The 72089-nt window shown below is 45.4% G+C and overlaps 4 non-coding genes across 4 annotated transcripts; 2 read left to right on the forward strand and 2 right to left on the reverse strand.

Annotated features, from left to right (window-relative positions):
- Nucleotides 1-878: 878 nt before the first annotated feature.
- Nucleotides 879-951, reverse strand: trnav-cac (transfer RNA valine (anticodon CAC)). Its single transcript has one exon. It is a non-coding gene; the product is annotated as a tRNA-Val (tRNA).
- A 12090-nt stretch (nt 952-13041) lies between these two features.
- trnav-uac (transfer RNA valine (anticodon UAC)) lies at nt 13042-13114 on the forward strand. The gene has a single exon. It is a non-coding gene; the product is annotated as a tRNA-Val (tRNA).
- A 982-nt stretch (nt 13115-14096) lies between these two features.
- trnaw-cca (transfer RNA tryptophan (anticodon CCA)) lies at nt 14097-14168 on the forward strand. Its single transcript has one exon. It is a non-coding gene; the product is annotated as a tRNA-Trp (tRNA).
- A 1156-nt stretch (nt 14169-15324) lies between these two features.
- Nucleotides 15325-15396, reverse strand: trnaw-cca (transfer RNA tryptophan (anticodon CCA)). The gene has a single exon. It is a non-coding gene; the product is annotated as a tRNA-Trp (tRNA).
- Nucleotides 15397-72089: the final 56693 nt, after the last annotated feature.

A 72089-nucleotide genomic window follows, 5' to 3' on the forward strand; every position in this document is an offset into this window, starting at 1 on the left:
TTAAGGGGCAAGCCGGAATGACATATGAGGAGAGGCTGGATCAACTGGGCCTTTGTACATTGGAATTTAGAAGGATGAGCGGGGATCTCATAGAAACATTTAACATTCTGATGGGACTGGTTCGTACCAACTTTAGCTCAGCCGTTACTTCCTAAAACCAACTTTGTGAAAAGTTTGAATTTATCTTAATGTAATCGCTACCTGGTGTTTTTGTTGTCATTTTCAATCTCCTTCTTTCACACTGAAACAAATGGTAACCCTATTTGTAAATTAGGAATGCGAGATTTTTAGAGAGCATATTTAAATGCTTCACAAAAACATTCTGATCACGACAGCTACCGGGGTTCGATTCCCAGTTAGAGAAGTAATTTTGCTACCACCGTTATTAATTAAAGTGAAGTAATTTAATTAAATTACACAGATGACCCAAAGCACTTCAGAGTGGTGTCAAAACAAATAAGTTGGTAATTAGAAATAAGGAATGTCAGAAGTTGGATTTGAGTTTCTGGGATTGAGGATGAATAACCCTCTGTGCACTGGAACTAGGAAGGGTGAATAATGAATGAGTTGTTTCCGGGTTTGAAATGCGGCTTGTATCTGCTGGTATTAACCGATAGCATTGTTTAGCAGAATGAAAAAAATGCTAACATGATCACTGAGGGACAGTCGAAACTTCAACAATTTAATTTTAATAATTTGTGAAACTTGAATCATTGAGGAAGTTTTATTTCCTTTCTGATTTTACACATTCTGCATTTTAGGAGACTGGTTTTAAATGTTCATTGCTCATCATGGAATCAGATTAGTTTATAGCACGGAAGGAGGCCATTGTCACATGAACAATGAACATTTAAAAACACTTTTTGTTTCAGAAATAATGTTTCCGCCCGGGCTTGAACCGGGGACCTTTCACGTGTGAGGCGAATGTGATAACCGCTACACTACAGAAACTGGTGCCTAGTTCTGTGGCCAGAGAGAAGTGTTCAACAACAAGCTGAAATACTCAATCCCTCTCTCTGCAATAAGTGCCTTTCACAACATCTCTCTGACCGGAAATGCACCAAACAAAAATATTCCTTTCAAGTGTGCAAATTATTTTCGTTTATCTTTAATTTTGCTTTCATGGGATAACATCGTTAAGGAATCGATAAACTTATTTTGCACAATGAAAGAAATGCTATCTGAGGGAAAGTCAATCGGTCAATAATTGGTTCTGTGCTCTGCACGTTGGTAATGTAGCCAAGATGATCCAAAGATCGGTAGGAAAGCAAGTTGTGAGGAGGACACAAACAATCTGCAAAGCGATATCGATAGGCTCAGTGGCTGGGCAGTAATTTGTCAGATGGAGTATAATGTGGGAAATATGAGGTTATCCACTGTGGTAGGGATACCAGTCAGGCCATCCTGACAATTCAGTGCTGTGTGTGGCCACCTGCAGGTTGATTTTGAACGTTTGTGTCCTGTCACATGAAATAAATGAGGGCAGCAGGCGTATCTCTGCCTGACACCGGGGAAATAGTGAGAGAGACCTTGGAGCAAGGGTCTGGTTATTGCCAAACAGCAATGGAAATATTAATTCTGGAATAAAAATGTCTGAAAGAACAGTGATCTCGACCTGATTTGAACACACAACCTACGGATCTAGAGTTAGACACATTACCCTTGCGCCACGAGGCCTACACAGTGAGTTGGAGATGTTCGTCGAAATGAAAATTCTGCAATAAAAGGGGCTTGGAAATCAGGAGAACCAGTTTCGAGGTTGGAAGTTCGAGATAAACCCATGGTGCGGAGCCAACAGATCCCTGGCAGCGATCAGTGACAGGAAGAGGCAACTTAAGCAGTCCTAACTAGCTCAGTCGGTAGAGTATGAGACTGTTAATATCAGGGTTGTGAATTCAAACCCTACGTTGGACGAATTATTTTCCTTAAACTTTTATGGTGCTTTCACAGGAAAACATCATTAATGAACCCACAATCTTCTTTTGCACAATGAAAGAAATGCGAACTAAGGGAGAGTTGATCATTTAATCATTTATTCTGTGCTCTGTATAAGAACACAAAAACCAGGAGCAGGAGTCGGCCATTTGGCCCTTCGAGCCTGCCTTCTTCTGCACTGAAACAAATTTTAACCGTTTTTTTAAATGAGCAGCGCGAGATATTGAGAGGGCACATTTCAATGCTTCACAAAACCATTCCTTTCGCTCCAGCCACCCAGGGTCGATTCCCGGTTCTCGAAGTAACTTTCATATCACTGTTTGTAATTGAATTGGGGTCATTCTGTTAAGTTCGATGCATGTCCCAAAGCACTTCAGAGTGGTGTCTAAACAAATGAGTTTGTAATTAAAAACACTGAATGTCAGGATTGGGATTTGAACCCACGCATCCAGAGGAGACAGTGACCTGAACCAACGCCTTAGACCGCTCGGCCATCCTGACTGTTGGATGCTCCAGTTGCAAGTTATTACACTGGAAAGTTTAAAAACGGTCACTTGTTCAGTGTAGCTGGAAGGCCCAGTTACCGAGATATCCTCTCCCCCAGGGTTTTCCTGAGCCTGTGCTCGATGTACGGGGAGCTTTGGCACGGGTCCGAGGTAACTTGCATGTGTAGGCTGCTTGCTGGCTTCAGGTGGTCTCTTAGCAGTGTGATCAATTCTTCAAACGACTTGCTTGCTGGTTTCTCGTGTGCCAGCAGGTCCTTCATTAAAGCGTATGTTTTCGAGCCACAGCTGGTCAAGAGATGGGCTCTTCTCTTGTCTGCCTTATTGTCGCCTAACCAGTCTTTGGTTACAAAGCTTTGCTGGAGCCTTTCTATAACGTCCTCCCAATTATCTCCAGCATTGTATTTTTCATCTGAGCCGTTGGTCGCCATTCTGTGGATTCTGTAATCCCGTAACTCGTCGCCACTGAAAAGTCCTGACCCTGTAATACAGACTCACACGAGGCACATACTGAAGTCAAGTTCACTCTGGACCTGCACCTTTATTACACAGCTCTCGAATGACACAGTTGCCTGAGACCTGTCCGTATATACGTGTCTGGGAAAGGTATCCAGTGTCTCCTGCAAATGCACCCCTGGTGGTAAGGTAAGTTTGTGGTTACAGGTCATCTGTGGTTACAGTCATGTATGGCATGGTAAGGTACAGTTATGTACAGTAGTGTGAGATACATGACAGAATTGGTATTTATGGTGATTACAGCAATTATTAATCGTCTCACAGACCTCAATTATTTTTATGCGATGAATTGATCGAGGATTGAAACCTGGTTAGTGCGCCAGATCTTAACCCCTCGACCACCAGGGAACAGTTACGATACATGTCGATATACTTATATATATTTAGATATGAACCTGAATATCAACGGCTACCGACCGAGACCTCGTCGTGCAACGGCAGTGTTTCTAACTTTGAGTGAGAGAAATTGTTCCACAGTGACACCCATCTCATCTTTTGTTCACTTTTAAACGCTAGAAACTGAGACAGGGAAATAAATAGAGAAACCAAAGCACAGGGTTATAGGCAAGAGGAAGAGAGAAGGGGAAAAATACTGTCCCCACCCAGAACGAATGCAGAAACCCTTCTGCTGCGCTCGGGGTGACCACCCACAGCCTGGATACACTAACGTCCCAACAGCTCATTGACTGTCGGAGTGGGACTGTGCGGTGCTTCAGAGGACAGCTCGAAAAAGCAAAGTCACTGATTCCGTCTCATGTGCTCCTCCAATCAAGAAGAGCAAAACATTAAAATGCTCGAATAATGGTTACACCTTATCTTCAGATTTGTTAAACAGTTGGCTCGTTGGTCTAGGTGTATGATTCCTATTTCGGGGTTTGGATCTTGAAACTTGCGAGAGGTCCCGCGTTCAAATCCTGGACGAGCCCTCAAGTTATCCAAAAATATCGAAATTTTGCAAAGAAGTTCTTGCATTTCTTGAACACTTTTCAGCAACTCATGACGCCCCAAATCGCTTCATAGCCGTTGAGTTATGTTTGAAGTGTTGAAGTGTTGTATTGTGGGGAAAGATGTGCCCAAATCACCCCACACGAACCGCAACTCTTTGCGAAGGAGTTCGGTGCATATAATCAGGTGGCTCAGGGACTTGGACGTTCTGTGAATGAGTTTTGCTTGTACCTGCGTTCAAGCTTGAAACATTAATTGGGCTTCCATCTCACGGGAGCAGTGTGTAGCGGTTAGTGAGTAGGTGACCAGGTTGATGTGCACCGCTTTCAATCTTTGAAATTTCACCAAACAAAGAAACGGTGAATCCAACTGTCACTGTAAGCGACGGATTGAAGGGATCGCTGCTCCAAACAGAGCTGGAACACGCACAGTGCAGGAATGGGGTCCGCAACATTAAATGTCAAAGTTATTAAGCAGACAATAATTAAACATACACTTAACAGTACTTACAGCCAAACCATGCGAATGTTAGCCGAAGAACTCAAACACGTTACAATTCCCAGCTCGGTGTACAAATTGATCAAACATTAATCGGATTCTAAACTATCTGTTCCAAATGGCACATTTTATATCTTTTCCTTACCCCTGCTACGTGACAATTTAAACTTTTAACAGTATTACCGAACACAAGTGCCCAACTTCTGATGGAAGGTCATTAACCTGAAACGTTAGCTCTGTTTCTCTCTCCACAGATGCTGCCTGACCTGCTCAGTGTTTCCAGCATTTAACTTTTTATTCTCCAAACTTATAACCAGAATATCACTTCCCATGTCATCTAACTACACTCCTTCCTGATATGTAGCCTTGTCCCACAAACCAGGCTCCTTTCGGATGATTCAGACATTCATTGGAATTATAACTTCTTAATGATAACATTAATGTGAAGGATGTAACGATGTAATACTTGCCATCAGAGCGCCCGACTGTTGGAGTCCTAATGGTCACCTGCCCACACGAACAGGGCCCGTATAAAAGGTTGGCTGCCATGTAGTTCAGGCACACTGCAGTTGTAATAAAGAAGACTAGGTCACACTAAGTTTAGCTCACAGTACTCAGCCTCGGGGAGTTCTTCTATGCACAGCAATTGGCGACGAGTAACAGAATTCGAATTTTCACGCAACCATGGCTGCTGTTGGAATATTAGAGAGATCCAAAGAGGATGATGATTGGGAAGCCTTCGTCGAGCAGCTCGACCTGTACTTTGTGGCCAACGAGCTGGAAGGAGACACTAACGTGGCTGAGCACAGGGCGGTTCTCGTCACCATCTGTGGGCCTAAAATATACAGCCTCATCAAGAATCTGCTCACACCGACAAAACCAAACGAGAAGGAATATTCAGCGTTGTGCACACTGGTTTGGGACTACCTAAAGCCGAAGGAGAGTATCCTCATGGCCAGATATCGTTTTTACACGCACCATCGCTCCGGGGACCAGGATCTGGCGGATTATGTCACCGACCTGAGACACCTCTCGGGACTTTGCTATTTTGGAGCTGCGTTGGGGCAAATGCTGTTGGACTTTTACGTGCTGGGCATCAGCCACGAGGTCATTCTTCGAAAGCTGCTGGCTGCTGAAACCCGAGACCAGAGCAGGGCCATCGCGATCGCCCAGGCATTCATGGCCACGGACGATAACACCAAACAGATATCTTCTCAACATCGAAGCTCATCGGCAAGTACTGTGCATAAAATGATGTCGCTAGCAGGCCGAACTGCATATGGCAGGGTCTATACGTCTGTGGCTGCAAGACCTGTGATGACTCAGAGTCCGCCATCGGGGATCGATGTGAATCTATTAGCACCATGTTGGTGCTGCGGGGATAATCCTCGGGCCCATCAATATCGATTCAAGCACTGCGTGTGCAAAGGCTGCACAACGATGTGGTACCTCCAGTGAATGTGCAAATGTGCTGTGACATACCACGTGGCAGAGGATGATCGATCCGGCACGGATCATGCAGCACAGGCAACTCAAACCGAGGAACAAGGACTCCCAGGTGCCGGTGGGGATGTTGCATTTTATCAGGGAGGCTTTGAGGGTGTGCCCGAAACGTTTCCTCTGCCCACATGGGGCTCGCTTACCGTGTCGGAGTTCTGTGTAGAACGTTGGCTTAGAGAGTCTCGTGTTGGGAATGTGGACAATGTGGCCCGCCCAACGGAGCTGGTCGAGTGTGGTCAGTGCTTCAATGCTGGGGATGTTGGCCTGATCGAGAACACTGATGTTGGTGCGTCTGTCCTCCCAGGGGATTTGCAGGATCTTGCGGAGACAGCCCTAGTGGTATTTCTCCAGTGATTTGAGATGTCTGCTGTATATAGTCCATGTCTCGGATCTATACCGCGGGGCACTTATCACCACCGCCCTGCACACCATAAGCTTGGTGCCAGATTTGAGGTCCTGGTTTTCAAACACTCTCCTCCTCAGGTGATCGAAGGCTGCGCTGGCACACAGGAGGCGGTGTTGGACCTCGTCTTCGATATCTGCCCTTGCTGATAGTAGTTTCCCCAGGTGTGGAAAATGGTCCACGCTGTCGAAGGCCACACTTATAGCCTTCTTAAATATAGCACCCTCATTCTATTCTCTTGAAACAAGTTCCTGAATTCTCGGCTAGCTGTGTAGGTTAGAGCTGTGGTTTTATCCTGAGATAGATTCTATCATAGTGTTTCCGAAGTGTAGTAGTTATCACATTCGCCTCACACACGAAAGGTCCCCGGTCCGAAACCGGGCGGAAAGGTCTTGAAAACTTGAAAATGGGCCGAATGGCTGACTCCTGTTCCTAACTCTTAAGTTCTTATGATCTCTTGACCTTTCACAGAAGAACAAACTCTCCTCTGAACATGCATGAGAAAGCTCCAGAAAATATTTCCGTCCGAGGTACTTTCGCGTGTGAGGCGAACGTGTTAACCGTTACCCTGCGGAAACATCTCCACTTTCAGCACCAGATTACCAAAATTAAACCCAATGAGATCGGGATAAAAGTTCCTCAGATGCTCAGGGCAAAATATCTGATTGATAGTCCACACAAGAATGAACAAACTTCAGCACGAGGTCAGACGGAAATGTTAAGCGAGCAGGTGGACTACTGAATTGCACTTTTAAGGAGTTGGTGATGACAAAACAAATGGGTTCCGCTTAAAGATCAGAAAAGTCACAAGAGGGATTCGAACCCTCAGCTTCAGAGAAAACTGCAATTTGTACACAGCACCTTAGACCGCTCGGCCATCCTGACTATACAGTGCTTTGTGTGGCCACCTGCAGGTTGATTTTGAACATTTGTGTCCTGTCACATGATATAAATAAGGGCAGCAGGCGTATCTCTGCCTGACACCGGGGAAACTGTGAGACAGACATTGCAGCAACGGTCTGGTTGTTGTCAAACAGCAAATGAAATAGTAATTCTGGAAGAAAAATATCAAAAAAAACAATGACCCTTACGTGATTTGAACACGCAACCTTCTAATTTGGAATCATACACACTACCGTTGCACCATGAGACCTACACAGTGAACTAGAGATGTTCGTCTATATGAAGGTTCTGCAATACAAGGGGCTTTAAAATCCCCGCCCATTCCCACCAGGTATCACAATCAGCGGTCACCGGACAGTCACCGAATGGTTTGCTCGAAAACTTTTCTCTTGCTTTCACGGGAAACCATCATTAATTCACCCCTCACCTTCTTTTGCACAATGAAACAAATGCTAACTCAGGGACATTCCATACTTCAATCATTTGGCCTGTGCTTTACATCTTAACTCGAAAACCATATCCCATTTTACTCACTGTATTTTAGCTTTCTGGTTCAAAGTCTTCAGGGATCTGGGGCAACTTTTATCAAATTTAGCAGCACCGGTTTTTCCTATCGTGCACACAAAATAAAATCATTCGTGAAGATAAAATCCCACCGTGCGTATTTTCAGATTCAATGCTTTCGGATTTCAAGTAAAGTGAAAGAATTTTACAGTGAAAAGATTTGCAAATGTTACTTGTATTTGTGTCTTTAATTAAACTTTGTGGCGTCTGACTCCCGTTCATGCCACTGCTGAATAAGAAAGGAGGGTTTGACGTTGACCAGCTCATCCTTTATATTCAGTGGTTTCTCACCCTTTGATGGGCTGCAGTACAGCGGATATCACGTTGGCCTCACACGCAAAAGGTCCCCGGTGGATCCGTTTTCTCTCAGTCAAAGTTATCTATTCATTGAAGTGAAATAAAGAGCAATTGAGGAATAAGGGAGCCCTTTTACCAGGAGAATAAATAGCAAATTCTGGAAATCTCAGCAGGACAGGCAGCATTTGCCAGGAGACTAAACACGGGATTAAACCAAGGACTTTTCCCGTGTAAAGCAAACGTGATAACCACTACACTACAGAAAGCTCTGGTACAATAACCCCAACAGAGGGGAGGTGACCAGTGAGCTTCCTCTGTGCTGATCGGCATTCTGTGTCGGCTCACCTTGAACAATTTCTGTCCCACACTGAAAGTTCTCAATCCTTCTCCTCCGCTGCCCTTCACAGAAATGTCAGGGATCACCCAGCCACCGTGTTCACTTCCACATCCTCACAGTGGGGCCACAGACGCTCCTACCTTTCTATCCGCGATCAGCGAACTCACCCAGTTTACAAAATTAAACCCGGGATACGTGCCCGGCAAAGGGCAGGAGAAGCCAGATAGTCTGTAAGCTCGGTCTATCACAGAAAGTATTGGTATTCATGGTGGTTACAGCAATTATTAATCGTCTCACAGACCTCAATTATTTTTATGCGATGAATTGATTGAGGATTGAAACCAGGTTAGTCCGCCGAGTCTTAACCGCTCGACCACCAGGGAACAGTTACGATACATGTCGATATATTTATATATATTTATATGTGAACCTGAATTTCAACGGCTACCTACCTAGACCTCGTGCTGCCCACGGTAGTGTGTCTAACTTTGAGTGAGATAAATTGTTCCACAGTGACACCCATTTCATCTTTTGTTCCCTTTTAAACACTAGAAACTGAGACAGGGGAGTAAATAGAGAAACCAAAGCACAGAGTGAAAGACAAGAGGAAGAGAGAAGGGGAAAGATACTGTCCCCATCCGGAACTAATGCAGAAACCCCTCTGCTGTGCTCGTGGTGACCACCCACAGCCTGGATACACTAACGTCCCAACAGCTCATTGACTGTCGGAGTGGGACCGTGCGGTGCTTCAGAAGACAGGTCGAAAAATCAAAGTCACTGATTCCATCTCATGTGCTCCTCCGATCAAGAATAGCAACACACTAAAAATGTTTCAATAATGATTACACCTTATCTCCACGTTTATAGAGCAGTTGGCTCGTTGGTCTAGGGGTATGATTCTCGCTGCGGGGTTATTGTTTGAAATTTGCGAGAGGTCCCGGGTTCAAATCCCGGACGAGCTACAGTTTAACCAAGAATTTTAAAATTGCATCAAACTTTTGCGAAGAAGGACTTGCATTTCTGCAACACCTTTCAGGAACTCATGACGCCCCAACGCGCTTTGCATCCGTTGAGATATGTTTGAAGTGTTGTCGTGTGGGGAAAGATGTGCCCAAATCATCCCACATGAACCGCAACTCTTTGCGAAGGAGTTTGGTGCAAAAAAATCAGGTGCCTCAGGGACTTGGACTTTCTATGAATGAGTTTTGCTTGTATCTGCGTTCAAGCTTGTAACAGTAACTGTGCTTCCATCTCACGGGAGCAGCGTGTAGCGGTTAGTGAGTAGCTAACCAGGTTGATGTTCGCCGCTTTCAATCTTTTAAATTTCACCAAACAAAGAAACGGAGAATCCAACTGTCCCTGTAAGCGACGGATTGAAGGGATCGGTGCTCCAAACAGAGCTGGAACACGCACAGTGCAGGAATAGGGTCCGCAACATTAAATGTCAGAGTTATTAAGCAGACAATAATTAAACATACACTTAATAGTACTTACACCCAAACCTTGCGAATGTGAGCCGAAGAACTCAAACACGTTACAGTTCCCAGCTCGGTGTAGAAATTGATCAAACATTAATCGGATTCTAAACTATCTGTTCCAAATGCCACATTTTATATCTTTTCCTTACCCCTTCTTCGTGACAATTGAAACTTTTAATAGTATTACCTAACACAACTGCCGAACTTCTGATGGAAGGTTGTTAACCTGAAACGTTAACTCTGTTTCTCTCTCCACAGATACTGCCTGGCCTGCTCAGTGTTTCCAGTATTTACTCTTTTTATTCTCCAAACTTATCATCAGAGTATCACTTCCCTTGTCATCTAATTACGCTCCTTCCTGATATGTAGCATTGTCCTACAAACCAGGCACCTTTCTGATGATTCAGGCATTCATTGGAATTATAACTTCTTAACGATAACAATTATGTGAAGTATGTAACTATGTCATACTTGCCACCAGAGCGCGTGACTGTTGGAGTCCTAATGGTCACCTGCCCACACGTGCAGGGCCAGTATAAAAGGTTGGCTGCCATGTTGTTCAGGCACTCTGGAGTTGTAATAAAGAAGACGAAGATCACACTAAGTTTAGCTCACAGTACTCAGCCTCCTGGTGTTTTACTTTTCACAACAATTGGCGACGATTAACAGAAGACAAACCTTCACACAACCATGGCTGCTGTTGGAATATTAGAGAGATTCACAGAGAGTGAAATAAATGAGGGCAGCAGGCGGATCTCTGCCTGACACCGGGGAAACAGGGAGACAGACCTTGGAGCAAAGGGATATGGATGGAGTCGACAAAACTTGAGGCATCTGATTCAGGAGAGTCGCGGGGCGTGGGAATTTGGGAGTTTAATGACTTTGAAAGGAACATTTTTGTTTTGTGCCGTTTTTTTCAGAGAAATGTTTGTGAAAGGAATGTTTTGCAGGAAGGGATGCAGCATTTAATCTTCTGCCTTAACACTTCTTTCTGTGTGTCAGGATCACATTTCGTTTCAATGTTATTCTTCCAGAATTAATATTTCATTTGCTGTTTGACAATAACCAGACCCTTGCTCCAAAGTCTGTCTCACTCTTTCCCCGGTGTCAGGCAGAGATCCGCCTGCTGCCCTGATTTATTTCATGTGACAAGACACAAAAGTTCAAAATCAACCTGCAGGTGGCTACACCCAACGCTGAGTAGTAATGATGGCCGAGTGGTCTAAGGTGATGTGCTCAGGTCACAAAAGATAGTGTTCGAATCCTATTGCAGACATTTCTTATGTTGAATCATTAGGCAGAACCCATTTGCTTTGTCACCACCAACTCCTTAAAAGTGCGATTCAGCAGTCCACCTGCTCGCTTCACATTTCCGTCTGACGTGGTGCTGAAATTTGTTCATTCTTTTGTAGAACGACAATTATTTATTTTGCCCTGAACATGTGAGGAACTTTTCTCCCGATCTCATTGGGTTTAATATTGTGAATCTGGAGCTGAAAGTGGAGATGTTTCCGCAGTGTTACGGTTAACACTTTCTAGTTTTTTGAGTTCATGCTGAACTTTCTCCTTGAGTGCATATGGTACGGAACGGGGCTTGTAGTAAACCAATCTAGCGTCCTTCTGTACCCTGACACTCGCCTTGAAGCCTTGGATCGGACTGTCCGTTTCGCAGAACACCTTTGGTTACTTCTTGATAACCTCATCCGTTGATGAAAATCTCGCTTCCACACAGAAAATCTGACTACAATCCAGCTTCAGTGAGCTTAATCAATTTCTTCCTTGTAAGGCAGACTTATCTCTTTTCACTACTATTCGAGGCAAGTTCTGAAATTAATCTTTATATTTCACCGATCGGTACAGTGATATAACCAATCACAGGAATTTACTCTCCCGAGTAGCCTCGCAGCTCTATCTTGGGTTTCTCCAGTTGGAAATCACGCAATTTGTCGCGGTACAGTGACTCCTTTATTGCACTCACGGATGCACCCGTGTCAATTTCCATTGGTATCTTGAATCCAGCAACATCCATGTGGATTTTGATGCTTTGCGAATCACTACCGTTAAACTCGTGCTCCTGATGATGTGTGACTCTAACATCTCCTCGTCCTGTTGTTGGTCTTCCATACTATGTAGTCTCTTGGGATTTCGACTCAGAGCTTTGAACGCTGGACTCATAGCTTTAACAACAACTTTACCCTTCAGTCGGCATGCCTTCGTAAGATGCCCAGTCTTTCTGTCGAAGAAACACTCTGCCTTCACGTGTGGACAACTTTGAGCAATCTGTTGTCCCAGGCATCTACAGCATGACTTCGACGCTCTGTTAGAATTTCCAGTTTCTGAGGCTTTGGGCTCCCTTGTTATACCTTCAAATGCTCTGATAATGACTCCACGACACAATGTGTCGTTCTTTAACTTTAGTGACCTGAGTCCTTTATTGATAACCTTTATTGGTGGCCTGCCTTTTATACTAGGCCAGGCACACCTGTGCAGGTAAGCTACAAGTCTGCCACTGCAGTGCCCTCTGGTGGCACACCTTGTAATAGTACAAGCAGTAACCATGTCGAACACATGACAGGTGTCACTGTGGAACCGTTTCTCTCACTCAAAGTTAGACGCACTACCGTGGGCGCCACGAGGTCTAGGTAGGTAACTATTGACATTCAGGTTCATATATAAATATATATAAATATATCTACATGTATCGTAACTGTTCCCTGGTGGTCGAGGAGTTAAGACCCGGCGCACTAAGCTACTTTCAATCCTCGATCAATTCATCGCAGAAAAATTATTGAGGTATGTGAGATAATTAATAATTGCTGTAATCACCGTGAATACCAATACTTTCTGTGATAGACCGAGATTACAGACTATCTGGCTTCTCCTGCACTTTGCCGGGCACGTGTTTGGGGTTTAATTTTGTAAACTGGGTGAGTTCGCTGATCGCGGGGAGACGGTAGGAGCCTCTGTGGCCCCACTGTGAGAATGTGGAAATGAACACGGTGGCTGGGTGATCCGTGACATTTCTGTAAAGGGCAGCGGAGGAGAAGGATTGAGAACTTTCAGTGTGGGACAGAAGTTGTTTCAGGAGAGCCAACACATTCCCGATCAGCACAGAGGGAGCTCACTGGTCAGCTCCTCGCTGTGGGGCCTGTTGTACAAGAGGTTTCTGTAGTGTAGTGGTTATCACGTTTGCTTTACACGCGAAAGGTCCCTGGTTCAATCCGAGGCAGAAATATTATGTTTAAACTTGCTGTGGATGAACAATCAGAGGCGAGTTTTGTCTCCCTGCAAATGCTGCCTGACCTGCTGAGATTTCCAGCATTTGCTGTTTTTATTTGCTATTTATTCTCCTGGCAAAAGGGCTCCCTTATTCATTAATTGCTCTTTATATCACCAATAAATAGATAACCTTGAGTGAGAGAAAACGTGATATCCGCTGCACTGCAGCCCATCAAAGGGCGAGAAACCACTGAATATAAAGGATGAGCTGACAAATATCAGGGGCAGTGCAGTCTGGTCAATGTCAAACACTCCTTTCTTATTCAGCAGTGGCATGAACGGGAGACAGACGCCACAAAGTTTAATTAAGGAAACAAATACAAGTAACACTTGCAAATCTTTTCAGTGTAAAATTATTTCACTTTATTTGAAATGCTACTGCGTTGAATCTGGAAATACACACGGTGGGATTTTATCTTCACTACTGATTGTATTTTGTGTGCACGGTAGGAATAATCGGTGCTGATAAATTTGATAAAAGTTGCCCCAGATTCGTGCTGTCATCGGCAATGAACACTTTCAACCAGAAAGCTAAAATACAGTGCGTAAAATGGGTTAACATGCATAAGAACATAAGATCATGAGAAATAGGAGCAGGAGTGGGCCATACGGCCCCTCGAGCCAGCTCCACCATTTAATACAATCAAGGCTGATCTGATAATGGACTCAGGTCCACTTCCCTGCCGCTCCCCAAAGCACATGTCAAATGATTGAAGTATGGAGTGTCTCTGAGTTAGCATTTGTTTGATTTTGTAAAGAAGGTGAGGGGTTAATTAATGATGGTTTCCCGTGAAAGCAAGAGAAAAGTTTTCGAACAAACCATCCGGTGACTGTCAGCTGAGCGCTGCTTTTGATACCTGGTGGGAATGGGCGGGGATTTTAAAGCACCTTGTATTGCAGAACCTTCATATAGACGAACATCTCCAGCTCACTGTGTAGGCCACGTGGCGCAACGGTAGCGCGTCTGACTCCAGATCAGAAGGTTGCGTGTTCAAATCACGTCGTGGTCACTGTTCTTTTGGATATTGTTCTTCCAGAGTTTATATTTCATTTGCTGTTTGTCAATAACCAGACCCTTGCTCCAAGTCTGTATCACTGTTTCCCCAGTGTCAGGCAGAGATACGCCTGCTGCCCTCATTTATTTCATGTGACAGGACACAAAAGTTCAAAATCAACCTGCAGGTGGCCACAAACAGCGCTGAATAGTCAGGATGGCCGAGCGGTCGACGGTGCTGTGTTCAGGTCACTGTCTCCTCGACACGTGTGTTCAGCTTGAATTCCAATTCTAACAATAATTATCATTAAACGGAACACATTTGTTTGACACCACGGCCAACTCCTTCAAAGTGGGATTCAGCAGTTCAGCTGCTCGCTTAACATTTCCATCTGACCTGGTGCTGGAGTTTGTTGAAGAGAGTCAGTGCAGAAGATTCAACCTTTCACCTTATTCCTGAGCACCACCTTCTTACCTGAGGCCAGAAAGTCTCAAGCCGTGCATTCCTGATCCTAACCACTCGTTGCTAAATGGCCAGCTCCTGTTCCGATGTGTAAAGTCTGGGAAACACAAGATCAATTCCAACCACACTCACAGCCTTCCTAAATATAGCACCGTCATTCTATTCTCGTAAAACCAGCTCCTGAAGTATCGGCCAGCTGTGTAGGTTAAAGCTCTGGTTATGTTCCTCGCATTCTGTCAATTGCATTGTTTCAGTAGTGTAGTGGTTATCACATTCGTTTAACCCGTGAAAACTCCCCGCATCGCAACCGAGCGTAAACATTTTGAACATTGATCAATTGAAGATTAGAGAAAATGAAATATTTGACATTAATGGTTCAATATTAACAAAGTTGGTGTTTGTTTCTGCTTAATGATTAAAAATAATAAACACCAGAAGTGGGATTTGGACCCTTGTCTTCAAGATAGATTTTGAACTGAACACAGCACCTTCGACCGCTCGGCCATCCTGACTGCTCACTGCTGTGTGTGGCCACCTGCAGATTTGATTTTGAAATTTTGTGTCCTGTCACATGAAATAATTGAGGGCGGCAGGCGAATCTCTGCCTGACACCGGGGAAACAGTGAGACAGACCTTGGAGCAAGGGTCTGGTTATTGACAAACAGCAAATGAAATATAAATTCTGGAAGAACAATATCCAAAAGAACAGTGACCACGACGTGATTTGAACACGCAACCTTCTGATCTGGAGTCAGACGCGCTACCGTTGCGCCACGTGGCCTACACAGTGAGCTGGAGATGTTCGTCTATATGAAGGTTCTGCAATACAAGGTGCTTTAAAATTACCGCCCATTCCCACCAGGTATCGCAAGCAGCGCTCACCTGACAGTCACCGTATGGTTTTTTCCTTAACCTTTTGTCTTCCTTTCACGGGAAAGCATCATGAATTAACCCCTCACCTTCTTTTGCACAATCAAACAAATGCTAACTCAGGGACACTCCATACTTCAATCATTTGTCCTGTGTTTTGTGCATTGTATTGAATGACTCGACAGACTTGTGACTGTAAACTCACTCTACTGCAAACCTGGTTCAACTTTACTTATTCCCAAAGTGCCCACGTGACATAGTACTCGCTCTTAGAAACCAAGGCCCGCGCACACGCGCGTACAGCCCGATGACCTCCGACAGTGGCGCCCCCTGGTGTCTAGTGACCCCAAGCATCAATACATGACACTTTGCATGTGACTGTTAAACCATATCCCATTTTACTCACTGTATTTTAATGGGCGGGGAATTTAAAGTCCTTTGTATTGCAGAACCTTCATAAAGACGAACATCCCTTAACTACTGTGCAAACCTCGTGGTTCAACGGTAGTGCGTTTGATTCTCGATCAAAGGGCTGCTTGTTGAAATCATGTCAGGGTCAGTGTTCTTCTAGAATTGTTGTTTCACAATAATCAGACCCTTGCTGCAATGTCTATCTCACTGTTTAGTAGTGGTAAGGTTGGGGACAGCATCAAACAAGAAATAAGGGATGTGTGCAGTGGTGGTACAGCAGTTATCATGGGTGACTTTAATCTACATATTGATTGGGTTAACCACATGGTAGTAATGTGGTGGAGGAGGATTTCCTGCAGTGTATTTGGGATGGGTTTCTCGACCAATATGTTGAGGAACCAATAAGAGAGCTGGCCATCCTATACTGGGTGATGTGTAATGAGAAGGGACTAATTAGCAATCTTGTTGTGCGGGGCCCCTGAGGGAAATGTAACATAATATGGTAGAATTCTTCATTAAGATGGAGAGTGTCACTGTTAATTCAGAAACTAGGGTCGTGAACTTAAGGAAAGGAAACTTTGACGGTCTGAGGTGTGAATTGGCAATTCTAGAATAGACTGGCCAATATACTAAAAGAGATGACAGTGGATAGGCAATGGTAAACATTTAAAGATCACACGGGTGAACTTCAGCAATTGTACATCCCTGTCTGGAGTAAAAATATAACGGAGAACTTTGCTCAACCGTGGCTAACAAGGGAAATTAAGGATAGTGTTAAAACCAAGGAAGAGGCACATAAATTGGCCAGAAAAAGCAGCAAACCTGAGGACTGGGAGTAATTTAGAATTCAAAAGAGGAGGACTAAGGGTTTCATTCGGAGGGTAATCTTGCTTGGAACGTAAAAGCTTCTGTAAATATGTGAAGAGAAAAAGATTAGTGAAGACAAACGTAGGTCCCTTGCAGTCGGATTCAGGTGAATTTATAATGGGGAACAAAGCAATGGCAGACCAATAGAACAAATAATTCGGTTCTGTCTTCACGAAAGAAGACACGAATAATGTTCCGAATGCACTTGGGGACCGAGGGTCGAGTGAGAAGGAGGAACTGAAGGATATCCTTATTAGGCGGGAAATTGTGTTCGGCAAATTGATGGGATTGAAGGCTGATAAATCACTAGGGCCTGATAGTCTGCGTCCCAGAGTACTTAAGGAAGTGGCCCGAGAAATAGTGGATGCATTGGTGGTCATTTTCCAGTAATCTATCGAGTCGGGATCAGTTCCTATGGACTGGAGGGTAGCTAATGTAACACCACTTTTTAAAAAAGGAGGGAGAGAGAAAACGGGTAATTATAGACCAGTTAGCCTGACATCAGCAGTGGGGAAAATGTTGGAATCAATTATTAAAGATGAAACAGCAGGGCATTTGGAAAGCAGTGACAGGATCAGTCCAAGTCAGCATGGATTTATGAAAGGGAAATCATGCTTGACAAATCTTCTGGAATTTTTGAGGATGTAACTAGCAGAGTGGACAAGGGAGAACCAGTGGATATGGTGTATTTGGACTTTCAGAATGCTTTTGACAAGGTCCCACACAAGAGATTGGTGTGCAAAGTCAAAGCACATGGTATTGGGGGTAATGTACTGACGTGAATAGAAAACTGGTTGGCAGACAGGAAGCAGAGAGTCGGGATAAACAGGTCCTTTTCAGAATGGCAGGCAGTGACTCGTGGAGTGCCGCAGCGCTCAGTGCTGGGACCCCAGCTCATTACAATATAAATCAATGATTTGGATGAAGGACTTGAGTGTAATATCTCCAAGTTTGCAGATGCCACTAAACTGGGTGGCGGTGTGAGCTGTGAGGAGGAAGCTAAGAGGCTGTAGGGTGACTTGGACAGGTTAGGTGAGTAGGCAAATGCATGGCAGATGCAGAATAATGTGGATAAATGTGATGTTATCCATTTTGGGGGCAAAAACACTGGGGCAGAATATTATCTGAATCACGGCAGATTAGGAAAAGGGGAGGTGCAACGAGACCTGCGTGTCATGGGTCATCAGTCATTGAAGGTTGGCATACAGGTGCAACAGGCAGTGAAGAAGGCAAATGGTATGTTGGCCTTCATAGCTCGGGTCTTTGAGTATAGGAGCAGTGAGTTCTTACTGCAGTTGTACAGGGTCTTAGTGAGGCCTCACCTGGAATATTGGGTTCCGTTTTGTTCTTCTAATCTGAGGAAGGACGTTATTGCTGTTGAGGGAGTGCAGGGAAGGTTCACCAGACTGATTCCCGGGATGGCCTGGACTGTCATATGAGGAGAAACTGGATCAACTGGGCCTTTATTCACTGGAGTTTAGAACGATGAGAGGGTATCTCATGGAAACGTATAAGATTCTGACGGGACTGGACAGGTTAGATGCGTGTAGATTGTTCCCGATGTTGGGGAAGTCCGGAACTAGGGGACATAGTCATAGGATAAGCGGTAGGCCAATTAAGAAGGAGATGAGGAGAAACCTCTTCACTCAGAGAGTTGTTAACCTGTGGAATTCCCTGCAGAGGTGTATGGGGAACTTTGGCTGATATTTGGCCGGATCCCAGCACACAAATATCAGCATTTGATGTTTTGCAAAATGTCTTGGTTCCTGCAACAAGGTGGCCGCACATGCGCCATGAACCGTCCAGGATGGCGGCCAGTGACCCCGCTGACCCGGGCCTGTCACCACGGGGCCATCCCAGGGCCTGTGGCCTGTGATTGGGGCCTGGGACCTAAAGCACTTGTTTATGAGGCTCACCAGCCCACTTACATCTCCAATTCCTGCCCCGCACCGACAACCGACCGTCTCCTGTCCAATAGCATCTGGGCTCCACCAATGTAACAAACAGGGTGGATAAAGGGGAACCAGTGGATGTGGTGTATTTGGACTTCCAGAAGGCATTGACAAAGTGCCACATAAAAGGTTACCACACAAGATAAAAAAAAAACATTGGTTTGGGGGTAATATATTAGCATGGATAGAGGATTGGCTAACTAACAGAAAACAGAGAGTCGGGATAAATGGTTCATTCTCGGGTTGGAAATCAGTAGCTAGTGGAGTGCCACAGGGATCAGTGCTGGGACCCCAACTATTTACAATCTACATTAACGTCTTGGAAGAAAGGACCGAGTGTAATTTCGCCAAATTGTTGGGGTAGAAACTATGTTAAAGAATATGACTCAGACACCCATCTGCTCAAGTGGTAAACACACAAGTTTATTATATGTATACAGAGACTCGGCCGAGTTGGAGATCAGTCTAAAAGCTCCGCAGCCTCTTGCCCCCGAACTCGCCCGGCCGTTCCATATTTAATCTCACAACCCACAAGCACGTGCGTCATTGTGGTTACAATGGAAGAAGAAAAACCTTTCTCAATAAAGTACATGGGACCCTGAGTTCAGCGTTTAGGGCATTCGGTTCCTCCTTATCAGAGAAAAAACATGCATACATCTGTTTGCACTACAACCATACTTTGTCCAACTTCTTCTTTCCCCATGACTCAGAATCAGCAGACTTTATTTGACCATTTTAACATCGCCAGAATGCATAAAACGGGGTTTCTAAAAATTCCCACTACACTGATGATACAAAGATGGGAGGAGAAGCAATGTGTGAGGAGGTCACAAAAAATCTGCAAAAGGACATAGGAAGGCTAAGTGAGTGGGCATAAATTTGGCAGATGGAGTAAAATGTGGGAAAGTATTAGGTCATGCACTTTGGCAGAACAAAAAATCAAAGAGCAAGTTATTACTTAAATGGAGAAAAATTGCAAAGTGCTACAGTACAGTGGGACCTGGGGGTACTTGTGCACGAAACAAAAGTTTAGTATGTAGGTACAGCAAGTGAACAGGAAATCCAATGGAATCTTGGCCTCTATTGCAAAGGGGATGGAGTATAAAAGCAGGGAAGTCATTCCACAGTCATACAGGGTATTAGTGTGGCCACACTTAGACTACTGCGTGCAGTTTTGGTTTCCACATTTATGAAAGGATATACTGGCTTGGGAGGCAGTTCAGAGAAGGTTCCTAAGTTGATTCCGGTGATGAGGTGTTGAATTATGAGGAACGTTTGAGGAGCTTGGGCCTCTACTCATTGGAATTCAGAAGAATGAGAGGTGATCTTATCGAAACGTATAAGGTTTTGAAGCAGCTTGACATGGTCGATGCAGAGAGGATGTTTCCACTGATAGGGGAGACAAGAACTAGGGAGCATAATCTCAGAATAAGGGACCTCCCATTTAAAACTGAGATGAGGAAAACTTTCTTCTCCCAGAGCATTGTAAATCTGTGGAATTCACTGCCTCAGAGAGCTGTGGAAGCTAGATCATTGAATAACTTTAAGAGATTAACAGTTTCTTAACCGATAAAGGATTAAAGGGTTATGGGGAGTGGGCAGGGAGGTGGTCCCGAGTCATATTAAGCCATGATCCTATTAAATGGCGGAGCAGGCTCGATGGGCCGTGTGGCCTACTCGAGCTCCTATTTCTTATGTTCTTATCTTACCCTCCCCTTCAGTGCTGACTCTGGCTGGATTCAGTTCCGCTCACTGGTTCCCCTCTCTTCCCCTGAAGGTGCTGACTCTGTCTGGGTTCAGTTGTACACTCACTGATTCCCTTCCCCTGAAGGTGCTGACTCTGTCTGGGTTCAGTTCTACACTCACTGGTTCCCCTCCCCTGAAGGAGGGAGATATACACCGTATCTAACCAGACTTGTACCTGCCCTTGGAATGTCTGGCGGACAGTGTTGAGGAAGATTTACTCGGTACCGAAGCAAGGCAAGAAAATCCTTCCTTAGATAAGGAGACCAAAACTGTGCACAGTACTCCAAGTGTGGTCTCACCAAGGTCCTGTACAATTGTAGAGTGAGATTTGAGAGGATTACCCTTTATCTAAATTAAGCTGTACCCGGCCCGAGGAGTGTTTATTTGGAAAGTTTAGAAGGAGCTTTACTTCGTATCTCACCAATGCACTACGTACCCTGGGAGTGTTTGATGCGACTGGGTAGAGGGAGCTTAACTCTATCGAACGCGTGCTGTACCTGCCCTGGCTGTGTTTGATGGTACAATGTAGTTGGAGCTTTACTTTGTATCTGAGTCAGGATAAATGGGGTCATTTTTCCATTGGCAAACTAGCACCAGCATTGTCATGGGCGTAGGTGCTTAGTCCTCAATCTATATTAATGACTTGGATGAAGGGACCGAGTGCAATCTCGAAAATTTTGCTGATAATACAAAGATGGGTGGGAGAGAAACTTGTGAAGAGGACACAAAAATCTGTAAAGGGATACAGACATGCTAAGTGAGTGGGCAAAAATTTCGGCAGATGGAGTATAATGTGGGAAAATGTGAGGTTATCCACTGGGACAGAAAAAATAAAAAACAAATTATAATTTAAATGGATAAAAATTGCAAAGTGCTGCAATACAGTCGCAACTTGGGGTCCTTGTGCATGAAACACAAAAGGTTAGTATGCAGGTACAGCAAGTAATCAGTAAAAGCAAATGGAATCTTGGCCTTTATTGCAAGGTGGATAAAGTGTAAAAGCAGGTAAGTCCTGCTACAACTGTACAGAATATTGGTGAGGGCACGCCTAGCGTACTGCATACAGTTTTGGTCTCTGTATTTAAGGAAGAATGTACTTGCTTTGGAAGCTGTTCAGAGAAGGTTCACTAGGTTGATTCCACAGATGAGGGGGTTGATTTATGAAGATAGGTTGAGTAGGTTGGGTCTATACCCATTGGAGTTCAGAACAATGAAAGGTGATCTTATCAAAACATATAAGATACTGAAGGGGCTCGACAAGGTGAATGCAGAGAGGATATTTGCAACTATAGGGAAAACTAAAACTAGGGGTCATAGTCTCAGAATAAGAGGCCGCCCATGCAAAACTGAGATTAGATGGAATTTCTTCTTTAATGGTTGTAAATCTATGGAATGTCTGCCCCAGAGAGCTGTGGAGGCTGGGCCATTGAATATATTAAAGGAGGAGATCGACAGATTTTTGAGCAATAAGGGAATAAAGTGTCATGGGGAGCGGGCAGGGAAGTGGAGCTGAGCCCAAGATCAGATCATCCATGATCTTATTAAATGGTGGAACAGGCTCGAGGGGCCAAGTGCCTACTCCTGCTCCTATATCTTATATTATGATCTACCCTGTGTTGTACCTGCCCTGGGATTGTTTGTTGGGATAGTGTAGAAAGAGCTTTACTCTGTATCTAACACGTGCTACCTGCCCGAAGATTATTTGTTGGGACAATGCAGAGGGAGAGATTACTCTGTATTTATCCCGTGCTGTACTTACCCTGGGAGTGTTTGATGGGACTGTATAGATGGAGCATTATTCTGTATCTAACCAATGCTGTATCTACCCTGCAATGCTTTGGATAGTGTCGAGGGAGAAATACTCCATACCTAACCAGTATTGTACATGCCCTTGGAATGCCTGGTGGACAGTGTTAAGGGAGCTTTATGCTGTATGTAATGCATGCGGTACCTGCCCTGGCAATGTCCGATGGAACAGTATAGAGGGAGATTTACTCAATATTTAAACCATGTTGTACCTGTTCTGGGATTGTTTGATGCGGCAGAGTAGAGGGAGCTTTACTCTGTATCTATCCCGTGCTGTAGTTGCCTTGGGAGTGTTTGATGCGACAATGTAGAGGGAGATTTATTCTGTATCTGCCCTGGGAGTGTTTTATGTGTCAGTGCAGAGGGAACTTTATTCTGTATCTTACCAATGCAGTATCTACTCTAGAATGCTTGAGACAGTGTAGAGGGAGATATACTCCATATCTAGCCTGTGTTGTAGCTGCCCATGGAATGTCTGGTGGGACAATGTTGAGGGAGCTTTGCTCTATATCTAAGCAAGGCAAGTATCCTTCGTTAGATAAGGCGACCAAAGATGTGCACAGTACTCCAGGTGTGGTCTCACCAAGGTCCTGTACAATTATTTAGTGAGGTTTGAGAGGGTTACCCTTTCACTAAATTATGCTGTACTTGCCCTTGGAGTGTTTATTTGGAAAGTGTGGAGGAAGCTTTACTCTGCATCTAACCAAAGCACGACCTGCTCTGGGAGTGCTTGATGGGGCAGTGTAGAGGGAGCTTTACTGTATATCTAACGCATGCTGTTCCTGCCCTGGGAGAGTTTTATGGGACAATGTAGAGGAACTTTACTCTGTATCTAACCTGTGCAGTTCATGCCATGGGAATGTCCAGTGGGAAAATGTGCATCTAATCTGTGCTGTACCTGCCCTTTGAGTGTTTGATGGGACAGTGTTGTGGGAGAAATTACTCTGTATTTAACCTGTGCTGGAGCTGCCCTGTGAATTTTGTTGGGGACTGTTCAGAGGAAGATTTATGCTGGACCTAACCTGTACTGTACCTGCCCTGGGAGAGTTTGACGGGACAGTCTAGAGGGAGCTTTACTCTGTATCTGACCCGTGCTTTACCTACCCTGTGACTGTTTGATGGGGCGGTGTAGAGGGAGCTTTACTCTGTATCTAACCTGTGTTGTATCTGGCCTGGGAGTGTTTGATGCGACAGTGTAGATGGAGCTTTACTCTGTAACTAACCCATGTGCAATTGCCCCGGGAGTGCTTGGGATATTGTAGACTGAGATTTACTCTGTATCAAACATGGTAGTGTTTGGGACAGGATGGAGTGAGATTTACTCTGTCTCTAACGCGTACAGTACCGGTAGTCTGGACAGCAATAGTAGGGAAAATGCTAAAATCTATTATTTAGCAAGTAGTAACAGGGCACTTCAGATCGAATAACAGGATTGGACAGAATTAACACGGATTTATGAAAGGTAAATTGTTCTTGACAAATCTGTTAGTGTTTTTTCAGGTAACTAGCAGGATAGATAAGGGGGAACCAAAGGATGTGGTGTATTTATATATACAGAAGGAATTCGATGAGGTGCCACTCAAGAGATTATTGAATACATTTTGGGCTCATGGGATTGGGCGTTATATACTAGCAAGAATTAAGGATTGGTTAACGGACAGAAAACAGAGATTAGGAATAAGCACGCCATTTTCGGGTTGGCAGGCACTTACTGGTGGGGTCGTAGCATCCCTTGGGAGCACGAGATATATAAGCAAGCCTCCATGCTGTACCATCACTCTGGAGTTTGAATAAAGGAGCTACGGTCACAATTGCTCATAAGGGTGTGAAAAAAACAAGCCTAAAGGCTTTGTGTCTGAATGCAAGGAGTATCCGCAATAAGTTGGATGAATTAAATGTGCAAATAGATGTTAACAAATATGATGTGATTGGGATTACGGAGACGTGGCTCCAGGATGATCAGGGCTGGGCACTCAACATCCAGGGGTAATCAATATTCAGGAAAGATAGAATAAAAGTAAAAGGAGGTGGGGTAGCATTGCTGGTTAAGGAGGAAATTAAGGCAGTAGTTCGGAAGGACATTAGCTTGGATGATGTGGAATCTATATGGGTAGAGCTGCAGAATACCAAAGGGCAAAAAACGTTAGTGGGAGTTGTGTACAGACCTGCATACAGTAGTAGTGATGTTGGGGAGGGCATCAAACATGAAATTCGGGGTGCGTGCATTAAAGGTGCAGCAGTTATAATGGGTGACATTAATATGCACATAGATTGGGTTAACCAAACTGGCAGCAATACGGTGGAGGAGGATTTCCTGGAGTGCATAAGGGATGTTTTTTTAGACCAATATGTCGAGGAACCAACCAGGGGGGAGGCCATCTTAGACTGGGTGTTGTGTAATGAGAGAGGTTTAATTAGCAATCGCGTTGTGCGAGGCCCCTTGGGGAAGAGTGAGCATAATATGGTGGAATTCTGCATGAGGATGGAGAATGAAACAGTTAATTCAGAGACCATGGTCCAGAACTGAAAGAAGGGTAACTTTGAAGGTATGAGGTGTGAATTGGCTAGGATAGATTGGCGAATGATGCTGAAGGGGTTGACTGTGGATGGGCAATGGCAGGCATTTAGAGACCGCATGGATGAACTACAACAATTGTACATTCCTGTCTGGCGTAAAAATAAAAAAGGGAAGGTGGCTCAACCGTGGCTATCAAGGGAAATCAGGGATAGTATTAAAACCAAGGAAGTGGCATACAAATTGGCCAGAAATAGCAGCGAACCCGGGGACTGGGAGAAATTTAGAACTCAGCAGAGAGGACAAAGGGTTTGATTAGGGCAGGGAAAATGAAGTATGAGAAGAAGCTTGCAGGGAACATTAAGAAGGATTGCAAAAGTTTCTATAGATATGTAAAGAGAAAAAGGTCAGTAAAGACAAACATAGGTTCCCTGCAGTCAGAATCAGGGGAAGTTATAACGGGGAACAAAGAAATGGCGGACAATTTGAACAAGTACTTTGGTTCGGTATTCACTGAGTAGGACACAAACAACCTTCCGGATATAAAAAGGGTCGGAGGGTCTAGTAAGGAGGAAGAACTGAGGCAAATCCTTATTAGTCGGGAAATTGTGTTGGGGAAATTGATGGGAATGAAGGCCGATAAATCCCCAGGGCCTGATGCGACTGCATCCCAGAGTACTTAAGGAGGTGGCCTTGGAAATAGTGGATGCAGTGACAGTCATTTTCCAACATCCCATTGAAACTGGATCAGGTCCTTTGGAGTGGAGGGTAGCCAATGTAACCCCACTTTTTAAAAAAGGAGGGAGAGAGAAAACAGGGAATTATAGACAGGTCAGCATGACATCGGTAGTGGGTAAAATGATGGAATCAATTATGAAGGATGTCATAGCAGTGCATTTGGAAAGAGGTGATATGATAGGTCCAAATCAGCATGGATTTGTGAAAGGGAAATCATGCTTGACAAATCTTCTGGAATTGTTTGAGGGTGTTTCCAGTAAAGTGGACAAGGGAGAACCAGTTGATGAATATTAGGACTTTCAGAAGGCTTTCGACAAGGTCCCACACAAGAGATTAATGTGCAAAGTTAAAGCACATGGGATTGGTGGTAGTGTGCTGACATGGATTGAGAACTGGTTGTCAGACAGGAAGCAAAGAGTAGGAGTAAATGGGGACTTTTCAGAATGGCAGGCAGTGACTACTGGGGTGCCGCAAGGTTCTGTTCTGGGGCCCCAGCTGTTTACTCTGTACATTAATGATTTAGACGAGGGGATTAAATGTGGTATCTCCAATTTTGCGGATGACACTAAGTTGGGAGGCAGTGTGCGCTGCGAAGAGGATACTATGAGGCTGCAGAGCGACTTGGATAGTTTAGGTGACTGGGGAAATGCATGGCAGATGAAATATAATGTGGATAAATGTGAGGTTATCCACTTTGGTGGTAAAAACAGAGAGACAGACTATTATCTGAATGGTGACAGATTAGGAAAAGGGGAGGTGCACAGACCCTAGGTGTCATGGTACATCAGTCATTGAAGGTTGGCATGCAGGTTCACCAGGCGGGTAAGAAACCAAATGGCATGTTGGCCTTCATAGCGAGGGGATTTGAGTACAGGGGCAGGGAGGTGTTGCTGCAGTTGTACAGGGCCTTGGTGATGCCACACCTGGAGTATTGTGTACAGTTTTGGTCTCCTAACCTGAGGAAAGACATTCTTGCTATTGAGGGAGTGCAGCGAAGGTTCACCAGACTGATTCCCGGGATGGCGGGACTGACCTATGAAGAAAGATTGGATCAACTGGGCTTGTATTCACCGGAGTTCAGAAGAATGAGAGGGGACCTCATAGAAACGTTTAAAATTCTGACGGGGTTCGACAGGTTAGATGCAGGAAGAATGTTCCCAATGTTGGGGAACTCCAGAACCAGGGGACACAGTCTAAGGATAAGAGGTAAGCCATTTAGGACCGAGATGAGGAGGAATTTCTTCACCCAGAGTGTGGTGAACCTGTGGAATTCTCTACCACAGAAAGTTGTTGAGGCCAATTCACTAAATATATTCAAAAAGTAGTTAGATGAAGTCCTTACTACTAGGGGAATCAAGGGGTATGGTGAGAAAGCAGGAATGGGGTACTGAAGTTGCATGTTCAGCCATGAACTCATTGAATGGCGGTGCAGGCTAGAAGGGCCGAATGGCCTACTCCTGCACCTATTTTCTATGTTTCTATGTTTCTATGTTTCTAAAATGGTGGAACTACGCGGGGAAGTGTTCCATTGGTTAATACAGGTTACAGCAATTTCATTGGCTGGTACAGTGCAATTAATTTTATTGGATAGAGTAAATTCGACTGATTCCATTGGTACATTCAGTTCTGACGACTGTTGCTGAGGAAAAGCCTTTGCAGGTTATGTGTTAATTTTCTGCGAAAGTCTTCCCAGGCTTATTCTCAGGCTAATGTTCTTGGCAGACATATGGCTACCATTTACTTAATAGAAGCATTGTCCCTGTTATCTTCTGAGGCTGGAACATCGTGGCCTCCTCACATTATATCTGAGAGCTGTCTACATAAATCTTGTGCGTGTTCTTATCTCCTAAGCGAATTTCTCTGACTCAGTGTTTCTGCCGAACACAGCTATTTTACCATGAACGCAATTTAAATCTTACTCTCAGTCTTCCTTACTTTATTTTAATTACACCGAATTACTTTACCTCTAATTAAAGTTTTTCGCTCTAACCCTCATATACATCCACATCTACCCAGTCTTGAGCCTGGGAGCCTCTGTCTCCACGCACTGGTTTGGCAGACCTCATCTTCAACCTCAATACAAGCTTTTTCTGTTATGTTTTTAAGTTTCCACGCTGACGACGCAATACAGGATTTTGATAGTAATGAGTCCTAACTAAGTGCATTACAAGTTGAAAAAACGATTTATAATTTATTATTTTCAACAGTTTGCAAGTGCTCTGTGTGATTCTACCTTCAGAGAAGCGACATGAGCGATAAACTAAGACAGATCTGAGCTCCTCGGTATTATTTCCCAGTGCGTTTGTTTCACAGTGATAATGTGTGACGTAACACCATAATGAATGGTGGCAGAGCCAGAGCCTTGCGTCAGCAGAAAATCCAAAGCAGTGTCTTTGTCTTTGCAGAAGCAAGCTTTTCAATTAATGTCCTTGGTTCATTTTATACTTGCAATGCCTAATCCCTCAAAATACTCACCAAAGCCTGTATTCTTACAGCTGGATGCAAGTTGTGATCTCCTTGTGAGGTGCAGTTTGTTCAGGTCATGTTCCTTAGCTGCCCCAGGGAGGGGGCAGTGTGAGATGTCCCTTTGCCGTGCAGTTTCTGAATCTGAGATGCCCCACGGAGGGGAAAGTGTGTGATGTCACTGTGGGATGCAGTGTTTTCAGTGTCTGACCTTGAGCTGCCCCAGAGAGCGTGCCGTGTGTGATGTCCCTGTGAGGTGCAGTAAGCCGTGAGTCTGACACTGGGCTGTCCCAGGGAGGGGGCAGTGTGTGATATCACTGTGGTGTGCAGTGTCTGAACGTGAGCTGGCCGGGAAGCGGGCGCTGTATGATGTCCCTCTATTGTGCAGTCTTTTCAGTGTCTGACCATGAGCTGCCCCAGGAGTGGGCAGTGCGTGATGTCCCTGTGGGGTGAGATAAAGCGATAGTCTGACCCTGAGCTGCACCAGGGAGGGGTTAATATGTGATGACACTCTGGGGTGCAGTGTCTACCCCTCAGCTGCCGCAGAGAGAGGCAGTGTGTGATGTACTTGTGGGGTGCAGTGCCTGAACCTGAACTGCCCCAAGGAGCGGGCAATGTGTGCTGACGCTGTGGGGTGCATATCCTCAGTGTCAGACCCTGCGCTGCCCTAGGGAGGGGGCAGTGTGAAATGTCCCTCAGGGATGCAGTAAGTGGTGAGTCTGACCCAGAGCTGCCCCACGGAGAGGCAGTGTGTGATGTCCCTATGGGTGCAGTATGTTCAGTGTCTGATCCAGAGCTGCCCCAGGGAGGGGGCAGTGTGAAATGTCCCTGTGGGATGCAGTAAGTGGTGAGTCTTACCCAGAGCTGCCCCAGGGAGGGTGCTGTGTGTGATGTCCCTGTACGGTGCAGTATGTTCAGTGCCTGACCCAGAGCTGACCCATGGATGGTGCAGTGTGTGATATCCCTGTGGGGAGCAGTATGCTCAGAATCTAACCTGAGCTCTCCTCACACATACTTTTCTCGGGGACAGTTACACGCTTCTCAGTTGGAATTAAATTGTCGGATATCCCCATCTGCTGGACGCAGGTGGCACTACTGAACAGATCGTGATGGCTCAGCCGTTTCACAGAGTAATCTGATTGCAACGACCGGCAAGAAGAATGAATCTTATTTCAGTTGTATTGGCGACATACTTGGTAGTTTACAGTATTGGAAGTAAGCACTTTAAAAAGCCCATCACTCTTACGTTATTTGAAAAATATACAGAATAGTATCCACAGCTCAGGTACAGTTCAGACCTGGATGTGATTAAAACTTGCACGAACAGTCGAAGTGATCAGGTCGACTCTCTTATGAACTGCTCGGTGTGTGTTTCAGCAGAAAGCTCCAGTAAGTACCTCCCTTTCCACATTGGGGGCAGGTGAACATAGAAATATAGAAACAGAGAAAATAGGTGCAGGAGTAGGCCAATCTGCACTTCGGGAGTGCACCGTCATTCAATAAGATCATGGCTGAACATTCCCTCAGTACACCTTTCCTGCTTTCTCTTCATACCCCTTGATACCCTTAGCTGTAAGCGCCATATCTAACTACCTCTTGAATATATCCAATGAAGTGGCATCAACAACTCTCTGCGGCAGGGAATTCCATAGGTTAAGAACTCTCTGAGTGAAGAAGCTTCTCCTCTTCTCAGTGCTAAATGGCAAACCTCATGTCCTAAGACACAGTCCCCTGGTTCTGGACTTCCCTAACATCGGGGACATTCTTCCCACATCTAACCTTTCCAGTTCCCTCAGAATCCTATCGGTTTCTATGAGATCCGCTCTCATCCTTCTAAACTCCAGTGAATCAAGGCGCAGTTGATCCAGTCTCTCCTCACATGACAGTCCAGCCATCGCTGGAATCAGTCTGGTGAACCTTCGCTGCACTCCCTCAATAGCAAGAACGTCCTTCCTCAGATTAGGAGACCAAACTGAACTCAATACTCCAGGTGAGGCATCACCAAGGCTCTGTGCAACTGTAAAAGACCTCCCTGTTCCTATCCACAAATCCCTGTCCTATAAAGGCCAACATGCAATTTGCATTCTTCACTGCCTGCTGTACCTGCCTGTCAACTTTCAATGACTGATGAAACATGATACCAAGGTCTCGTTGCATCTCTCCTTTTCTTAATCTGCCGAAATTCAGATAATATTCTGCCTTTCGTGTTTTTCCACCAATTGCACATTATACTGCATCTGCCATACATTTGTCCACTCATCTTACCTGCCCAAGTCACCCTGCAGCCCTTTAACGTCCTCCTCATAGCTCACACCGCCACCCAGTTTAGTGTCATCAGCAAACTTGGAGATAATACACTCAATTCCTTCATCTAAACCGTTAATGTATATTATAAAGAGCTGGGGTCACAGCACTGAGCCCTGCGGCACTCCACTAGTCATTGCCTGCCATTCTGAAAAGGACCCGTTTATCCCGACTCTCTGCTTCCTGTCTGCCAAACAGTTCTCTATCCACGTCAGTAAACTACACCCAATACATAGAAACATAGAAACATAGAAAATAGGTGCAGGAGCAGGCCATTCAGCCCTTCTAGCCTGCACCGCCATTCAATGAGTTCATGGCTGAACATGAAACTTCAGTACCCCCTTCCTGCTTTCTCGCCATAACCCTTGATCCCCCGAGTAGTAAGGACTTCATATAACTCCCTTTTGAATATATTTAGTGAATTGGCCTCAACTACCATGCACTTTGATTTTGCACACCAATCTCTCCTGCGGGACCTTGTCAAAAGCCTTTTGAAAGTCATGTACAGCACATCCACTGGTTCTCCCTTGTCCACTCTGCTAGTTGCATCCCCCAAAAATGCCTGAAGATTCGTCAAGCATGATTTCCCCTTCATAAATCCATGGTGACTTGGTCCGATCTTGTCATTGCTTTCCAAATGCGCTGCTATTTCATCCGTACCGATTGATTCCAACATTTTCCCCACTACTGATGTCAGTCTAACTTCTGTATAATTACCCGTTTTCTCTTTCCCTACTTTTTTAAAAAAGTGGTGTTACGTTAGCGACCCTCTAGTCCATAGGAACTGATCCAGAATCGATAGACTGTTGGAAAATGATCACCAATGCATGCACTATTTCTAGGGCCACTTCCTTATGTACTCTGTTTTCAGACTATCAGGCTCCCGGTATTTATCGGCCGTCAAACCCATCAATTTCCCTAAAACAATGTCCTGCCTAATAAGGATATCCTTCAGTTCCTCCTCACCAGACCCATTGTCCCCTAGTACATTCGTAAAGTTATTTGTGCATTCCTTCGTGAAGACAGAACGGAAGTATTTGTTCAATAGGTCTGCCATTTCTTTGTTACCCATTATAAATTCAACGAATCCGATTGTAAGCGACATACATTTGCCTTTACTAATCTTTTTCTCTTCACATTTCTTCCGAAGCTTTTGCAACCAGTTTTTATGTCCCTGCAAGCTTCCTCTCGTAATCTATGTTCCTCCCGTCAATTAAATCATTAGTCCTCCTCTGTTGAATACTAAATTTCTCCCAGTCCTCAGGTTTGTTGCTTTTTCTAGCCAATTTATATTCCTCTTCCTTGGCTTTAACACTATCCTTAATTTTCCTTGTTAGCCATGGTGGAGCCACCTTCCCCTTCTTATTTTTACCCAAGACAGAGATTACAATTGCTGAAGTTCATCCATGTGATCTTTAAATGTTTGACATTGCTTATCCACCATCAACACTTTCAGTATCCTTAGGAAGTCTATTCTAGCCAATTCACGCCTCATACCGTCGAAGTTACCTTTCCTTAAGTTCTGCACCCTAGTTTCCGAATTAATTGTGTCACTCTCCATCTTTATAATGAAATCTACCATATTATGGTCACTCTTCCCCAAGGGGCCTCGCACAAAAAAATTGCTAAATAGTCCCTTCTCATTACACATCACGTTATGATGGTCAGCTCTCCGGTTGGTTCCGAGACATATTGGTCTAGAAACAATCCCTAATACACTCTAGGATCTTCTCCCCCACTGCATTGCGACCAGTGTGGTTGGACCAATCAATATGTAGATTAAAGTCGCCCATGATAACTGATGCAACTTTATTACACACACCGCTTATTTCTTGTTTGATGCTGTCCCCAACATCACTACTACTGTCTGGTGGTCCCACTAACGTTTTCTGCCCTTAGGAATTACGCAGCTCCACCCATAACTATTCCACATCATCCAGACTAATGTCCCTACTTACTAAAGCATTAATTTCCTCTTTAATCAGCAACGCCACCCCGCCTCCTTTTCCTCTCTCCTGTCCTTCAAAATGTTGAAAACCCCTGGCTGTTGCGTTCCCAACCTTAGTCAACCTGGAACCATGTCTCTGTGATGCAAAATACATCATATCCATTCTCACAGAGCTTTCAGGCTTGTATTTTCAACACACTTTGCCTCTTCAGAATGTATCTGTTATGCGGCCCTTTTTGTTGTTTGCCTTGGGTTTTTCTGCCCTCCTCCTTTACTATTCCCCTTTCTATCTTTTGCTTCTGCCTCCATTTTACTTCCCTCTGTCTCCCTACATATGTTCCCATCCCACATGATGGCAGCTTAAATCCTCCCCAACATCACTAACAAACACTCTCCATGGGACATTGGTTCCGGTCCTGCCCAGGTGCAGACCGTTCGGTTTGTGCTGGTCCCACCTCCCCCAGAACTGGTTCCCATGTCCTAGGAATTTGAATCCCTCCCTCTTGCGCCACTTCTCAAGCCACGTATTCATCTGAGCTATCCTGCGATTCCTCCTCTGACTAGCACGTGGCACTGCTACCAATCTTGAGATTACTACCTTTGAGATCCTAGCTTTTCATTTAGCTCCTAGCTCCCGAAATTCGTCTCGTAAGGACCTCATCCCGTTTTTTACCTACATCGTTGGTACCTACAGCACCACGACAATTGGCTGTTCACCCTCCTTTTTCAGAATGTCCTGCACCCGCTCCGAGACATTCTTCACTGTTGCACCAGGGAGGCAACATACCATCCTGGCGTCTCGGTTGCGGCTGCAGAAACGCCGAGCTATTCCCCTTACAATCGAATCCCCTCTCACTAACTATAACATTCCCACTGATTTTCCTGCCCTCCTGTGCAGCAGAGGATCCCACGGTGCCTTGACCTTGGCTGCTGCTGCTCCCACCTGATGAGTCATCCCCCTCAAAAGTACCCAAAACGGTGTATCTGATTTGCAGGTGGCAGGACGCATGTGACCCCTAGGTTACCTTCCTTGCACTGCTCTCCCCAGTGTGAACTCACTGATGCACCATCAAGCGGGAGTGATGGGTGGATCCATTGCCATACACGGTACATTTAACAGCATATGGACATAAGAAGTTAATAAATAGGAGCAGGAGCAGACCACACTGCCCTTCGAGCCTGCTCCACCATTTAATACGACCAAGCCTGATCTGATCACGGATTCATGTCAACTTCGCTGCCTATTACCCATAACCCGTTATCCCCACATCTGTTAATAAACTGTCTATTTCTGTCTTAATTTTATTCAAAGACCCACCTTCCACAGCGCTCTGAGGAATCGAATTTAACACCTCTACTAAACTTTGAAAGAAGAAATTCCTCCTCATATCAGGTTTAAATGGGCGGTGCACCTCCCCTTTTCCTAATCTGCCGCCATTCAGAATATTAGCTGAATGATAGCAGATTAGGAAAAGGGGAGGTGCAACAAGACCTGGTGTCATGGTACATCAATCATTGAAAGTTGGCATGCATGTGCAGCAGGCGGTGAAGAAGGCAAATTGGTTGTTGGCCTTCATAGCGAGGGGATTTGAATATAGTCGCAGGGAGGTCTTCCTGCAATTGTACAGGGCCTCAGTGAGGCCTCACCTGGAATATTGTGTTCAATATTGGTCTCCTAATCTGAGCAAGGACGTTCTTGCTATTGACGGAGTGCAGCGAAGGATTACCAGACTGATTCCCGGGATGGCACGACAGACATATGAAGAGAGACTGGAACGACTGGGACTGTATTCACTGGAGTTCAGAAGGATGCGAAGGGATCTCATAGAAACAACAAAAATTCTGTCCGGCCTCTATAGGTTGGATGCAGGAAAAATATTCCCGATGTTGTAGGAGTCCAGAACAAGCGGATAGTCTTAGGATAAGGGGTAGGCCATTTAGAATTGAGTTGAGGAGACACGTCTTCACTCAGGGAGTTCTTAACCTGTGGAATTCCCTACTGCAGAGATTTGTTAATGCCAGTTCATTGGATATAGTCAAGAGGTAGTTAGATATGGCCCTTACAGCTAAATGGATGAAGGGTTATGGAGAGAAAGGTGCAAATGGATACTGAGGTGAATGATCAGCCATGATCTTATTGAATGGTTGTGCTGGTTCGAAGGGCCGAATGGCCTACTCCTGCAACTATTTTATATGATTCAATGTTTTTAATGTCCCCTTATTCTAAGATTTAACTTGTTTCTCTCCGCTGTGAATCCATTGCAGTTGCATGGGGTTCGTGGACTGAGTGAATCCCTTCGCACGCCCGTGGCAGGTGAACAATCTCTCTCCAGTGTGAACTCTTAATGTGTCAGCAGGTGGAAAGAGTGCATAAAAGACTTTCCACAATGAGAGCCTCTGAGTGGTAACTCTCATCAGTGTGAACTATCGCGTGCTTCTGCACGCCGGATGAATTATTGATTTGCTTCCGACACACCGCACAGAACTACCTCCCTATGATGTGAACACGCTGATTATTTTCCAAGTATCACGATTACTACCCTAACGTTTTTAGACTTCACAATAACTTGCCTAAATTATTGCTCGTCGATTTCGCTCCCAACGCATCATTTGTCGGCGTGGAAGTAAGCCCTCTTCATGCTTGGCCAATCTTCAAGACATTTTTGAGGATTGAACGAGTAGAGTGGACAAGGCGGAACCAGTAGTTGTGGTGCCTTTAAAAAAGCTTTGGACAAGGGCCCACACAAGAGATGGTTGTGCAACATTAGTGCACATGGTATTGGTGGTAATATTTTGACGTGGATAGTGATCTAGTTGGCAGACAGGAAGCAGAGATTCGGGATGAACGGGTCCTTTTCAGAATGGCAGGCAGTGACAAATGGGGTGCAGATGGGCTCAGTGCTGGGACCCCAGAAATTTATAATATACATCTATGATTTAGGTGAAGGAATTGTGTATAATATCTCCCAGTTTGAAGATGATACTAAGCTGGGTGGCGGTGTGAGCTGTGAGGAATATGCTAAGAGGCTGCAGGGTGACTTGGACTGGTTCGGTGAGTGGGGAAATGCATGGCAGATGAGGTATAATGTGTATAATTGTGAAGTTATCAATTTTGGTGGCAAAAACGTGAAGGCAGAATATTATCTGAATGGTGGCTGATTAGGAAAAGGGGAGGTGCAACGAGACCTGGGAGTCATGGTGCATTTGTCATTGAAAGTTGGCAAGTGGTGAACAAGGCAAATGGCATGTTCGCCTTCATATCTGGGGCATTTGAGTATTGGAGCAGGGAGGTATTACTGCCGTTGTACAGGGCCTTGGTGAGGCATCACCTGGATTATTATGATCAGTTTTGGTGTCCTAATCTGAGGAAGGACGATCTTGCTATTGAGAGAGTGCAGCGAAAGTTCACCAGACTGATTCCCGGGATGCCATGGCTGGCCAATGAGATGAGATTGGATCCACTGAGCCTGTATTCACTGGAGTTTAAATGAAAGAGATGGAACCTCTTAGAAACATATACAATTCTGACGGGACTGGACAGTTAAATGCAAAAAGAATGTTTCCGATGTTGTGGAAGTCCAAAACGACTGGTCACAGTCTAAGGATAATTCGTAAGCCATTTAGGACCGAGATAAGGAGAAACATTTTCACTCAGAGAGTTGTGAACCTGTGGAATTCACTACCACAGAAGTTGTTGATGCCAATTCGTTAAATATATTCAAAATATGGCCTTTACGGATGGATCAAGGGGTATGGAGAGAAAGCAGGAACGGGGTACTGATGTGAATGATCAGTCATGATCTGATTGAAAGGTGGTGCAGTCTCGGAAGACCGGATGGCCTACTCCTGCGCCTATTTTCCATGTTTCTATGTTTCTATATTTCGTGCGACTGCCTATGATGCTGATGGTGATTCACCCGGACTGCAGGCCCCTCACAGGCCGCCCGTTGTTGACAGTGTTTGAGTGAAAGTGTTATTATTCACGCGAATCACTGGCCACGCGGGGGAGAGCAGCTCGCTCACAATATCAGGACACAGGGAATCTGATGTAGGAACGTTTCTGCGTCTTCTCATCGTTTAATTAATTTCAGAATCAGTGCGAAGGGATATTTCACTACATTCTTCAACTGCTGTCTGAACTTAGTCTGGGTCACGGCATAAATTGCCGTGTTTGTGCAGCAACTCAGCAGCTGCAGCATTATTCCAACGTCCATTACATAAATAGATATATATACAGAATCGTACCCCAAAAAGTACATCTGGGTCCAGATAGAATTCACCATAAGCACCGCCCACAACAGGATGAAATTGCGGGAGATAACAAACAGTGAAATGATGGAATTCCTGCGGCTCGCCATCTCTGGGTCACTGAGACACTCCCCACTGCTGGCACCCAGCAGTTGCCTGCGGGCTCTGCTGGCCAATATAATATGCCTGGCGGTGACAGTATTGAGCAGCAGAATCAGAGCAAATGGGATATATGGGGTGAGAATATAATGAAGGTATGTGATTGCTGCCCAGACCGGTGAATTCAGAACATCATCTGTTATAAAGCAAAACCAGGGCATGTTGTCAAGTATATAGAAACCTGTCAACATAAATTACCAGAAAATGTTCTTGAACCCGCTCAGCAAAGTCACGGTTCCCAGAACCACAGCCTCCGTTCTCCCGGTGCAATATTTAGTTTTCAGCTTCTGGCAACAAATGGCCACAAAGCGATCAAAGGTGAAACTGACGGTGAACCAGACAGAACAATCTGTGGCTGCGTGAAGTAAGACGGCGTGAATATTACACACATGGAAGGACCGCACGAAATGGAACTCTTTCTGATAAAGAATCGGAATGTGTCTCAGTATCAGGTCGAGGATAATGACCAGGAGATCTGTCACTGCCATGGCCACCAGATAGCGAGTGACACATCTGGAGAGATCGTACTTTCCACGAGGCAGGATCACAATCGTCAGGATGTTAACTGTCAGGCAGGGAAATAAACAGGTAAATTAAACGTTAATTTGGGAGCAAGGAATAGACTCCAAACTAAAATAATTAACAATCTTTGACAAGGTAATCACCAACTAAATTCATTTATCAGCATTAAATCAGACGACCCATCCCTCAGTCAATGAGCCGCCAAATGCTTATGCAACATCATCATCATAGGCAGCCCCACGAAAGCGAAAAAGACTTGCTTCCACGCTAAAAGTGAGTTATCAGGTGACTTGAACAGTCCAACATAGTAATTAATGTCTCTGTCACAGGCGGGACAGAGAGTGGTTGAAGAAAAGGGTGGGTGGGGAGTCTGGTTTGCCGCACGCTCATTCCGCAGCCCTCGCTTGGTTTCTACATGTTCTCGAGGTGATCAGCGCCCTTCCGGAGGCACTTTCTCCACTTCAGGTGATCTTTGGCTCGGAATTACCATGTGTCGGTGGGGATGTTGAGTTTTAATATGAAGGCTTTGAGGGTGTCCTTGAAACCAGCATTTGAAGTATTTGAACACAAATGGAAGAGATTAATTGTTGTAGCTTTTCACCTGTTGGTTTCCACTTGTGCAGAGAATATTAGACGAGAAAATATGATAGTTTGTTCATATTCTAAGTACCTAAGTTACAATCAGCCGGGGTTGTTTATCCTGAAATACAACTATTTTTGATTGAAACTATATATGAATTGCTCCCTCATTGTAGAAACATAGAAAATATAGAAAATAGTTGCAGGAGTAGGCCATTCGGCCCTTCGAGCCTGCACCGCCATTCAATGAGTTCATGGCTGAACATGCAACTTCAGGACCCCATTCCTGCTTTCTCGCCATACCCCTTGATCCCCCTGGTAGTAATTACTGTATCTAATTCATTTTTGAATATATTTAGTGAATTGGCCTCAACAACTTTCTGTGGTCGAGAATTCCACAGGTTTACCACTCTCCGGGTGAAGACGTTTCTCCTCATCTCAGTCCAAAATGGCTTACCCGTTATCCTCAGTCTGTGACCCCTGGTTCTGGACTTCAGCAACATTGGTAACATTCTTCCTGCATCTAACCTGTTTAAACCCGTCAGAATTTTATACGTTTCTGTGAGATCCCATCTCATTCTTCTGACTCCAGTGAATACAAGCCCAGTTGATCCAGTCTTTCTTGATATGTCAGTCCCACCATCCCGGGAATCAGTCTGGTGAACCTTCGCTGCACTCCTTCAATAGCAAGAATGTACTTCCTCAAGTTAGGAGACCAAAACTGTACACAATACTCCAGGTGTGGCCTCACCAAGGCCCTGGGCAACTGCAGCAATACCTCCCTGCCCCAGTACTCAAATTTCCTCGCTATTAAGGCCAACATGCCATTTGCTTTCTTAACCGCCTGCTGTACCTGTATTCCAACCTTCAATGACTGAGGTACCATGACACCCAGGTCTCGTTGCACCTCCCCTTTTCCCAATCTGTCACCATTCAGATAATAGTCTGTCTCTCTGTTTTTACCACCAAAGTGGATAACCTCACATTTATCCACATTATACTTCATCTGCCATGCATTTGCCCACTCGCCTAACCTATCCAAGTTACTCTGCAGCCTCATAGCATCCTCCTCGCTCCTCAAACTGGCACCCAACTTAGTGTCATCCGCAAATTTGGAGATTCTACATTTAATCCCTTCGTCCAAATCATTAATGTACAATGTAAGGAGCTGGGGCCCCAGCACAGAACCTTGCGGTACCCCACTCGTCACTGCCTGCCATTCTGAAAAGTAGCCATTTACTCCTACACTTTGCTTCCTGTCTGACAGCCAGTTCTCAATCCATGTCAGCACACAAAACCCAATCCCATGTGCTTTAACTTTGCACATTAATCTCTTGTGTGGGACCTTGTCGAAAGCCTTCTGAAAGTCCAAATATATCACATCAACTGGTTCTCCCTTGTCCACTCTACTGGAAACATCCTCAAAAAATTCCAGGAGATTTGTCAAGCATGATTTTCCTTTTACAAATCCATGCTGACTTGGACCTATCATGCCACCTCTTTCCAAATGCGCTGCTATGATATAAATGTGCAATAAAACCGATAACTGTAATGATATTACACTTTTACCATTGAAGAACCGAATTAAATCTGGTTGCCCGTGTTGATGATGCACTTCAGTCCCTCCGGCAGCCACCTCTCGTGGAAGGCCGCGAACGTTCCGGTGGACACCACGTGCTCCATCTCCAGGGACACCTTGGCTTGAACGTATCCGCGGAAGAGAGGGAGGCAGCCGGGCTGAACGATCCTCTCGACCACCCGCTGCCTGGACCAGCTGATGGTCCGCTTAGCCATGCCCCGGAGCAGTCCGACGATGATGATTCTGACCTCCCGCTCCCCCTCTGCACGAGGGGCCCAAAGATCAGAAGTGTACAGCCGGAGGCAACAGATATATCAACTCTGTTTCTCGCTGAGAAACCTACTGAACTGTGACAGATCGGCATGGGACCAAATTGCAAACTCAAAATAAAGATTGGAAATAAATGAATGAATTCTGGCTGAACGAACATTTAGTTTGAATGTTAATGACGCCTGTATTCCTGTTCCACCCATCAGAAGCACTGCAATTAATGCAGAACTTGAGATGGTGACAAAGGAGACACTGACTGGAACTAAACGATCAGCGGATATTTACCCGCCTATAACATCGCTTCCTCTGTTCAACTCCAAGTGAGAACAAAAGACGAGAAATTTGCTGAGAAAAGGAAGGAATAAAATAATAAAAAATCGACGGCCTCTTATATGATTTCTGAATTATTGCATCACAGAAAATAACGGTGAAACATTCACAATAAATAAATATTCATGAACCTCAGGATCTCCGAGATGATTCCAGTGATGCGATGATGCGACTTCCCAGATAGGGCTCCCACCTCGCTCCAGGAGTTCACACCAACATCTGCCTAGATTACACTGCTCCCTCCCTCAGTCTCGATATTTAATGACCAGATTCGCCGACATTACACTTCTCCCACCTCTGTCGAGAAATTTCATTCCCAGGTTTGCCTAACTTCAAGTGCTCTCACGTCGGTCCAGGGATTTCATTCCGAGAGCCAAAACCATTTCTCCGCTCCCGCCTCTGTGATTGGACCTGACTTTTTGGAATGAACATATGATCTTGGCCGCAACTCCCCTTCCGTGCCCACTCCCTCAACTCCCTTCTCGTTTAAAACTCAGGCTATCTCCAGTGAATAATATTCAATGAAGCTGCCTCCATAGCTTTCTGTCGAAGAGAATTCCAAAGATTCACGCCCCCCTGAGAGAATAAATTGCTTCTTATTTGTGATATAAATGGGCGATCCCTTATTCTGAACCTATGTCCCCTGGTTCTAGATTCCACCCACTAGAGGAAACATCATCTAAGCGTCTACCCCATCAAGCCCCTATAGAATCTTACACATTTCAATAAGATCACCTCGTAGTTTTCGAAACGCCAATGTATACACGCCCAACCTGCTCAACCTTTATTCTTATGACAACATATTCATCCCATTAATCAACGTCGTGAACCTTCTCTGAACTGCCTCCAATGCAAGTAAATCCTTCCTTCACTAAAGTGCCAAAAATTGTACACAGTACTCCAGATGTAGTCTTATCGACAACTTGTACAGTTGTAGCAGGACTTCTATATTCTGTCCCACTTGAAATAAAGCCAGACATTCTGCTGCCTTTTCTAATTGCGAGCTGTACCTCCATGCTAACCTTCTGTGTTTTATGTACAAGATCCCCCAGATCAATCTGGACCACAGCAATTTGGTATCTCTCCCCATTTAATGATAATTTGCTTATTTATTTTTCATAACAAAGAAGATAGCGTCACATTTTCCACATTATACCCCATCTGCTATTGTTGTGGCCCACCCACTTAGACTATCTGTATGCCTTTGCAGATTTTTTGCGTCCTCCTCACAACATGCTTTGACACTTATCTTGTATTATTAGTGCTTCGATGCTGGTACACCTGGACAGTTACATTGGGCGGGCCACATCTTCCGAATGCCTGACACAAGACTCGCAAGCAAGCGCTCTACTCGGAACTCCTACACAGTCAGCGAGCCCCAGGTGGGCAGAGGAAACTCTTGAATGAAACGATCAAAGCCTCCTTGATAAAATGCAACACCACGACCGACAGCTGAAGTCCCTGGCACAAAACTGCCTGAAGTGCAGGAAGTGCATCCAGGAGGGCACTGAGCACCTCGAGTCTCATCGCCGAGAGCATGCAGAGACCAAGCGCAGCAGTAAGAAGGAGCATGCGGCAAACGAGTCCCAGCACCCTTTCCTTCAACCACTGTTTGTCCCACGTGTGACAGGGACTGTAATTCCCGTATTGCACTGTTCAGTTACATACGAACTCATTTTTAGAGTGGAAGCAAGCCTCCCTCTATTTAAAGTGACTGTCTACGATGATGACGTTGTATCATCAGCAAAGATTTAAAATTTAATATAGATTTTTAAATTATGATGGGTTTTGATAGAACGAGTATGTCGAAAATGTTTCCAGTTGCACAATGGTGCATAACCAGAGGAGACAGGTTTAAGGTAATTGACAAAAGAACCACAGGAGAGATGGGAAGAGTGTTCTTTAGGCAGTGAGCTGTTGCGATCTGGAATGCGATTTGAGAGAACACGGTGGAAGTAGATTCAATCGTTATTTTCGAAAGGTAATTGCTTTATTCGTGGAAGAGGATATATTTACATTTTTCTGGCTAAAGAGTTGGGCTTCTGAGATAGTTCTATCCAAGAGACGGCATGGACACGATGGACCGAGCGGCCTCTTTCTTTGCTGTATTAATCTAACAGTCGATGACAAGAGACAGAGACAGTGAAATGTGGAGAGGCAGCGTGAAACTGCCAGAGAGACAGAGAGAAAGTGAGAAATTCACAAAGTGCCAGAATGAATGAGAAAAAGAGAATAGAGACAGACAGTATGACTGGAGGACGGAAAGAGGGAAGTAAATTAACATTTATTGGACAATTGGATAAATATTTGAAGGGGAAAAAATTGCTGGACTATGGGAATAGAGCAGGGGAATGGGACTAATTGGAGGGGGTGAGACCATGGTGGGATTTGAACACATGGATGATAATAATAAAAATGAGATATTACTTAATCGGGAGACAATGTTGAAGAGCAGATTGTTGATGGGTGAACAGGACTGAGTGGAGTTAGGTTATGATCAGCAACTTGTTTAGGTGAGCTATAATTTATAATGGACTGTAACTGTAAGGTGGGCAAGGTAAACATTGTAATGGTTGATTCTTGTTTCACAAAGTCACAGGGTTATTGAGGCGAAGGGATGAGGTGACCAGTATTATGGAGATGATAGTGGGCAGGACCAGTAATTCAGAGGAGAAGAGGTCAGAATTGATCTCAGGGAAAAAACAGAATGCTGAATTTGTGAACAATCTCGTTCTGATTCAGACATTGGCCACAGAGGGGACTGAGTCAGTAGATATACAATGTGACGAAGACTTCCAAAGAATGAAGTGACATACTCAGTCATACAGTGAAATATAGAGTGGAGTTATAATTGTTGGATCTAGAGACTTACCAGGAACACCAACTACAGGAAAGAGTGTGGAATAAATTAAAATATCACTCGTACAATTAACAACGTATGCATAGTTAACAGCTGTATGAAGAGATTTCCCAGGAACAACAACTGCATCAAAGATGAGAAAGCAATTTACAAGTCTTGTAATACAGCGAAATTTGGTTGCAGAATTAATAGTTGGATGCATAGACTACCATGAACAACAAATGCAGCAAGGAGGGGAGAGTAAAATATAAGATCAGTAATACATTGAGCCATGATTACTGGAATAATTAGATAGACTTACCAGTAAAACCAACAACAACAAGGACGGGAAAGTAAAGTATTGAATAATACGAAATGCGTAACGGAATCGCAATAACAATGATAATTCCTCATAATGTGCAACAAGAAAGTTAAAATACAAGATGAAACTCCTGCCATTTGTTGTAACATTCCAATCCATTTTTTTCAGATTCTGATACATTGTTGTAACATTCCAATCTACTGTTCTCAGATTCCGACTCGCTCTCTGTGGAGCAGTGCGATGATCGCTGTTAGTGCCAAAGGTGATGTATTCACTGTGACTATGGGGTAACACTTTGAAAGGAGTGCCTTATCAATATGAGCCAGAATCACTCCAGTGACACAATTCGGTAAATAGAGCCTATTATTAATGACAGTCACTGAACAAATAGCTTCTGTAAACCCGTGGAGACTGATATTAATTACAGTCCCTGAACAAACATTTTCAATTAACCCCTTTTAATCAAACACTTTATGTACCACAATAAAGTAGCTATCCTGGAGGAGTTTTGATCACCTGGATGGGTAAGAGAGGATTGTTCCCAGATACTTTTCCCGAAATTGATCTGGATTTTAAACTGGTTTTTGCCTCTCCCGGGAGATCACATTGCTCCGGTTGGGTTGGAGTGTTTACTGTTTTAGTTTGTGGTGTGTCTCATGTGTGGGGCACTCTGCTTGTGCTTGGTCTTCTTTACTTTTCCCCATTGTTAATGGTTCAAAAGATTACATGTAAGCTTCAGGGCAACTGACCGATGGTCTGAGTCTTTGTCGGCCGGCGTGGATATGATGGGCCGGAAATGACTAGTTTTCTAAGTTTCTATATAACTGGTCCGAATGGGAATTATGAGTGTTGCTGAGAGAAGGAATGATGGAAATCACTCAGGCCAGAATCTTCAATCCTCCCTGGATATGTCAGTGGTGCCAGAGGACTGGATGTTCGCAAATGGTACACGCTGTTCAAAAAAGGAGAGAGGGAAAAAACCTGTAGCTACAGGCCAGTCAGACTAACGTCTGTGGTGGGGAAACTTCAAAAGACCATAATCCGGTATGAAATGATCTGTCACTTGGAAAAACATGGATTAATAAATGACAACCAGCGCAAATTGTGTTAATGTCGTAGTGTGTCTGAAAAACCTGATTGAGTTTTTTGATGTAATAACCTAAAGGTTTGATGAGCGTAGTGCAGCTGATGTTGTATATATCGACTTTCAAAAGGCGTTTGATAAAATGTCACCTCATCGACTTGACAGGGAAACTGAACCTCGTGGAATTAAACGGACAGTGGCTGTGTAGAGACAACATTGGCACCGGAACAAATAACTGAGAGTGGTGGTGAAAAGTTGGCGTTCAGACAGAAGGGAAGTATAGAGTGGTGAAACCCAGGGTTCTATATTAGTGCCAGTGCTCTTTCTGATAGAGATTAATAGCGAGGACCTAAGTCTAAAGGCATAATTTCAAATTTGCAGATGTCACGAAACTCAGAAATGTAGTTCGCAGTAGGGAGCATAGCAGACATCAGGAGCACAGCGATAGTCTGCTTGAATGGGAAGATGCATGACAGGCAAAATTAAACATGTGTGAAGAGATACATTTTTGTGAAGGAACATGACAAGATGCAATATAAGTTAAACAATACATTTTTTAAATGGCGTGCGGGTGCAGAGACACCTGGGAGTCGATGTGCACAAATCTTTGAAGGTGGCAGGGCAAGTTAATAAAACTGTTAAAAACGGAGGAAGAATCTTTGACTTAATGAATCATCGGGTATGGCAGCAAAGTGATTGTGCTACTGTACTAATGATCCAGAGACCTGGAGTAAAGATCCAAGGGCATGAGTTCAGATCTCACCACGGCAGCTGTGCAATTTAAGGTGAATTAAATCAATCTAGAATTAAAAGATTGTGTCAGCAATGGTGACCGTGTGGATCTCGGATTGTCATTACCCATCGAGTTCAATAACCTGTTTTCGGGATGGAAATCCCCCGTCCTTACCGAGTCTCGCAGCTATATGACCCCAGTCTCACAGCAATATGGTTAACTCTAAATAGCCCTCCAGATGTATCGATGAATTCACCAGCAGCTTCTCGGTGGAATTTGAGATGGACAATAAATGCAGCCCACACCAGCGATTCACACATCATGAAGGTACAATAAAAATCTGTTCAATATCGGTTAATCTCTGCATGACGATTCGGCAGCGCACATTAGGAAAGCATTGGAGAAGGTGTGGAAGAGATTTAATCATCAACATCGGCATACCTCGAAATCGGGGATTACATGCTTCCACTCGAAAAGTGAGTTCTCAGGTGATTGAACATTCTAATATGGGAATATCGGTCTCTGTACCAGGTGGGGTAGATAATGGTTGAGGGAAAGGGTGGGTGGGACTGGTTTGCCGCACACTCTTTCCGCTCTCTGCGCTTGTTTGCTGCATGCTCTTGGCGACGAGACTCGAGGTGCTCAGAGACCTCCCGGATTCTCTTCCTCCATCAGTGCAGTCTTTGGCCAGGGACTCCCAGCTGGCAGTGGGAATGTTTCTCTTTTTCAAGGAGACGTTGAGGGTGTCCTTGTAATGTTTCATCTGCCCACGCGGGGCTCGTTTGCCGTGTAGGAGTTCCAAGTAGAGCGCTTGCTTTGCGAGTCTCGTTTCAGGCATGCGGACAATGTGACCCGCCCAGCGGATCTGATGAAGTGTGCTCAGTGCTTCGCTGTGGGGATGCTGGCCTGATCGAGGACTCTAACGTCTGACATCCCAAGGGATCTGCAGGATCTTGAGGAGACATAGGTATTTATCCAGTAATTTGTGGTACCTACTATATACGGTCCACGTTTGTGATCCATACAGTAGGCTGGCTATGTCTTCTTCTCGTAGACCATGAGCTTGGTGCCAGATTTTAAGGTATGATCTTCCAACACTCTCTTCCTCATGCGACCGTTGCTGCGTGGTGCACTGGTACGCCCAGAGAGAGTTATAAGTTGATATAAGCAACTGTGATTTTTCCCGTTCGATCAGAGAATATTAACGAGAGATTTAACGGAGGTTTTCAAGAATATGAGGGCTTTGGATAAAGTAACTGAAGAGACACTCTGCCAGTGGTAGAAGAGTTGTTAACCAGAGGGAAGAGTTTTACGAAAATTAACAGAGGGAAGATGAGGAGAATTTGTCTTACATTGCGAGTTTGCATCATCTGGATTGTTCTCACTGAAAATGGGATGGAAGCAGATTTAACAATAACTTTTAAAATTTGCAGATGACACAAAGATTAGTGGGAAAGCGGGTTGTGTGGAGGTCACAGAGATTTGGATAGATTAAGCGAATGGGCTAAATTTTGGCAGATGGAATACAATGTCGGAAAATGTGAGATCATCCACATTGGAAAAGAAAACAGTAAAAGAGAATATTATTTGAATGGGGAGAAATTGCAACATGCTGCGGTGCGGAGGGACCTGGGGGTGCTTGTGCATGAAACTCTTTTAGAGTCTACCTGCAAAACATAAAACATTAAACCGTGCCACCCGACCTGGGTGACACACTAGACATTTACAAGGCCCTTTTTTTTCCTTTTTCTTTGTGTTTTTTTTTGGGCACTAAAATCACAATTTTCCCAGTGCCCCCAATAAAAGGGAAGGGGACACTAAAAGCACCGGCAGTTAAAACAAATTAAACTTTAAAACGTAAAATCGCATGAATCTCAAAAAGTTAGTTTGCAGGTGCAGCAGGTGATCAGGAAGGCGAATGGAATGTTGGCATTCATTACGAGAGGGATGGAATACAAAAGCAGGGAGGTCATGCTGCAACTGTCCAGGGTATAGGCGAGGCCGCACCAGGAGTACTGCGTGCAGTTCTGGTCACCTTACTTAAGTTAGGATATGCTAGCTTTGGAAGGGGTACAGAGACGATTCACTAGGCTGATACCGGAGATGAGGGGGTTAACTTATGATGATAGATTGAGTAGACGATGTTTTTACTCGTTGGAGTTCAGAAGGATGAGGAGTATCTGATAGAAAAATTGAAAATGATGAAAGGGATAGACAAGATAGAGGCAGAGATTTTGATTCCACTGGTCGGGGAGACTAGAACTAGGGGACACAGCCTCAAAATACCGGGGGGTGGCAATTTAAACGGAGTTGAGAAGGAATTTCTTCTCCCAGAGGGTTGTGATTCTGTGGAATGCTCTGCCCAAGGAAGCAGTTGAGGCTAGCTCATTGAATCTATTCAAATCACAGATAGATAGATTTTAAACAATTCACGAAATTAAGGTTTATGGGGAGCGGACGGGTAAGTGATGCTCAGTCCACGGTCAGATCAGCCATAATCTAGTTGAAAGGCGGAGCAGGCTCGAGGGGCAAGATTGCTTACTCCTGTTACTAATTCTTATCTTCTTATATTCTTATGCAATTGGAATCAATACTGGAATTCCGGTATTTGAAGGGATCTGGGAACAGAACAGGGGTGTGCAGCTGATTGAATAGCTCGATCACAGAGCCTGGAGCAGCATGATGGATCGAATGGCCTCTTCTGTGCTGTATGATTCTGTGGTCCTGTGATAACAGAAACCATTGAGTCATTGTCTCGTGTGTAGAATCGATGCTGTGCTCTTTTTGAGCCTGTTTCTAATCGTTACTTCTGCTCTGATAAATACAATAGCGGAAAAGCAAGCACAGTATAAAATAGAGTTTAAAAAACCTGAAAACATGAAATAATTATGAGACCAAAAATAGGGCCATGATGATAAAATCGTCACCAATAAATCCAATAATAATTTCAGGAGAAGCCTCTGTAACCAGAGAGGTGAGAATGTGGAACCAACCTCCAGAGGCAGTGGTTGAGGCGAATAGTACAGAACCATTTAATGGGAAGCCAGATCAACAAATCAGGGAGAATACAATAGAAGATTCTGCAAATAGGGTAAGATGCAGAGTTGTGGGAGTTGTGATAGGAATGGTGGTGTAGTGTGTGCTGCATAAACGCCAGCGTGGAGCAGTCGGTTCGAATGCCTGCTTTGTGTGCTGTACGATATATATAATTTGCTAAGCCGAGCAAGAGGCCCGCTCTGATCACATCCCGCGCCGGTATTCAATCCATGCTTTATAAAGGATTGCTCTGATTCCTATTACATCATTTGCATCTATTTCCTCTAAGTATATCAGGGATAAATGTAACCAAATCACAGATGAATGTTGCAGCAGAAGAGAAGCTCGGGCAGGAGGGCAGACAGTCAAAGTTATGAAGGTAGAAATCACGATGAGGACAGAGCATGATGCCTCCGATGCTTCAATCGCAACACTCAGCGCTGACGAGTGAAGGAAGTGCCTGAGGAACCCGAAACCCAGCCAGAGACAGAAACTACCAGGGTGAACAGAATGAGTTTTGTAATAATACGACTGACCAACAAAAATGCTGCATCTGCGTTAAATGCTCAGCAATTTGAGGCGTGGAGAATGACAACCAGTTCAGGTTAAATTGTTCCACCAGCAGGTACAGCACGGGGTTAGATACACAGTAAATTTATCTCTACACCGTCCCATCAAATACTTCCAGCGCAGGTACAGCACCGGTTACAGATCGAGTAAACTTCCCTCTACACTGTCCCGATCAAACACTCCCAGGTCAGGTACAGCGGGTGAGATACAAAGGTAAGCTCCTGCACAATATCCAATCAAACAATCCTAGGACAGGTACAGCAAGGGTTAGATGCAGAGTAAAGCTCCCTCGAGACTGTCCCATCAAACATAGCCAGGGCAGGTCCATCACCGGTTAGATACAGAGAAACGCTCCCTCGTAACTGTCCCATTAAACGTTCCCAGAGCTGGTGCACACGGGTTCGACACAGATAAATCTCTATCTACACTGTCCCATTCGGTGTGTGTTGCGCTCAGACCCTCACTGGGTGTGAGATCAGCCGAACTTAGAACCAGCCTGGATTAAGTAACAGACTTTCGCAATGATCACTGCCTCCCTTCCCTCAGTGATTCCCCTCGCTGGGCTGTTTTGCTCCAGTCTCCCCATGCGATCCATGACGAGATTTCAATTCCTCCTTCTGTCGCCCACTCTATATAAATTAATCCACTTTCATTCTGGAACGACTCTATTGACCATCTGCAAGGGCATGGTTGATTAGCAAAGATGTTATCTGGCTATTGTGAAGGCCCTGAGCTATCTCAACAAGAGCTATGCTTAAAACCACACCTCCGCATAAAACACACCAGATGACCACGCGTTGACCTCGGACTCAAGGGAGCAATAAAGAAAATCCAAAGATAAACTTGTACAACAATATAACAATATAAGGCAAGTGACAACTGGAAGAAGCGACCCATTGGGTTTTCGATCATGCTTTGGAAAAACCAATCACGTCACTGTTAAGGCCTGTCCACGAGGTCACTCATGTGGCAAAACCTGTATAATTAACGTGTAATTTGAACAGTTCGGTTGAGATCCTCTCAGGCGGATGGGAAGTGAAATGCTCCCCCTGTACGTGCTGAAATAAAAAATCGTTGAACATTATTGAAGGTATCGGTCTGTTGATTCCGAGTTTGTTAATTGAGTAGAAGGGCGATCCTCCCCATCAATTGGCGTAGTTTGCAAGAATCTGAAACGCAAACCCGAAACGATGTGGCAGCTGTTGGGGTGAATAACCTTTATTAAATACCAGCTACAAGTTGGAGCTGTTAAACTGTTTACGGGAAAGCAGGAAATCTACAGAGAGAACAAATAAATGCGACAAGGAGAGGACGGAGACAAAGGAATAAGGACAATTTGGGTTATGAGTAGGCTGCAATGAGCTTAAGTGGCGTGCAGTACTAACGACCAAGAATCGGTCAGGAGACACGATAGAGGTACAAGAGGAGCCCACTAAGGGAATGATACTCCCTTAGCAAGCTTGGAAATGGCGGGGAATACGACTGGTGACCATCAGGATCTATACGGAAAATGCGAGCAGATAAAAACATAAAACTAATTGAGGGAATGAAGAAATAGGAATGGCAACCAGACTGGAGAGGCAGGCAAAGTGACTGAGATGCAAGCCAAGGAATAAAGGAGACCGTGATCATATGGTAGTATTAGCCTGCTATCGGGCACAAAATAAAGTGATAGAAACAAAGGATCAGATAATGCAGGAGCTAAAAGCTAAAATAAAATAGATGGAAGAGGCAGAAGTAAGCAGTAGGAATGTTACAATATGTGCAGCAGTAACTGGGCGACCTACACTGCCTGCACCGATACCAATATAACGCCCACTTGAACATTTCAGTGAAGAAATAGAGAATAGTTGGGGACCACAGATGGTGAAGGGCTAACACGGGGAGCTGCTTAATCGGAATCGAGCCTCTCAGCCCAAGTGGCCGAATTAGTCGCCCTAAAGGAAGCACTCAAAGAGGCAAAAGGTTAAGGGTAAATATGTATACAGACAACTGATACGCATTTGGAGTGGTCCACAATTACATGGTGGCCTGGAGTCCGCGAGGTCATATGACATCGGGGCGAGGACCAATTCGACACGAGAACATATTTACCGAAGAGGTAGAGACTTCCCTCCAGCCCCAGGGATATGTCATAATAAAGAACAAAGCCCATAACTAAATAACTGACTGACATCAAAAAGGCAATTCATAGGCAGATGAGGCAGGTAGGAAATTGCCAGAAGCATGGGGCCGATGGGCTAAAATAAGCACCTGTGCGCTTGGGCCGGAAGAAAAAAATATGTTTAACGTACAGGAGGCAACCCTACAGCAGGGAAATGTTGAATGGAAAAGACAGGAAGCTAAACAAGGAATGGATGGAATCTGGAGAAAATATTTTAATGTGGTAGCCCCAGGGTGCATCCGACAACACCGACTGAGTATCTCGCACGGGTATGCGCACACAGGAAAGACCAGCGTGACGAGTTCAATGTCCCGATGTTGGTGGTGGAAGGGAATGGGAGAGATAAAGAAAATTACTGTCGGAAGTGCTTAACACGCACAAAGCATTAACTAGGTGGAAAAACAAAGTTGAGAATGAGAGAGCAACCCGGACCAAAGGGAGCATGGTAAAACATGCTGACAGGCTTCATGGGCCCACTGTCAAATCACCAGGGGGAACGTATTGCTTGTTTATAACAGATCAATTCAGAAAATGGGGAGAAGCAATCACAACAAAAATTGCTCAATGAGACGGTGGCTAGAATATTTGCAGAAGAAATTATACCTCGTTGAAGTTTGCCCCTACAGATAGATTCAGGTCAGCTTACAAACATCACGGGTCAAGTAATGAAACAAACATGCTGCCGACTGGGAACCAGGCAGAAATTCCATATCCCCTATCATCCGGCATCATCCGGATTAGTAGAACGAATGAATAGGACCCTGATGAACGCATTGGCCAAAGTGATCAGCGATAGAGGAAAGGGATGGGTAGATATACTGCCCCTCATTTTAACGAAGTTCAGGGCGACCCTAATCCGGACCACCAGACGCACGCCTTTCAAATTAATGACAGGAAGAGCAATGAGATTACCTGCGTTTCGAGTGATGGGGAGTGATGATATCGGACATTACTCAGACCCTACCGCGACCGAGCAAGGAGATTAGTGACGCAATTATGTTAACAATTACATGATCTGAGGCATACATCAGGGATCAGCAATTGATCAAGGACTGGGAAACTGATAGCAAGGAACAAAAGGCTCAGAAACACAGATTGGGAGCAAGGTAACGGTAGAAATATACGCCGAAAAGCCAGGATTCTCAGCAAAATGGAAAGCCACTCACCAGGTAATAATGGTAAGCGACAGCTGCATGTTTGTGGTGATAAGGGGAACCGGACGGTGGACACATTGAATACAGTTAAAACATTATGCATAACGACTCCTGGAAAACATGTTGTGTTTAGAGAACCTTATTCCTAGTAGGAGGAATATTGGGTAACTCCATCTTAGACCACGACCCAGCGATAATTTGTCCAGACGGATATCAGTGAAATATTTCCAATACAAACTCAATCTTTCACGAAAAATGCAAAATGGGGCGAATTGAAATGGAATGGACAAGCCTGGTAAAGGGTCCGTCATGGCTGAACCAATCATGGACATGCATGAGTAGCTCGGACCAAGACAATCCACACAAGTGTGTGTGGGTAAGATGAAACATCACCAGGGAAGTGGGGGGGACTACGCCCATGCCCATTAGTGAATCACAATTCGGTAATGGTTACTTTTGGGGAATGTTCTTGTGTAAGATAGAGATCCCAACCATCACAAGAGCCCAAAGCAAAACGACCCCAGAACCCCAAGTTTGCGCAGTCATTGACCCCGGGGTTCCAGCTGAGGATTAGAAAGGAAAATAACTGAAGAAAATATCCACATCATGGTACTCCAAAGGATTATTACAGTATTGTTAAACCTAATGAATATAATTATCCCACTGCTGTGCGATAAGTAAACCATATGGTTCGTCAAAAACCTAATACTAAGAGCCCTTGACGGGCCCGAATACAAGACTATGACGTTCAATGTAAAAGAGCAAAGCAAAAATGGGAAATGCATGAGGAGAAAGAGGGGAAGATTAGAAATGGTGGCAGCAGGATAGGCGGCTGGCGTTGTGATGGTTAATGCAATAGATTATCAAACAACAGAAGAGTAGGTCATTCACCCTCACACATTCATTAAAAGAACTGCTGGAAAGGGGAGATTGTAACGGGAAAATGCAGACCCAGCTATGGGACGGGGAGTAATGGGAGCTGCAACAGGTTGCCCATACTTTGCGGGACCATGCAAAAACGATCAATTTTACACCAGCTGGACAGACCATGATTAAATGAATGGAGGCCGGGATAGTTTGTGCGGGATATGCGGTTTGGATCTCAATACGGTTGAACATAACCTAGAACAATTGCAGAATGTGTGGGTGCCGGATTGGATAACCAGTGGTGTATTTGCTGAATGGACATTGGGTAAGAATGACACCCAATCCTGTGAGGTCCGGAGCAAACGCCATGCCTGTTCCCTAATAACAGTTATGGAAGCAGAAATCGGAATATAATACGGCTTATATTATCAATAACACAATACGACGTGACTAAGGGAAACAAATAGTACCAAGGAAGATATATCTTAAATAAATAAATAATCAGATCCATGTGCAATGTCACAAATTGCACCAGTACGTAAATAAAAAGCGAAACAATACGAAATGTGCCGATAATAAAATTTGGTCCAAGAATAATCAAGTTGTTTTATGCCAAGAGCACCCAGAACTTAATAACAACGACTCTCGATATGGCCGAACAGATTGATGTGTGTTGAGAGTAATACCGTTAAAACTGGACACCGAAACGACTGCAGACTCACACCTCAAGGGAGGATGGTGTTTGAGCACCACGGCGGTCAACATTACGGTGTGGAAGTCACCAACTGCCATATCACGAGCATCAACTTCTGTTTTGCCCCAGAAGAAGAAGCCGATATCCAGGGATATAATATATATCCAGAATTGAAAGGAAAATCCTTCAGTGGGAGGTGGTGGACACGATCGAAGCAAGGTATAAAGGTTTCGAGGAACCACAAGTACGACATGTACTCAGACTTAGTGAAGAACAAACTAAGTTGTAACAGGACATAGAAACATAGAAACATATAAAATAGATGCAGGAGTAGGCCATTCGGCCCTTCTAGCCTGCAACGCCATTCAATGAGTTCATGGGGGAAATGCAACTACAGTACCCCATTCCTGCTTTCTCGCCATACCCCTTGATCCCCCGAGAAGTAAGGACTTCATCTAACTCCTTTTTGAATATATTTAGTGAATTGACCTCAACAACTTTCTGTGGTAGAGAATTCCACAGGTTCACCACTCTCTGGGTGAAGAAGTTTCTCCTCATCTCGTCCCTAAATTATTCTTGACTTCCCAAACATTGGGAACATTCTTCCTGCATCTAACCTGTCTAAACCCATCCGAATTTTAAACCTTCCTCTGAGATCCCCTCTCATTCTTCTGAACTCCAGTGAATACAAGCCCAGTTGTTCCAGTCCTTCTTGATCAGTCAGTCCTGCCATCCCGGGAATCAGTCTGGTGAACCTCCGCTGCACTCCCTCAATAACAAGAATGTATTTCCTCAAATTAGGAGACCAAAACTGTACACAATACTCCAGGTGTGGCCTCGCCAAGGCCCTGTAGTAACACCTCCCTGCCCCTGTACTCAAAACCCCTCGCTATGAAGGCCAACCTCGGCGGCAGTCAGGAGCAGCGTCGAGGAGGTGCGTGGAGTGGACCATAAAAGGCACAGCAGGGAGTCAGGGGCCCAGCGTCGGCGGCAGTCGGGAGCAGCGTCGAGGAGGTGCATGCAGAGGCCTATAAAAGGCACAGCAGGGAGTCCGGGGCCCAGCGTCGGCGGCAGTCGGGAGTGCGTCGAGGAGATGCGTGGAGAGGCCTATAAAAGGCGTGACTTGTGCAGCGACAGGGAGAAGGCAAAAAGTAGAAAGAAATCAAAAGGTGACGTCACAGTCAAGAGGGTAAGTGATTGGCGGGTGATTGGTGAGTAGTTTTTCTTTTTTCTCTTCGATATCAATGAGTAACTTTTAACATTGTTGTTGCCAATTTAAGTGTATCGAAGGGTTAAGTCATGGCAGGAGAGCTCGGTCGGGTGTTATGCTCCTCCTGCACCATGTGGGAACTCAGGGACGACACCAGTGTCCCTGACGACTATATCTACAGGAAGTGTATCCACCTCAAGCTCCTGATGGTCCGCGTTGCGGAGTTGGAGCTGAGGGTGGATTCACTCTGGAGCATCCACGATACTGAGAATGACGTGAGTATCACGTGTAGCGAGTTGGTCGTACCGCAGGGAAAGGGTCCACAGCCAGATAGGGAATGGAAGACCAACAGGAAGAGCAGTGCAAGGAAGGTAGTGCAGTAGTCCCATGTGGTCATCCCCCTGCAAAACATATACACTGCTTTGGGTACTGTTGGGGGGAATGACTCATCACGGGAGGGCAGCAGTAGCCAAGTTCATGGCGCCATGGCTGGCTCTGCTGCACAGGAGGGCAGGAAAAAGAGTGGGAGAGCAATAGTGATTGGGGATTCAATGGTGAGGGGAATAGATAGGCGTTTCTGCGGCCGCAACCGAGACTCCACGATGGTATGTTGCCTCCATGGTGCAAGGGTCAAGGATGTCTCGGAGCGGGTGCAGGACATTCTAAAATGCGAGGGAGAACAGCCAGTTGTCGTGGTGCACTTTGGTACCAAATACATAGGTGAAAAAAGGGATTTGGTCCTACGAAACGAATTTAAGGAGCTAGGAGCTAAATTAAAAAGTACGACCTCAAAAGTAGTAATCTCGGGATTGCTACCAGTGCCACGTGATAGTCAGAGTAGGAATTGCAGGATAGCGCAGATGAAACGTGGCTTGAGCAGTGGTGCAGCAGGGAGGGATTCAAATTCCTGGGGCATTGGAACCGGTTATGGGGGAGGTGGGACCAGTACAAACCGCACGGTCTGCACCTGGGCAGGACCGGAACCAATGTCCTAGGGGGAGTGTTTGCTAGTGCTGTTGTGGAGGATTTAAACTAATATGGCAGGGGGATGGGAACCAATGCAGGGAGACAGAGGGAAACAAAAAGGAGGCAAAACAAAAGACAGAAAGGAGATGAGGAAAAGCGGAGGGCAGAGAAACCCAAGGCAAATAACAAGAAGGGCTACTCTACAGCAACATACTAAAAGGACAAAGGGTGTTAAAAAAACAGGCCTGAAGGCTTTGTGTCTTAATGCAAGGAGTATCTGCAATAAGGTTGATGAATTAACTGTACAGATAGATGTTAACAAATATGATGTGATTGGGATTACGGAGACGTGGCTCCAGGATGATCAGGGCTGGGAACTCAACATCCAGGGGTATTCAACACTCAGGAAAAATAGAATAAAAGGAAAAGGAGGTGGGGTTGCATTGCTGATTAAGGAGCAAATTAAGGCAATAGTTCGGAAGGACATGAGCTTGGATGATGTGGAATCTATATGGGTAGAGCTGCAGAATACCAAAGGGAAAATAACGTTATGGGAGTTGTGTACAGACCTCCAAACAGTAGTAGTGATGTTGCGGAGGGCATTAAACATGAAATCTTCATGTTTCATGACACCAAGGTCTCGTTGCACCTGCCCTTTTCCCAATCTGTCACCATTCAGATAATAGTCTGTCTCTCTGTTTTTACCACCAAAGTGGATAACCTCACTTTTACCTACATTATATTTCATCTGCAATGCAATTGCCCGCTCACCAAACCTATCCAAGTCACTCTGCAGCCTCATAGCATCCTCCTCGCAGCTCACACTGCCAACCAACTTCGTGTCATCCGCAAATTTGGAGATACTACATTTAATCACCTCGTTTAATCATTAATGTACAGTGTAAACAGCTGGCCCCAGCACAGAACCTTGCGGTACCCCACTAGTCACTGCCAGTATTTCTGAAATGTACTCATTTACTCCTACTCTTTGCTTCCTGTGTGACAAGAAGTTCGCAATTCATGTCAGCACACTAACCCAAATCCCGTGTGCTTTAACTTTGCACATTAATCTCTTGTGTGGGACTTTGTCGAAAGCCTTCTGAAAGTCCAAATATACTACATCAACTGGTTCTCCCTTGTCCACTCTACTGGAAACATCCACAAAAAATTCCACAAGAGTTGTGAAGCATGATTTCCCTTTCAAAAATCCATGCTGACTTGGTCCTATCATTTCACCTCTTTCCACATGCGCTGCTATGACATTCTTCATAATTTATTCCATCATTTTACTCACTACTGAGGTCAGGCTGACCGGTCTATAATTTCCTGTTTTCTCTCTCCCTCCTTTTTTAAAAAGTGGGATTACATTGACTACCCTCCACTCCATCGGAACTGATCCAGAGTCAATGGAATGTTGGAAATTGACTGTCAATGCATCCGCTATTACCAAGGCCACCTCCATAAGTACTGTGGGATGCAGTCCATCAGTCCCTGGGGATTTATCGGCCTTCAATCCCATCAATTTCTCCAACACAATTTCCCGAATAATAAGGATTTCCCTCAGTTCTTCCTTCTTACTAGACCCTCTGACCCCTTTATTATCCGGAAGGTTGTTTATGTCCTCCTTAATGAATACCGAACCAAAGAACTTGTTCAATTTGTCTGCCATTTCTTTGTTCCCCGTTATGACTTCCCCTGATTCTGGCTGTAGGGGACCTACGTTTGTCTTTACTAACCTTTGTCTCTTTACATATCGATAGAAACATTTGCAGTCCGTTTTAATGTTCCCTGCAAATTCTTCTCGTACTTCATTTTCACTGCCCGAATCAAACCCTTTGTCCTCCTCTGCTGAGTTCTACATTTCTCCAAGTCCCCAAGTTCACTGCTAATGCTGGCCAATTTGTATGCCACTTCCTCGGCTTTAATACTATCCATGATTTCCCTTGAAAGCCACGGTTGAGCCACCTTCGCTTTTTTATTTTTACGCCAGACAGGAATGGACAATTGTTGTAGTTCATCCATGCGGTCTCTAAATGTCTGCCATTGCCCATCCACAGTCAACCCCTTAAGTATCATTCGCCAATCTATCCCAGCCAATTCACGACTCATACCTTCAAAGTTAACCTTCTTTAAGTTCCAGAGCATAGTCTCTGACTTAACAGTTTCATTCTCCATCCTAATGCAGAATTACACCATATATGGTCACTCTTCCCCAAGGGGCGTCCATGAACAGCGGCAGAAATACGATGAAGAACATCGACAAACTCCAGAAAGACACGAATCAAATGTTGGCAAAACAACCTTGGTATGCCAGGCTTTGCTTCTTTGGACCAAACGTGCAGGTGCACCCCAGGATAAAAATATTATCCCATTTATTGGAGATTGTGCCATCTGTGGTTTTAATGGTATTGTTGAATTAATTATGTTGGTGATGTTAACGACGAACGAGGAAAGCCATAGCTCCGGCCCCCATAAAAGACTTCGAAAAAACAAAAGCAGTATGATCTGAAGAAAAATCTATCAAACAGGTAAATGGTGTGTCAAGGGAAAAGGAAACGAGAAGCCATCCGAACGTTAGAGCTTGGCAACCCAGACGGAACAATTAAGCTGACAATATCACTTCCCCTTTGGATGAAATAATTAGTGGATGGCATATTGGCCTACCTTGTAGTAAATAGCGAAGGGCCAAAATGGAGAATTGCAGAGGCAAGTTCGATTATCACAGTTGTTACCTGGCTAATTTGAAGGCCGTCAACTGGCTAAAGAGAAGGTAGGCTTAAAAATGCATGCAAACTTGGAGCCACAAGCTGACCACTCGTTTAATGTATGCTTAAAATTGCACGTACACAAGATGGCCACTCGTTGAACTCGGGCTTAAGGGAGCAATATAATATAAGGAGAGTGGCACTTGGAACAATCGAACAAATTGGTATGTGATCAAGCATTGGCACAACCAATCATATCACTGTTAAGGTCTGTCCATGAGGATACCCATGTGCTATACCCTGCAAAATTAAGATGTAATTTGGACAGCTCGTTGGAGATCTTCTCTCCGGCCGCTGAGTATTGAGATGTTCCCCCTTCATGTTTTCGAATTAAAGTCATTGGACTTATCCAAGCTGTCCGTCTGTTGAATCAAGGCGTGTTAAGAGAGGAGAATGGCGATTCTCCCTATCAGATGCAAGCGATCAGGTCCAGGGGATTTATCTGCCTTTAGTGCCATTATCTGACTGAGTATCACCTCCTTAGTGATTGTGATTTTGTTAATTTCCTCAGGCCAAATTCCCTTCATTATCCACTATTGAAATATTGTTAGTATCCTCTACCGTACAGATTGATACAAAATATTTGTTCAGTGTTTTTCAATCTCCATATTCCCCGGCTTGTCCTCTTAAGCACCAACATTTACTTTAGCCATTCTTTTCCTTTTCATATACATATTGAAAACTCTTGCTATCTGATTTTTATATTTCGTGCTAGTTTACTTTCACAGTCTAACTTCCCTTTCTTAATCATTTTCAGTCGTTCTTAGCTGGCTTTTCAAAGATTCCCAGTCTTCTGTCCTCCCACAAGTTTTGGCCACTTTGTATGCGCTTGTTTTTAACAGGATACCATCCTTTATTTCTTTCGTTAGCCATGGATCGCTATCCATTCTCTTACACCTTTTCCTCCTCACTGGGATATATTTTTCTTGGAGTTGTGAAATATCTCCTTAAATATAGACCACTGTTCATCAATCGTCCTAGAATTTAATTATATTCCCAGTCCACTTTGTTCAATTTTGTCCTCATACCTTCATAGTCTATTTTATTTAATCTTAGTAAGCTGGCTTGAGATCAAAATTTCTCACCCTCTATCTGAATTTGAATTTCAATCATGTTATGATCACTCATTCCAAGGGGATACTTTACTAGGCGATTGTTTATTGATCCAGATCTAAGATAACCTGCCCCCTGGTTGGTTCCGTTCTATACTGCTCAAGGAACCCTTCCCATATGGACTCTGTGAACTCCTCCTCAAGGCAACCTGATCAATTTCATTTGTCCAAAGAATATGGAAGTTAAAATCACCCATGATTATTTTTGTTCCCATTTTACAAGCCCCCACTATTTCCTGCTTTGTGTTCCGACCAACAGAGTTGCTACTATTGGGGGGCCTATAGACTATGCCCACCTGTGACTTTTTCCCCTTATTGTTCCTTATCTCCAGCCAAACTCTTTCAACATCCTGATCGTTTGAGCCAATATCGTTTCTTACTATTTCAGTGATTCCATCCTTTATCAATAGAGCTACCTCACCTCCGTTTCCTTTCTGGCTGTCCTTCAGGATTGTCAAGTATCCCTGAATATTTAATTCCCAGTCCTGGTCGCCTTGCAACCACTTCTCTGTAATGGCTATCAGAGCATACCCATTTGCATCTATTTTTGCTGTCAACTCAGGTATTTTATTACAAATGCTTTACAAATGTTGTATTCTGCCGAGCAACAAACCCAGGACGCTAAGGTTGGAAAATACCCAGACTTACAGCGATGCCGGGAGATCCACATGAGACAATTCCAGCAAGAATATCGGGAACTTCTTCATATCTCCCACAATTGTGTCCTGGTCACACCGGGTCTGAGCAACGCTCCCAACAATAAGGTCCTGATCATCCCGGGTCTGAGCGAGGCTCCTCACAATCAGGTCATGAACATCCCGAGTCTGAGCAACCCTCCCCACAATATGTTTGTACAACATCGTTATAGCTAAAACTGTCATTTCTGAATGTCAATAAATAATTTATAACAATTATAGAGTCAAGCATTTCTCTTCCATGGCAGGTACAGCACGCGGTTATATACAGAGTAAAATTCCCTCTACACGATCCCATCAAACACGCCCAGGGCAGGTTAAGTGGGTGAGATACAGAGTAAAGCTCCCTCTGCACTGTCCGACCAAACACTCCCAGGGCAGGTACAGCACGGGGTTAGATACAGAGTAAAACTCCAAGGGTAGGCAGGCAGAAAGGAAAAAGTGGTGGGGTAACGTTGCTGGTTAAAGAGGAAATGAACACAATAGCACGAAAGAACATTAGCCTGGATGATGTGGAATCTGTATGGGTAGACCAGCAGATTAACAAATGGGCAGAAAACGCAAGTGGGAGTTGTGCACAGACCATCAAACAGTAGTAATAATGCTGGGGATGGTTTCAAACAAGAAATAAGGGATGCATGTAATAAAGGTACAGCAGTTATCATGGGCGACTAAATCTGCCTTCAGATTGGGTTAATTTGGTAGCAATGCGCAGGAGGAGGATTTCCTGGAGTGTATTAGGGATGGTTTTCGAGACCAATATGTCGAGGAACCAACCGGAGAGCTGGCCATCCTAGACTGGGTGTTGTGTAATGAGAGAGGACTAATTAGCAATTTTGTTGTGCGAAGTCCCCTGGGTAAGAATGATAAAATATGGTAGATTTTTTTATGAAGGTGGAGAGTGACAGTTAATTCAGAGGCAAGGGTCCTGAACTTAAGGAAAGGTCACTCCGAAGGTATGTGATCTGAATTGGCTAGGATACACTGGTAAATGCTACTGAAAGCATTGACAGTGGATAGGCAATGGTACACATTTATAGATTACATGGATGAACTTCAACAAGTGAACATCCCGTTCTGGAGCAAAAATAAAACGGGTTAGGTAGCACAACCGTGGCTAACAAGGGAAATTATGGATAGTGTTAAATCCATGGAAGATGCATCTAAATTGCCGAGAAAAAGCAGCAAACCTGAGGACTGGGTGAAATTTAGAATTTGGGAGAAGACAAAGGGTCTAATTAGGATAGTGAAAATAAGGTATGAGCGGAAGCTTGCAGGGAACATAAAAGCTCTCTGCCACCTCTCTCTCTCTCTGCCCCCGTTCACTCTCCATGCCCCCGATTTTTCTCCCTGCCCTGCTTTCTCTCCATGCCCCGCTCTCTCGCCCTGCTCCGCTCTCTCTCCCTGCCCCACTTTTTCTCCCTTCCCCCGCTTCCCTGCCCGGCTCTCTCTCCCTGCACCACTCTCTCCCTGCCCCGCTGTCTATCCCTGTCCCGCTTTCGATCCCTGCTCCGCTCGCTATCCCTGCCGCGCTCTCAATCCCTGCTGCGCTCTCTATCCCTGCCTCGCTCTCTCGTCACATGCTATGCTCTCTCTCACTGCCCCACTGCTATGTCTCTCTGCCCCCCGTTCTCTCTCTCTGCCCCACTCTCTCTCTCTCCCTGACCCACCGCTCGCTCTCTCTGCAAACACCGCACTCTCCCTTCCTGTCCCCCACTTTCTCTCCCTGCCACGCGCTATCTTCCTTCCCCCCACGCTCTATCTCCCTCCCCGCCTGTCTCTCTCCCTGCCATGCTCTCTCTGTCCCTGCCCGCCGCTCTCTCTCGCTGCCGTCCGCTCTGACTTCCTGACGCCTTTCTCTCTCTCCCTGCCCCCCTTCTCCCTCTCCCTGTCCCGCGCTCTCTCCCTGACCCGCTCTCTCTCTCCCTGCTCCGCTCTCTCTCTCCCTGTCCCCTCTCTCCCTCTTCCTGACCTGCTCTCCCTCTCTCCCTGCCCGGCTCTCTCTTACTGCCCCGCGCACTCTCTCCCTGTCCCGCTCTTTTCTCTCTCCCTGTCCCCACCTCTCTATCTCCCTGCCCCGCTCTCTCTAACTACCATTCCCGCTCGCTCTCTCTCTCTCCCTGCCCCACTCTCTCTACCTGCCCTGCGCTCTCTCTCTCGCTGCCCAACTCTCTATTCCTGCTCCGCTCTCTCCCTCCCTGCCCCACTCGCTCTCCCTGCCCTGCACGTTCTCTCCCAGCCCCACTCTCTCTCTCTCGCTGCCCAACTCTCTATTCCTGCTCCGCCCTCTCTCTCCCTGCCCCACTCTCTCTCCCTGCCCTGCACGTTCTCTCCCTGCCCCACTCTCTCTCTCTCGCTGCCCTGCTCTCTATCCCTTCGCCGCTCTCTCTATCACTTCCCCGCTCTCTCTCTCTCCCTGCCCTGCTATCTATCTCCTTGCCCCGCTCGCTCTCTCCCTGCCAAACTCTCTCTCTCCATGCCCACCCCGGTCGCTTCCTGTCTGCTTCACACCCCAGTGCGATACTTGCACAAGACAGAACCCGTGTGATACCTTGGGAATGTTTATTGGACAGTGTAGAGGGAACTATGCTCTGTAGCGAGACCATGCTCTAGTTGTGATCAGATCAGGCTTGGTCGTATTAAATGTGGAGCAGGCGCGAAGAGCCGTGTGGCCTGCTCCTGCTCCTATTTCTTGTGTTCTTATGTCTTTATGCTGTTAAATGTACCGTGTACGGCAATGTGTCCACCCATGCCTCCCGCTTGATGGTGCACCAGCGAGTTCACACTGAGTGGAGCAGTGCAAGGAAGGTAGTGCAGGGGTCCCATGCGTCCAGCCCCCTGCAAAACAATTACTCTGTTTTGGGTACTTTTGAGGGGGATGACTCATCAGGTGGTAGAAGCAGCATTCAAGGTCAAGGTACAGTGGGTGTCTCTGCTGCAAAGCAGGGCAGGAAAATCAGTTGGAAAGCTCTTGTGAGAGGGGATGCGATTGTAAGGGAAATAGATCGGCGTTTCTGGAGCCGCAACCGAGACGCCAGGATGTTATGTTACCTCCCTGGTGCAACAGTGAAGAATGTCTCGGAGCGGGTGCAGGACATTCTGAAAAGGGAGGGTGAACAGCCAATTGTCATGATGCTGTAGGTTCCGACGATCTAAAAAATCAAAGGGATGAGATCCTACGAGACGAATTTCGCGAGGTAGGATCTAAATTAAAAGGTTGGATCTCAAAGGTAGTAATCTCAAGATTGGTACCAGTGCCACGTACTAGTCAGAGGAGGAATCGCAGGAAAGCTCAGATGAATACGTGGCTTGAGGAGTGGTGCAAGAGATCAGGATTCAAATTCCTAGGACATGGGAACCGGTTCTGGGGGAGGTGGGAAAAGTGCAAACAGGACGGTCTGCACCTGGGCAGGACCGGATCCAATTTCTAGGGAGAGCGTTTGTTAGTGATGTTGGGGAGGACTTAAACTAACATCACGGGGGATGGGAACCTATGCAGGGAGACAGAGGAAAGTAAAATGGAGGGAGAAGCAAAAGATAGAAAGGGGAATAGTAAAGGTGGAGGGCAGATAAACCCAAGGCAAAAAACCAAATGGATGGATATGATGTATTTTGCATCACAGAGACATGGCTCCATGTTTACCAAGGCTGGGAACGCAACAGCCAGAGGTGTTCAACATTTAGAAGGATAGGAGAGAAGAAAAGGAGGAGGGGTGGCGTTGCTGATTAAAGAGGAAATTAATGCTATAGTAAGGAGGGACATTAGCCTGGATGATGTGGAACAGGTATGGATGGAGCTGTGGAATTCCAAAGGGCAGAACACGTTAGTGGGACTTGTGTACAGACCACCAAACAGGAATCGTGATGTTGGGGACAGCATCAAACAAGAAATAAGCGGTGTGTGTAATAAAGGTACATCAGTTATCATGGACGACTTTAATCTACATATTGATTGGGCGAACCACACTGGCAGCAATGTGTTGGGGTTAATAACCTGGAGTGTATTAGGGATGGTTTCTAGACCAATAAGTCTGGGAACCAACTAGAGAGCTGGCCATCATAATGTGATGTGTAATGAGAGGGGACTTTTTTTTATCAATCTTTTTGTGCGAGGCCCCTTGGGGAAGAGTGATTTCATTATTAAGATGGAGAGTGACACAATTAATTCGGAAACTGGGATGCTGAACTTAAGGAAAGGTAACTTCGACGGTATGAGGCGTGAATTTCAAAACAGACTTGCAAAGGAAACTTAAAGGGTTAATGGTGGTTAAACAGTGGCAAACATTTAAAGATCACATGGATGAACTTCAGCAATTATTCATCTCTGTCTAGAGTAAAAATAAAACGGGGAAGGTGGCTCAACCATGGCTAACAAGGGAAATTAAGGAGAGTGTTAAAGCCAAGGAAGAGGCATATAAATTGGCCAGAAAAAGCAAAAAACCTGAGGGCTGGGAGCAGGTTGGAATTAAACAGAGGAGGACTATTGATTTAATTGAGAGGGGGAACATAGATTAGGAGAGGAAGCTTGCAGGGACATAAAAACTGATTGCAAAAGCTTCTAAAGAAACGTGAAGAGAAAAAGATTACTGAAGGCAAATGTAGATCGCTTGCAATCGGATTCAGGTGAATTTATAATGGGGAACAAAGAAATGGCAGATGAATTGAACAAATACTTCGGTTCTGTCTTCATGAAGCAATGCAACAATAACCTTCCGAATGTACTAGCGGACAATGGGTCTAGTGAGGAGGAACTGTAGGATATCCTTATTAGGTAGGACATTATTTTCTGGAAATTGATGGGATTGAAGGCCGATAAATACCGGGAGCTTGACAGACTGCAAACAGAGTACTTAAGAAAGTGGCCCTCGAAATAGTGGATGCATTTGTGATCATTTTCCAACAGTCTATCGATTCTCGATCAGTTCCTATGGACTGGAGGGTAGCTAACGTAGCACCACTTTTTAAAAAAGAAGGGAGAGAGAAAACTGATAATTATGGACTAGTTAGACTGACATCAGTGGTGGGGAAACTGTTGTAATCAATCGTTAAGGATGAATAGCAGTGCATTTGGAAAGCAGCGACAAAATCGGATCAAGTCAGCATGGATTTATGAAAGGGAAATCATGCTTGTCGAATTGTCTGGCATTTTTTTGGGATGCAACTAGCAGAGTGGACAAGGGAGAACCAGTGGATGTGGTGTATTTGACTTTCGAAAGGCTTTTGACAAGGTCCTGCACGAGAGATTGGTCTGCAATATCAAAGCGCATGTTATTGGTGGTAGTGTACTGACGTAGATAGAGAACTGTTTGGCAGACAGGAAGCAGAGAGTCGTGATAAATGTTCCTTTTCAGAATGGCAGGCAGTGAATAGTGGAGTGCAGCAGTGCACAGTACTGTGACCCCAGCTCTTTATAACATACATTAACGATTTAGATGAAGGAATTAATTGTAATATCTCCAAGTTTGCTGATGACACTAAACTGGGTGGCGGGGTGAGCTGTGAGGAGGACGTTAAAGGGCTGCAGGGTGACTTGGGCAGTTAAGGTGAGTGGACAAATGCATGGCAGATGCAGTATAATGTGCAATTGGTGGCAAAAATACGAAACGCAGAATATTATCTGAATGGCGGCACATTAAGAAAAGGGAAGATGGAACGAGACCTTGGTATCATGGTTCATCAGGCGTTGAAAGTTGATATGCAGGTACAGCAGGCAGTGAAGAAGGAAAATTGCAGTGTGGCCTTTATAGCACGTGGATTTGTGGATAGGAACAGGGAGGTATTACTGCTGTTGTACAGGGCCTTGGTGAGGCCTCACCTGGTGTATTGTGTTCAGTTTGTTCCCCTAATCTGAGGAAGGACGTTCTTGCTATAGAGGGAGTGCAGCGAAGGTTCACCAGACTGATTCCCGGGATGGCAGGACTGTCATGTGAGGAGAGACTGGATCAACTGCGCCTTGATTCACTGGAGTTTAGAAGGATGAGAGGGGATCTCACAGAAACGTATAGGATTCTGAGGCAACTGGAAAGGTTAGATGTGGAAAGAATGTTCCCGATGTTAGGGAAGTCCAGAACCAGGAACTTTGTCTTAGGACATGAGGTTTGCCATTTAGGACTGAGATGAGCAGAAATTTCTTCACTCAGAGAGTTCTCAACCTATGGAATACCTTGCCGCAGACATTGGTTGATGCCACTTCATTGGATATATTCAAGAGGGAGTTAGATATGGCCCTTACGGCTAAGGGGATCAAGGGGTATGGAGAGAAAGCAGGAAAGGTGTATTGAGCGAATGTTCAAGCCATGATCTTATTGAATGACGGTGCACTCCCGAACTGCAGATTGGCCTACTCCTGCACCTATTTTCTCTGTTTCTCTCTGTCTATGTTCACCTGCTCCCAGTGTGGGAAGGGAGGTACTTATTAGAGTTATCTACTGAAACACACACCGAGCAGTTCACAAAAGATTCCCCCTGTTCACTTCTGATGTTAGTGCTAGTTTTAATCACATCAAGGTCTGAACTGTACCTGAGCTGTGGTTAATATTCTGGATATATTTTTCAAATAAAGGAAAGAGTGATGGGCTCTTTAAAGGCTTACTTCCAATACTGTAAATTAACAAGTATGTCGTCAATACAACCGAAGATAAGATTAATTCTTCTGGCCGGACGTTGCAATTAGATTACTCTGTGAATGATCTGAGCCATCACGATCTGTTCAGTAGTGCCACCTGCGTCCAGCAGATGGGGATGTCCCACAATTTAATTCCAACTGAGAGGCGCGGAAATGTCCCCGAGAAAAGTATGTGTGAGGAGAGCTCAGGATCAGATTCTGAGCATACAGCTCCACACAGGGACATCACACACTGCACCCTCACTGGGGCAGCTCTGGGTCAGACACTGTACATACTGCACCCTACAGGGACATCATACACTGCCCCTCCGTGGGGCTGCTCAGCGTCAGCCTCACCACTTACTGCATCCCACAGTGACATTTCACACTGCCCCCTCCCTGGGGCAGCTCAGGGTCAGACACTGAGCATTCTGCACCCCACAGCGTCATCACACTTTGCCCGCTCCATGGGGCAGCTCAGGGTCAGACACTGCACCCCAAAAAGACATCAAACACCGCCCCTCCCTGGGGCATCTCAGGTCAGAAACTGCACCCCACAGTTCAACACACACTACCCCCTCCCTGGGGCAGCTCAGGGTAAGACTCACGCCTTACTTCACCCCACAGGACATCACGCACTGCCTGCACCCCGGGGCAGCTCAGGGTAAGATACTGAACATACTACACCGCAGAGGGACATCATACACTCCCCGCTCCCTGGAGCAGCTCAGGGTCAGACACTGCAGCACACAAGGGCATCAAACACTGCCCCGTCCCTGGGGCAGCCCAGGGTCAGACTCACGCCTTACTGCACCCCACAGGGACATCACACACGGCGCCATCTCTGTGGCTGCTCAGGGCCGGACACTGAACTCACTGCACACCACAGGGACATCAGACGCTGCACCCTCCTTGGGGCAGCTAAGAATCAGGAACTGCACCCTACAGGGACAACACACATTGGCCGCTCCCTGGGGCAGCTCAGGGACATGACCTCAACAAACTGCACCTCACAAGGTGATCACAACCTGCATGCACCTGTAAGAATACAGGCTTCGTAGAATATTTTGAGGGATGAGGTATTGCAAGTGTAAAATGAACCAAAGACGTTCATTGAAAAGCTTGCTTCTGCAAAGACAAAGACACTGCTTTGGATTTTCTGCTGACGTAAAGATCTGGCTCTGCCACCAGTTACTATGGTGTTACATCACACATTATCAATCGGAAACAAACATATTATCACTGGGAAATAGCACCGAGGAGCTCAGATCTGTCTTAGTTTATCGCTTATCACGCTTCTCTGAACGTAGAATCACAAAGAACATTTGCAAACTGTTGAAAATAATAAATGATAAATCGTTTTTACAAATCAAACTGTAATGCACTTAGTTAGTACTCATTCCTATCAAAATCCTGTGTTGCGTCGTCAGCATGGAAGATGAAAAACATAACAGAAAAAGCTTGTACTGAGGGTGAAGATAAGATCTGCCAAAACCAATGCCTGGAGACAGAGGGTCCCAGGCTCCAGACTGGGAAGATGTGAATCTATAGGAGTGTAAGAGGGAAATACCTGAATTAGGGGTAAAGTAATTAGGTGTAATTTAAATAAAGTAAAAAAGTCTGAGAGCAAGATTTAAATGCGTTCATGGTAGAATAGCTGTATTAGGCAGAAACACTACAGTCAGAGAAATTCTCTAAGGAGATAAGTGCACCCATAAGATTTATGTAGACACCTCACAAATATAATGAGAGGAGGCCACGATGTTCCAGCCACAGGAGATAAAAGGGACAATGCCTCTTTTAAGCAGAGGGGAGTCATATGCCTGCCAAGAACATTAGCCTGACAATTAGCCAGGGTAGACCTTCGCAGAAAAGTAACACAAAACCTGCAGAGGATTTTCCCCAGCAACAGTCGCCAGAACTGAATGTTCCAATGGAATCATTAGAATTTACTGTATCCAATAAAATTAATGTAACTGTACCACCAAATGAAATTGCTGTAACCTGTATTAACCAATGGAACACTTCCTCGCGTAGTTCCACCATTTTGACTGTATTTGAACTGTATAAGAATGTAACTGCGTAGCTTGTCCCTTGAGATCGGCGTTGAGAGCAGTCAGTATCGGTACTAATGAGGCTGGATCTCCGTTGTTGAATGTGGTTTTAATAAACAACACTTTTCTCTATAAATGACGTTTCGTGTGAGTGTGAAATTTTTAATAATCCACACTAGGAGATACACGGTTGGACAGATTTTTCGGTGGCTCCGTTCCTGGGGTGTATCTTCGTGAATTTGGATTATTCTCATCGTGATCGTAGTCAGGAAAGGCACCGATCCAGAGAGGGGCAGACGGTATACCAGTAGCAGGAATGAGGAATAATCCTTCCCCCTTCCCAAATCACCATCACGAGTAATATCATTCTCATTTTTAATTAGAAAATTCTGCTCAACTCCGTTATTAATTCTCGTTTATTCTTAAAGAAAATCTGAACTATTCGCACTGTGGTGTCAGCTTCAGTCTTTTGAGCGGACAGTCCAAAGAGAGTTCCAATTTAATCTTACGCAGGCACATCACACACTGCCCCCTCGTCGGGGCAGCTCACAGTCACTCACTGCTCAAAGTGCCACCCCCTGACCCCACCCCCCCGACCCCCCACATGGACATCACACACTGCTCCCTCCTTGGGGCAGCTCACGGTCAGACACTGAACACACTGCACCCCACAGGAACATCACACATTATCCCCACCCTGGGGCAGCTCACGATCAGACACTGAACACACTGCACCCCACAGGGACAGCACATATTACCACCTCCCTGGGGCAGCTCAGGGTCCGACACTGAACACACTGCACCCCACAGGAACATCACACATTATCCCCTCCCTGGGGCAGCTCAGGGTCAGACACTGAACACACTGCTCTCCACAGGGACATCACACGTTATCACCTCCCTGGGGCAGTTCAGGGTCAGACACTGAACACACTGCTCTCCACAGGGACATCACACATTATCCCCTCCCTGGGGCAGTTCTGGGTCATCATTGCAAAATACTGCTCTCCACAGAGACATTAGACACGGCCGGCTCAGGGTCACTCGCTGCATAAAGTGCCAACCCCCCACAGGGACATCACACACTGCCCCCTCCCTGGGGCAGCTCACAGTCACTCACTGCTCAAAGTGCTCCCCCCTCCCCCGACCACATATTGACGTCACACACTGCCCGCTCCCTGGGGCAGCTCAGGATCAGACACTGCACCACACAGGAACATCACGCAACGACCTTTCCCTCGGCCAGCTGAGGGTCAGACACTGCACACCACAGGGACATCACACACTGCCCCATCCCTGTGGCAGCTAAGTGTCAGACTCAGAATGTACTGCACCCCACAGGGACATCACACACTGCTCCCTCCCTGGGGTAGCTCAGGGTGAGACACTGAACCCCACAGGGACATCACACACTGCCCCATCCTGTGGCAGCTAAGGGTCAGACTCAGAACGTACTACACGCTACAGGGACATCACACACTGCCCCATCCCTGTGGCAGCGAAGGTCAGACTCAGAACGTACTACACCCCACAGGGACATCACACACTGCCCCATCCCTGTGGCCGCTAAGGGTCAGACTCAGAATGTACTGCACCCTACAGTGACATCACACACTGCTCCCTCCCTGGGGCAGCTCAGGGTGAGACACTGCACCCCACAGGCAGATCGCACACTGCCCCCTCCCTGTGGCTGCTAATGGTCAGACTCAGAACGTACTGCACCCTACAGGGACATCACACACTGCCCTCTCCCTGGGGCAGCTCAGGTCAATCACTGCAGCCCACAGGGACATCACACACTGCCGCCTCCCTGGAGCAGCTCAGGGTCAGACACTGCACTCCACAGGGAGATTACACACTGCCCCTGGGGAAGTCAGTGTTCGAGGAATTGCAGCTAGAAGGGAATCTACTCCACACCTTCTTGCCATGAATCCAGAATCGGATCCGGACCGAATCCTACAATTCCCAGCTGCACTCTGTGAAGCCACAGACACCACGGGAATCACACGGACCCTACAGAAAATCACACTCACTCCCACCGCAGGCCCCACAGTTTAGAGCAATCGACCTGGGACAGTGGGATCATTGTCTCTCCAAAGGATTGTTTGCTCAATCCTCTCCCAGAACCCAAAACTTTGGCTAACAGACATGAGCGATTGGGTCACGAAACGGAGAAGACATATCTCCCCCATTCCAGGCCCCACTGGTGAACAGCTTTGTCATTTCTCCACAGCAGCTATACTCCCTTGAAGAAGCTGACTCGGGCTCGGGGGAGAATTAATCACTGATCATCTTCGATTGATACCACAAGTCATAAATTGAAAACTCTCATCGGCCACTGTCCGAGTTTCAACCAGAACCTCTCTCACGGTCTCCTGTCCGACGCCCCCCCCGCCCTCTCACCAGTCCCTGTGCAGACTAAACCACACCTTCACTCATCATCCCCTGTCCCAGTCTGAACCAGACTGACATAGACTCTCCTTCACCAGTCCTGTTGCAGATTGATTCAGATACTCTCACCAGTCTCTGTTTCAGGGTGAACAAGACGGAACCAGATCCGCCCACCAGTCCCTGTGCAATGCTGAAGCACAATCGTCACCACTCGCTCCTGTCCCATTCCGTAGCAGACTGAAACAGACACTGCCTCACGAGCGCCTGTCCCAGATTGAATCAGACTGAACCAGATGCTCCCACCATCCACTGTTCCAGTCTTCAATAGAGTGAAATCGACCCCCTCACCAGGCACTGTCATAGTATGCACCAGACGGAAGTGGAGCTCCATCACCATCCTCTGTCCCAGTATGAAAAACACTGACCCAAACCATCCCTCACCATCTCCTGTCGCACTGTGAACCACATTGAGCCAAACCCTCTGTCACCAGCCTCTGTCCCATCCTGAATCAGACTGAATCAGAATCATCCTCACCATCCACTGACCCAGTCAGATTCAGACAGACCCAGACCTCCTTCACAATTCTCCGTCCCAGTCTGAACCAGACTGACCCAGACCGGTCCCCGCCAGCCCCTGTACCAGAGAGAAATAGACTGAACCAAACCGACTGCACCAGCCACCGACCAGGTCTAAACCAGGCTGAAGCAGAAACTCCCGAATCAGTCCCTCTCCCAGTTTGTACAAGAAACTCCCTAATCAGCCACACTCCCAGTCTGAACCAAAAACTCCCTAATCAGACCCTCTCCTAGTCTGAACCAGAAACATCATAATCAGTCCCCCTCCCAGTCTGACCAGAAAATCCTTAATTCGTCCCTGTCCCAGAATGAACCAAACCCTCCCTATTCA

Source organism: Pristiophorus japonicus, unplaced genomic scaffold (genome assembly GCF_044704955.1).
Source record: "Pristiophorus japonicus isolate sPriJap1 unplaced genomic scaffold, sPriJap1.hap1 HAP1_SCAFFOLD_109, whole genome shotgun sequence".
NCBI classification, from domain to species: Eukaryota; Metazoa; Chordata; class Chondrichthyes; family Pristiophoridae; genus Pristiophorus; species Pristiophorus japonicus.